The sequence below is a fragment of the Schistocerca americana genome, chromosome 5, assembly GCF_021461395.2.
Source record: "Schistocerca americana isolate TAMUIC-IGC-003095 chromosome 5, iqSchAmer2.1, whole genome shotgun sequence".
NCBI lineage: Eukaryota > Metazoa > Arthropoda > Insecta > Orthoptera > Acrididae > Schistocerca > Schistocerca americana.
Window position 1 is genome coordinate 547,241,530 of NC_060123.1, and position 68,149 is coordinate 547,309,678.

General features: G+C 43.4%; 1 protein-coding gene across 1 annotated transcript; it reads left to right on the plus strand.

Annotated features, from left to right (window-relative positions):
* Positions 1-35,536: 35,536 nt before the first annotated feature.
* Positions 35,537-53,008, plus strand: LOC124615576 (uricase). Its single transcript, XM_047143560.1, has 5 exons — positions 35,537-35,951; positions 38,124-38,319; positions 40,837-41,023; positions 45,885-46,008; positions 52,491-53,008. Exons 1-5 carry the CDS (start codon positions 35,550-35,552, stop codon positions 52,662-52,664), a joined length of 1,083 nt encoding a protein of 360 aa, XP_046999516.1. The 5' UTR covers positions 35,537-35,549; the 3' UTR covers positions 52,665-53,008.
* The last annotated feature ends 15,141 nt before the right edge of the window (positions 53,009-68,149 follow it).

A 68,149-nucleotide genomic window follows, 5' to 3' on the forward strand; every position in this document is an offset into this window, starting at 1 on the left:
GAATGACTATGAGCACAGAACCAATCCCTGTCGTAAATCACCAAAAGGGTCACTGAACATACGGAGCTCGTCAGACGGACAGATCACTATGTAAATCGTCACGTCTTACCCAGTGGAGTAGATCGTATGGAGAGGTATTGGTTTGAAGATTCCACATGAACGAACAGTCTGATGAAGAGAAAGTTTCCGCTAGCGCCTCGCCACGCCCAGACACGAGATACTTATTGTTTATGTAACATATTACTAACACAGCAGTCAGTATTAACAGTAGCCTCTGACATTTGGAAATGATCCAGTGAACTATAATCTAATACTAACTGAAAAAAGCTGCACAAGTACACAGGAAGATCTTCATGATATTCCAAATCGGAGCAAATATTGGCAAATTGTTGTAAATGCAAAATTGTACACTTCACTAAACGCAGAAAAATAGTATTCTACGACTACAACATCAATGAGCTGCAGCTGGAAGCAACCGACATGTACAAGTACCTGGGAGTGGCAGTACCTAGGGATATGAAATGGATCACCTAGGCTCAGTTGCAGGTAACGGAGATGGCAGACTTCATCTCATTCACAGGATATTCGGAAAATGTTTCCAGTCTAGACAGGAGGCTGTTTACAATAACTTTTGTATCCCATCTTAAGATTATTACTCAAGTATGTGGTGCCAATACCAAATAGGACTAACTGATGATACTGAACACACATAAGGAAGGATGGTAAGAATCGTTACAGGTTTGCATGATTTGCGGTAGATCGTCACGAAAATGTTCAAAAAGTTGAACTTGCAGATGCTTCAAGAGAGACACTAGTTATCTTAAATCCCGCATGCGTAGTACCAAGAACGAGTGTTAAGTGAAGAATCTAGATACTTTTTTCGTTCTTCGACCCCCCCCCCCCTCCCCCCAAGTGCCGCTCTCCTAGCGACCGTCAGATAAGATTAGACTAATCATAGCATATACAAATACATTCAAGCAATCATTCCATATGCAACTGGAATAGAAAGAAACCCTAAAATGGTTTATACACTATGTAGACCCAAAAATACAGGAGATTTATTCTTCTTCAGCGTAGGAAATGGCCAGTGGACATATGCGTTAGCCTGGCCCCTTGGTTATGGACGTGCGAGGTTTTGGGAGTAGCAGAGACACATACACGTTCTGAAACCTTGAATTAAGTCTCCTGTAGCACCTGTAAACCACTTTAGTTGAAGATCGCAACTCTTACCCCTCGAGTGTAGCGTGGCGGGCGGCCTATGCCGAGAGGCCCTGGGGCTAAATGGTCATCATCGCCACTGCAGTTCCGAACGCACACCAAGAGGCGTGAGCAGCGTCGCTCCAAGAGGCTGCAGTCGGTGTGGACTTACCCACCTCCGCCTTGCCGAGTACTCGAGAATAGATCTCTCCGTATCCTAGCGCCTCCGGAGTTCGGATACGCCTAGTCATTTCTCCACGAGCAAACGCCCTGAGCCTGACACTTCAGTCAGAAGCTAATCAGACGACAGTCCACCAGGTTGGCATCTTCGTCGCCGATACTACATGGAGTCTTCAGCAGTCGTCCTCGAGTTATGCAGAGACCTGGTTTACACACCGTGGTCCTCCAGGACTTTGGTATACTGACCGACGCAATGTTTGCGTAGTTATTCAGTTCCTCATGAACCAGTACTTTAGTAATTGTGATTCAGTTTCTGTGGGCAACAGCCACTGGGCTTACATATCTCACCCATTTCCAAGACAAAGACTTAGTTGTGAACTATTTCTTATATTTTGTAATTGTGCTCTAAAGAGGAAGAATTGAAATTTTGTTGATTTCAATAAACTTCATTTTCATCGTCTACCTGGGCTTCAGTTACTTTACATCGAATCCGGCGTTTGCTACTTCAGTTTGTTCAATCAGGCTATTGCTAGGTCCTCCACCATCTTTCTCCAACTGAGCCAGTATTTTTGTACCACGATTCACAAGTATGAGGCACAAAGCATGATAAACAAATGCACAATTTGATGCCACTAACGTGATGTCAGTCTACACTGAGATGACAAAAAGTCACAGGATACCTCCTAATATTCTTTGGTACATCCTTTTGCCCGGCGTATTGCAGAAACTCGACGTGGCATGGACTCAGCAAGTCGTTGTAAGACTCCTGCAGAAATATTGAGCTAAGCTGCTCCCTATAGCGGTCCATAATTGCAAAAGGAAGTCGTTTCTGAAAGTATTTGTGTGGAGTGTAGCCACGCATGGAAGAGAAACATGCAAGATAAATAGTTTGGACGAGAAGAGAATAGAAGCTTTCGAAATGTGGTGCTACAGAAGAATGCTGAAGATTAGATGGGTGGATCACATAACTAATGAGGAGGTATTGAATAGAACTGGGGAGAAGAGAAATTTGTGGCACAACTTGACTAGAAGAAGGGATTGGTTGGTAGGACATGTTCTGAGGCATCAAAGGATCACCAGTTTAGTATTGGAGGGCAGCGTGGAGGGAAAAAATCGTAGAGGGAGGCCAAGAGATGAATACACTCATTCACAAGGATGTAGGGTGCAGTAGGTACTGGGAGATGAAGAAGCTTGCATAGGATAGAGTAGCATGGAGAGCTGCATCAAACCAGTCTCTGGACTGAAGACTACAACAACAAAAATTGCCGGCGCAGGATTTTGTGCAAAAACTGACCTCTCGATAATGTCCCATGAACGTTCGATGGCATTCACGTCGAGTGGTCTGGGTGGACAAATGATTCGTTCGAATTTCCCAGAATGTTCTTCAAACTAGTAGCGAAAAATTGTGGCCCCGGTGGCTTGGGGCGTAGGCATGAAGTGCTTGAATGGAGCAAATAGTCTCTAAGTAGCCGAACAGGACAATTTACAGTCAATGATCGGTTCAGTTGGACCAGAGAACTCAGTGGATTCCATGCAAAAACAGCCCACACCATTAAGGAGCCACCACCTTCTCTCGCTGGAGGTTCGAGTCCTGCCTCGGGCATGGGTGTTTGTGTGTTGTTCTTAGCATAAGTTAGCTTAAATTAGTTTAAGTAGTGTGTAAGTCAAGGGACCGATGACCTCAGCAGTTTGGTCCCTTAGCAATTCACACACATTTGAACATTTAAGCCGCTACCAGCCTTGCACAGTGCCTTGTTGACGACTTCGGTCCATGGCTTCGTGGGGTCTGCGCCACAATCCAACCATACAATTAGCTCGTACCAACTGTAATCTGGAGTCATCTGAGCAAGCCACATTTCCCCAGTCGTCTAGGGTCCAAACGATATGGTCACCAGTCCAGGAGAAGCGCTGCTATTAGCAAAGGCACTCGCGTCGTTCGTCTGCTGTAATAGCGCATTAGTGCGAAATTTCGCCGCACTGTCCCAAATGATACGTTCGTCGTAGTCCCACATTGATTTCTGTGTTTATTTCAAGCAATGTTGCATGTCTTTTAAAGCACAGCAAAGCACTCCGTCGCCAGCTCACAACTGGCCCATCGGGTTCATCCGACTGCCGTGTCATCCTCAGTTGAGGATGCGTATAGGAGAGGCGTGTGGTTAGCAGTCTCCAGTCGTTAAGATGGTTTTCTTGGGCCGGAGCCGCTATTACACGGTCGAATAGCTCCTCAATTGGCATCACGAGGCTAAGTGCACCCCGAAGAATGGCGACATTGGATGGCAACCCGGACGGTCACCCATCCAAGTGCCGGCCATGCTCGACAGCGCTGGCATGTCTGTTAGCACTGACAATTCTGCGGAAACGCAGCTTTTCTCGGTCGTTAACTGGAGGCCGTTGGCCACTGCGTTGTAAGTGACGAGAGCTACTGCCTGAAATTTGGTATTTTCGGCACACTCGGACGCTGTGGGCCTCGGCATACTGAATTCCCCAACGATTTCCGAAATGAAACGTAGCTCCAACTGTCATTTCGCGTACAAAGTCTGCTCATTCCCGTCGTGGGGCCATAGTCACGTCGCAAACTTTTTCACATGAATCACCTGAGTACAAATGATAGCTCCATCAATGCGCTCGCCTTTGATACCAAGTGTAACGATACTATCGCCATCTACACTCCGGCAAATTGAAATAAGAACACCGTGAATTCATTGTCCCAGGAAGGGGAAACTTTATTGACACATTCCTGGGGTCAGATACATCACATGATCACACTGACAGAACCACAGGCACATAGACACAGGCAACAGAGCATGCACAATGTCGGCACTAGTACAGTGTATATCCACCTTTCGCAGCAATGCAGGCTGCTATTCTCCCATGGAGACGATCGTAGAGATGCTGGATGTAGTCCTGTGGAACGGCTTGCCATGCCATTTCCACCTGGCGCCTCAGTTGGACCAGCGTTCGTGCTGGACGTGCAGACCGCGTGAGACGACGCTTCATCCAGTCCCAAACATGCTCAATGGGGGACAGATCTGGAGATCTTGCTGGCCAGGGTAGTTGACTTACACCTTCTAGAGCACGTTGGGTGGCACGGGATACATGCGGACGTGCATTGTCCTGTTGGAACAGCAAGTTCCCTTGCCGGTCTAGGAATGGTAGAACGATGGGTTCGATGATGGTTTGGATGTACCGTGCACTATTCAGTGTCCCCTCGACGATCACCAGTGGTGTACGGCCAGTGTAGGAGATCGCTCCCCACACCATGATGCCGGGTGTTGGCCCTGTGTGCCTCGGTCGTATGCAGTCCTGATTGTGGCGCTCACCTGCACGGCGCCAAACACGCATACGACCATCATTGGCACCAAGGCAGAAGCGACTCTCATCGCTGAAGACGACACGTCTCCATTCGTCCCTCCATTCACGCCTGTCGCGACACCACTGGAGGTGTGGCTGCACGATGTTGGGGCGTGAGCGGAAGACGGCCTAACGGTGTGCGGGACCGTAGCCCAGCTTCATGGAGACGGTTGCGAATGGTCCTCGCCGATACCCCAGGAGCAACAGTGTCCCTAATTTGCTGGGAAGTGGCGGTGCGGTCCCCTACGGCACTGCGTAGGATCCTACGGTCTTGGCGTGCATCCGTGCGTCGCTGCGGTCCGGTCCCAGGTCGACGGGCACGTGCACCTTCCGCCGACCACTGGCGACAACATCGATGTACTGTGGAGACCTCACGCCCCACGTGTTGAGCAATTCGGCGGTACGTCCACCCGGCCTCTCGCATGCCCACTATACGCCCTCGCTCAAAGTCTGTCAACTGCACATACAGTTCAAGTCCACGCTGTCGCGGCATGCTACCAGTGTTAAAGACTGCGATGGAGCTCCGTATGCCACGGCAAACTGGCTGACACTGACGGCGGCGGTGCACAAATGCTGCGCAGCTAGCGCCATTCGACGGCCAACACCGCGGTTCCTGGTGTGTCCGCTGTGCCGTGCGTGTGATCATTGCTTGTACAGCCCTCTCGCAGTGTCCGGAGCAAGTATGGTGGGTCTGACACACCGGTGTCAATGTGTTCTTTTTTCCATTTCCAGGAGTGTATATGCGTGCATATCGCTGTCCCGTGACATCACCTCAGTGTATATAAACTGTACACGGCAAAACCTCAGCATCTACCGATAGTGTGCTACATAATCTCATTCTCTCAATAAATGACAGTGAAACAGGAATAATTCCAGAACACTGTACCCGTACAGCAGAATATCTCTTTTAGGGTAGGAAGAGTTAACTTGCCGAAGACTTGCTGCTCTCAAAGAATACGTGCAGAGGTTACATGAGAAAGCGCGGATAGATGAGAACGCTTCCAGCAGTCATTGTGAACGCTTTTACGGTGGCTTCTTTTTGTTCTCCAGTGTCAAAGGGTAAATGACAGGATGCAGGGAAGTGCTGAAAGGGGGCGATCGCTTAATTAAAAGGCGGTGTCTCTCTAATATTACAGCTCTTTGTCTGCTGAAACTAAATTACCGTCCGTCCATAGTGTGTGTTTGGCAAGAGGTGCCGCCTTCAGTAGCGCCTTTTATCCTCTCGACGTCCTCCGTCGTTTTTGTTGAAACGCCGTCACCTGTGTACCCTCTGATAAGCCGTTTTGGTTAAAGAATTTTCGCATGTGCAAAACGCCGTACATGTTGTTACAGGGTAGTTTCTCAGATAAGGCGTTGTAGATAAAGCGTAAAAATAAAATTACTGGAGAGACGTTATTTTCTATCCCACAGATTCAATAACGTACAATAATTATCTTTAAACATCTTTTTAATGGTTTTCAAATTCCATACCTGTTGTGTTAGAAATGACAGAACTGGCGTGTCCAAGACGAACGACTGTAAATGCTCGAGATTAAGAGATCCATTCAAAACGTCTGAAGACAAATTAAATATTTAATTACGTGATATGAAGTTACGTGGTTTTCCTGTAATTGAAAAGAAATTAAGTCTTCACCGACAACCTAATTTTAACTTTCAATGGATAGGTTCCACAGTCACTGGTTGCGAGTTCAATGGAAAAACCGGAGTAAAGGTTTCAAGTGATCCGTAGCCCATTCCACAGGAAAAAATAAATTTGTAAAAAATTGTTAAACGAAAACAGTACAACCATGTCAGGAAGATCTAGTTTCCTTTAAAAAATTAAATTTCTGAAATGCTGCTCAAATTCTTTAATAGAATGATAACTTTCTATTGAGATCACGCTAGCTATCTTAGAAAGTCGAAAAAGTTCTTAAGTTTTTTATTTGAATGAGGTCATGTAAAAGAAACCTAACCTCTGCTCGTACCGAACGTCGACTTCTCATGACGTTGACTGTAACTTTAATGATAAAATAATATTCATATATATATATATATATATATATATATATATATGATGTCGTACCCAGTGCAACATCAGCAAACTCGTGTTTAAGCAAGTTGTTGTTAACAATACGAGTAATTGTATGGACTTCCATTACGAAATAAATACCGAACTGAATATTATTTTATCATTAAAGTTACAGTCAACGTCATGAGAAGTCGCGTTCGGTATATTATATATATATATATATATATATATATATATATATATATATATATATATATGCCACATTCCATAGTTTGATTACTTCTTACAACATGTAACAATCCCTTCGATCATAAATTTCAGAGTTACTTAAATTATTACATTTTGCTCTGTAAACTTTCTCATCTCTGTATTAACACTGTCTTCAGGCAAGATGATAGTTAACGATCCACGCCTACGAGTACTTTTATCAATTTAATGTAGCTTTAATAATCTGAGTACCGTGCGACACAGCGGTATCAGTTGACAAACCAGGTTAGGTTGTATGCATTACGAATAAGCCAGGCGACCGCTACGATCGCAGGTTCGAATCCTGCCTCGGGCATGCATATGTGTGATGTCCTTAGGTTAGTTAGGTTTAATTAGTTCTAAGTTCTAGGGGACTGATGACCTCAGATGTTAAGTCCCAATGTGCCCAGAGCCATTTGAACCATTTGAATACGCCTGGATGGAATATGTACGATTTACTGTCCTTGATATGACATAAGTGACACTAAAACTCCGCCACTTTTTCATTCAGTCTTTGCATCATACGTGATGGTTCAGGTCTTTAACACCGTAGGTCATCCTTCTAATTAGTATATTGAGGTCCTGATGTCATCTTGAGAAAAGAGGTCCCATTCCATCTGGGGGACTCTAATAAGACATGAGAGTGTCTGTGATTGTAGACGATAAAAAAAGCTTTAAAACTGTTCCATACGTGCTCAATGCAATTCATCTATGTGGAATGAGTCTGCCATTTCCTATGGTTTATACTCATCTCAGACAGACACGAAGTTCCTCACTGATACGTTTGGATGAAGCTAGTTGCTGAAAATCATTTCAACATCCCATTTCTTCATCTACATCTACATCTACATCTACATTTATACTCCGCAAGCCACCCAACGGTGTGTGGTGGAGGGCACTTAACGTGCCACTGTCATTACCTCCCTTTCCTGTTCCAGTCGCGTATGGTTCGCGGGAAGAACGACTGTCTGAAAGCCTCCGTGCGCGCTCTAATCTCTCTAATTTTACATTTGTGATCTCCTCGGGAGGTATAAGTAGGGGGAAGCAATATATTCGATACCTCATCCAGAAACGCACCCTCTCGAAACCTGGCGAGCAAGCTACACCGCGATGCAGAGCGCCTCTCTTGCAGAGTCTGCCACTTGAGTTTATTAAACATCTCCGTAACGCTATCACGGTTACCAAATAACCCTGTGACGAAACGCGCCGCTCTTCTTTGGATCTTCTCTATCTCCTCCGTCAGACCGATCTGGTACGGATCCCACACTGATGAGCAATACTCAAGTATAGGTCGAACGAGTGTTTTGTAAGCCACCTCCTTTGTTGATGGACTAAATTTTTTAAAGACTCTCCCAATGAATCTCAACCTGGTACCCGCCTTACCAACAATTAATTTTATATGATCATTCCACTTCAAATCGTTCCGCACGCATACTCCTAGATATTTTACAGAAGTAACTGCTACCAGTGTTTGTTCCGCTATCATATAATCATACAATAAAGGATCCTTCTTTCTTGCGAAAGGGTTATCCAAATGATCGAAAAATGCCATTGCTGTACCATTTGGCAGTTAACATCCTTTCAGTGAATTCAGAGGCGTATGACCTTCTAAGCATTGTCCCAGTCCAAAACAAGATACCTCAAATTTATCGACCTCTTGACCATTACTGCATCCTTTAAACTGTTACAGTTTTAGTTGTCTTGTATCTAGCCTTAGTAAACCCGTTTTTTGTCTACAAAAAGGTATTGTGTCATACACCCAGTTCCAATTAAGATGTCACACTGTCGACACAATGACGATGACACGGAATCGATTGCAAGTATCGTAATTAGGCTCTCTGCATCCTAACGGGTATTTTGTGCAGATACACGTGTGTACCCACGGCGCCCTTATGAGATCATCTGGTGAGCTGTCTGAGTTGGCCTCCTTTGCTCCGTTACGTCAGTCTGCCGATGTGCGCGGTATCACTGTTGGACGACCCTGCCTCCGTCATTCAGTGACATAATTCGTCTTACTGTACGTTTTCCACATCTTTGGTAAACCAATTTGCGTAACATCTACGACGAGTGATACTGCTGCATATGTATGTTCGTTCTGAATCATTGACACAATTGTGGATCTGTTAAACTACGAAATAAGGCAAACGGCCTTGCCGCAGCGATAACACCGGTTGCCGTCAGATCACCGAAGTTAAGCGCTTGGATGGGTGACCATCCAGTCTGCCAGCGCTATTGGCACGCGGGGAGCACTCAGCCCTTGTGAGGCAAACTGAGGAACTACTTGATTGAGTAGCGGCTCCGTTCTCGGAAACTGACATTCGGCTGGGAGAGCGGAGTGCTGTCAAAATGCCCTTCCATATCAGCATCCAGTAACGCCTGTAGGCTGAGGATGACGCGGTGGCCGGTCGGTACCGTTGGGCCTTCATGGCCTGTTCGGGAGGAGCTAATTTTTTAGTTTCTTTTTAAACTACGAAATATACGTTGTATATGAAACGGAAACACCTGCTGACGGTCATATTGCACGGTATACACTATCATCAGACTCCACCTGAAATGAGTGTAGGTCACACCTGGGCTCAACGCATATCTTGGGAGGTGCGAAATGCTGTAATGTTAGCAAGCAATTGCAGTACGCGTGTCTACGTATCATCCTCTGTCAGCTTTATTTGGGCTACACGCGAACGGTGATACATGTGTCTAATCCTACAACATGTTATACATCTTGAGGCTTTTAACGTTCTCTTACTTACAATAATTTAAATCTCTTATAAGTCACTGGCACTAGATATTTACGAGGAAGGGCAAAAATTGAAAGTTTAGCTGGCAGCGAGGTCATTAGTGACGAAGCGGAAACGCAGTTGGTCAAAAGGAGGGAGACGTACTGGCCATATCTGGCATTACCTTCGAACGATAAAAGGAAATCTGCGGAAACCTGCGGCAGGATAACAGGATAGGCACTAAAGACTGATCCCTCGTGCATGAGTATGCTTCTTATCTATCGCGCCACCTAGCCACGGAATATTACGCCTTACATGTGGGTTTGGAACGATCCGAAGTTCTTCCAGAAAGTAAGAGAACAAATAGCGATAATGACATTTATTGTACATTCTAGTACGAATGGCCACTTCAGGTGAAATATGTGTCTGGGCATAAAATTGTGCATTCAGGTATAATTTTAAGTTTAATTTATCCTTGCATGTGAGGATTGTAGCAGGAAAGGCGAATGGTCGACTTTGGCTTCTTGGGAGAATTCTAGGAAAGTATCTTCCATTTGTGAAGGAGTTCGCATATACGACGCTTGTGCGACCTGTTCTTGAGTGCTGCTCCAGAGTTTGGGGTCTATACCAAGTCGGGTTAAAGGAAAACATCGAAGCAATTCAGAGACGTGCTGCGAGATTTGTCACTGGTAGGTGCGAACAACACGAAAGACTTACGGAGATGTTTCGGAAACTCAAATGGGAATCGCTGGAGGGAAGGTGACGTTCTTTTCAAGGAACACGACTAAGAAAATTTAGTGAACTAGCATTCGAAGCTGACTGTAGAAAGATACTATTGCCTCCATCATACGTCGCGTGGAGGACCATGAATATGATACGACAAGTTAGGGCTCATACACGGGCATAAAGACGTTTCTCCCTCGCTATATTTGCGAGCGGAACAGGAAAGGAAATGACTAGTAGTGGTACGTGGTGTTCTGGCGCAACCACAAGCGACGAAGCGGAGATGAAGAACATCTACATCTACATCTATACTCCGCGAGCCACCTTACGGTGTGTGGCGGAGGGTACTTATTGTACCACTATCTGATCCCCCCTTCCCTGTTCCATTCACGAATTGTGCGTGGGAAGAACGACTGCTTGTAAGTCTCCGTATTTGCTCTAATTTCTCGGATCTTTTCGTTGTGATCATTACGCGAGATATATGTGGGCGGTAGTAATATGTTGCCCATCTCTTCCCGGAATGTGCTCTCTCGTAATTTCGATAATAAACCTCTCCGTATTGCGTAACGCCTTTCTTGAAGTGTCCGCCACTGGAGCTTGTTCAGCATCTCCGTAACGCTCTCGCGCTGACTAAATGTCCCCATGACGAATCGCGCTGCTTTTCGCTGGATCATGTCTATCTCTTCTATTAATCCAACCTGGTAAGGGTCCCATACTGATGAGCAATACTCAAGAATCGGACGAACAAGCGTTTTGTAAGCTACTTCTTTCGTCGATGAGTCACATTTTCTTAGAATTCTTCCTATGAATCTCAACCTGGCGCCTGCTTTTCCCACTATTTGTTTTATGTGATCATTCCACTTCAGATCGCTCCGGATAGTAACTCCTAAGTATTTTACGGTCGTTACCGCTTCCAATGATTTACCACCTATGGCATAATCGTACTGGAATGGATTTCTGCCCCTATGTATGCGCATTATATTACATTTATCTACGTTTAGGGAAAGCTGCCAGCTGTCGCACCATGCATTAATCCTCTGCAGGTCTTCCTGGAGTACGTACGAGTCTTCTGATGTTGCTACTTTCTTGTAGACAACCGTGTCATCTGCAAATAGCCTCACGGAGCTACCGATGTTGTCAACTAAGTCATTTATGTATATTGTAAACAATAAAGGTCCTATCACGCTTCCTTGCGGTACTCCCGAAATTACCTCTACATCTGCAGATTTTGAACCGTTAAGAATGACATGTTGTGTTCTTTCTTCTAGGAAATCCTGAATCCAATCACAAACCTGGTCCGATATTCCGTAAGCTCGTATTTTTTTCACTAAACGTAAGTGCGGAACCGTATCAAATGCCTTCCTGAAGTCCAGGAATACGGCATCAATCTGCTCGCCAGTGTCTACGGCACTGTGAATTTCTTGGGCAAATAGGGCGAGCTGAGTTTCACATGATCTCTGTTTGTGGAATCCATGTTGGTTATGATGAAGGAGATTTGTATTATCTAAGAACGTCATAATACGAGAACACAAAACATGTTCCATTATTCTACAACAGATTGACGTAAGCGAAATAGGCCTATAATTATTCGCATCTGATTTATGACCCTTCTTGAAAATGGGAACGACCTGCGCTTTCTTCCAGTCGCTAGGTACTTTACGTTCTTCCAGCGATCTACGATAAATTGCTGATAGAAAGGGGGCAAGTTCTTTAGCATAATCACTGTAGAATCTTAAGGGTATCTCGTCTGGTCCGGATGCTTTTCCGCTACTAAGTGATAGCAGTTGTTTTTCAATTCCGATATCGTTTATTTCAACATTTTCCATTTTGGCGTCCGTGCGACGGCTGAAGTCAGGGACCGTGTTACGATTTTCCGCAGTGAAACAGTTTCGGAACACTGAATTCAGTATTTCTGCCTTTCTTCGGTCGTCCTCTGTTTCGGTGCCATCGTGGTCAACGAGTGACTGAATAGGGGATTTAGATCCGCTTACCGATTTTACATATGACCAAAACTTTTTAGGGTTCTTGTTTAGATTGTTTGCCAATGTTTTATGTTCGAATTCGTTGAATGCAAGAGAAGAGAAGGCGGTGAGACGACGTCGGTCAATGGTGCGCTGATTAGGACGGCACTATGACCGGAGCGGCCTCTACAAGAGGAGAATATAAGCGCCGCTCCTGACAGCCTCCGCCGCACAGTATTCGGACAGTGCTCAAAAATGGTTCAAATGGCTCTGAGCACTATGGGACTTAACTTCTGAGGTCAACAGTCCCCTAGAACTTGGAACTACTTAAACCTAACTAACCAAGGACATCACATACATCCATGCCAGAGGCAGGATTCGAACCTGCGACCGTAGCAGCCGCGTGGTTCCGGACTGAATCTCAGGCAGTATTAGCAAGACGTAGAAGAGAGTGCTATGATAGCAGTGACGTGTGATCTGTATCAATTACTCGCATGAACATCGTATATAGCAAAGGACACTTATTTGTATGTCGCCCATCGCTTGCGACCACTTATTGAAAATACAAGTTAAGTATTGTCATTTTTCTTATTTGTAATAAAAACTATTAATGTGTTTTTGCTTCAATTGTTGTATGGCATTCCGAGAACGCAGCGTCCTGTATACACCCTATACGAGACGAGTCGGCAAGACCCCACACGGCGTACCCTCCACCATACTCCGTAAGGTAGATTGCGGAGTATCGATGTAAATGTAAAATGTAAATGCATGTATTCGTCTGTATTTCTACATCGATGGGGAGAAAAATACGAGCTTTAATACAGTGGTGTGCAAAACATCGGGATGAAAACAAGTTTTGCATGACGTGTCACCGCCAAATAACATAGGTCAATGACTTTGAGCATATATAGTAATAAATGCTACACTACAGCAAAGAAAGTAACCGAAGTGAACATGCAGTGACACGAACAGAAATGAGGTATTCAAAGACAATAATTACACTGACGTCACTGACTGATATTGGTCTCCTGGCTGTGGCCGAGCTGTTCTAGGCGTTTCAGTTGCTGCTACGGTCACAGGTTCGAATTCTGCCTCGGGCATGTGTGTGTGTGTGTGCGTGTGTGTGTGTGTGTGTGTGTGTGTGTGTGTGTGTGTGTGTAAAGTCCTTTGTTACTTAGGTTTAAGTAGTTCTATGTCTAGGGGACTGATGACCTCAGACGTTAAGTTCCATAGTGCTTAGAGCCATTTGAACCATTTGTTGGTCCCCTGGATATTACAAAAAGTGGGACGTGGTTGTTAATAGGATGTGTGAAAATCACGATAGGCAACACTTGCTCTGCAACGCGTTCCCGTGCTTGCCACAAGGTTGGTAAGGTATTTTTCTGCTAGGACGTCCCATTCCTTCTCCAGCGTGCTGGATAGCGTGCTGGATAGTCGTTGGTGCATGTGTACGTGCTGTAATACGGCCGTCCAACGAAACCTGCAGATGCTTTATGGGATTTAAGTCAGGGGAACGAGCAGAGAGCATTACGTGTTCCCTCCTCCCGACCATCTATCACAAAGCGAAAAAAGTGTCCAACTAAAACATTCATATTTCTTTACGTACTACACGAATATGTGATAAAAATGGGGGTTCCTATTTAGAAAAACGCAGTTGATGTCCGTTTGACCTATGGCAGCGTCATCTAGCGGGCCAACCATAGCGCCATCTGGTTTCCCCCTTCAAGCTAGACAAGTTGCGTTCTTTGTAGTTTTTTTGTTTGACGCTTATTTCGTGAGATATTTGGACCGGTCACGATCAATGGACCACCCTGTATATAACTTATTTATGGAAGTTAGAAATTATATTTTCAAAAAATAATATTTGTGGGTCTTTATCAGGAGCTACTCAAGAGATTTCTACAAAATCTTGTCTTTTTAATCTCTTTGCATATAGTAAGATTCTCTCACGAGGTTTATTGAATACACCGAATAGCAGAATTTAATTATAATTCCGGAAATATAATATAAAATTCATGAAGAACTGCAAGCACTTTACCCCAAATCTCTGACAAGATTTCATAGTTCTGGCCTTCATAGTTTCAGAGAAAAAGTTATGAACATTAAAAAAAACGTAGCTTTCAGAAACTGCAATTTAAAGTTCAACCTAAAGCTGTTTTGTTGTGTCTCCTCTTCAGAAGGCCCCATATTTATACTCATGGTCCTCTTTCACTTCAAAGCTTCTTTTCTGGTTTCCTGTTTCCTGCCTTCTTTCCTTTGCTAGGTCTTCAACGACTTCCGCTGTATATCTATTTTTCTCAAATTTCCTATTTCGGATTCTATTTCCGATACGAAGAAACATTAAGAACGACTGTATTATCCAGGTGGCTTATTATTATTCAACGAAATAAAGTTCTGAACTTTGAAGACATTTTTATTCGCCGATACACTGAAGAGTCAAAGAAACTGGTATAGCCGGCCAATGTGGCCGAGTGGTTCAAGGCGTTTCAGTCTGGAACGGCGCGACCGGTACGGTCGCAGGTTCAAATACTGCCTCGGGCATGGATGTGTGTGATGTCCTTAGGTTGGTTAGGTTTAAGTAGTTCTAAGTTCTAGGGGACTGATGACCTCAGATGCTAAGTCCCATAGTTCTCAGAGCCATTTGAACCATTTTGAAACTGGTATGGGCAGGCATATTCAAATACAGAGATATGTAAACAGGCGGAGTACGGCGCTGCTGTCGGCAACGCCTATATAAGACAAGTCCCTGACGCAGTTGATAGATTGGTTACTGCTGCTACAATGGCAGCTTATCAAGATTTAAGTGAATTTGAACGTGGTATTATATTCGGCGCATGAGCCGTGGGACACAGCATCTCCGAAGTAATGATGAAGTGGGGATTTGCCTGTATGACCATTTCTCGAACGCACCGTGAATATCAGGAATCCGGTAAAGCATCAAATCTTCGACATCACTGCGGTCCAAAAACGACCCTGTAAGAACGGGACCAACGACGACTGAAGAGAATCATTCAACGTGGCAAAAGTGCAACCCTTCCACAAATTGCTCCAGATTTCAGTGCTGGGTCATCAAAAACCGTCAGCGTGCGAATTATTCAACGAAACATCTTCGATATAGGCTTTCGGAGCCGAAGGCCCACCCGTGTACCCTTGATGACGCAAGACACAAAGCTTTATGCCTCGCCTGGCCTGTCAACACTAAATTTGGACTGTTGATGACTGGAAACATGTTGCCTGATCGGACGAGACTCGTTTCAAATTGTATCGACCGCATGGACGTGTACGGGTATGGAGACAACCTCATGGTGTCAGTTCCCTCCAGCACTACTTCAGACATTAGTCGACTCCATACTAGGTCGTGTTGCGGCACTTCTGCATGCTCGTAGGGGCCCCACACGATATCAGCCAGGTGTAGCAATTTCTTTGTCTCTTCAGTGTATATATCCCGTGCAAGTTTTCTTGAGTAGTTGTTCACCGAGCTAGTATTGAAGTATTGCTTCAAAAAGTGGGCGTGGCCGGAAGGTCGCGTCACACATTTAATTATTTTTCAGGTACTCCGGATGTGATTTCTTCATGACACTTTGCGAAATTATTGTCGATGAGTTGCAGTAATAAAAAAAAAATTGAAAATGAAAATTTTAGGTCAGTTTCATGAATTTTAATGTTCAGGAGACAACCATAAATGTAGGTGACATCAGTGCAATTATTATCTTTGAATTAAAATGTCATTACTGTCTTACATGAAATGTATTCGCAGCTGCAAATATGCACAACCATCACCTGCATAATGGAACGACGACAATGAAAATTTGTGCCGGACCGTATCGTCATTTCCGTCTCATTGCGTTTTTCTGCCAGTTGCCTTCTGTACTATACTACAGCTGTTATTTCTAGCTAAGTTTCATCGAACTATGTCACTTGGCAGTGCCACATTATGTGAAAGTTACTTTTGTTCTTTAAGTTTTGCACACCAGTAAAATCGTATATTATTCTTAGTTTCGTTCAAACGGTTCAGATGGCTCTGAGCACTATGGGACTTAACATCTGTGGTCATCAGTCACCTAGAACTTAGAACTATTTAAACCTAACTAACCTAAGGACATCACACACATCCATGCCCGAGGCAGGATTCGACCCTGTGACCGTAGCAGTCGCTTAGTTTCGTATCTTCACTTTTCCCCAAAATGCACAATTCGTTTATTCGGCAGTGTAACACGACGACAGAGTGCCTTCCTCATGCTAGACAGATACCCCATTTGGTCAGATGACACATTACACCACGTTTCAAAGTAATCGTTCTTGAGACATTTAGCGTTGCGTGGGAACAGGTTTGCCTCAATCCCATCGTAGAAACTTTCCTCCTCAGATGATAACCAACTGATGTCAGTTTCTTTTCCTGGAAGATGTAACACAACGCCGTCATGGTGAAACGTCTGTACTGTGTGACCGGCGCATCGATGTTTTCCATGCACTCGTGTATCAATTTCGTAGTACGGCCCTTCTCGTCTTTCATCGTTCACATTCACACACCTGAACTGAATATTCGCACACACCAACAAAATGTTGCTTCACTCATTGCGTCGCCGTGTAAGTTTCACACAGTGGACGATGAATGTCTTGTAACGTGACATCTCTCATAGTTTACATATACTGTTAATCACCTGAGCTGTTAATCACACATATATTTCTGCAATAATTTAAGATTTCCTAATTCACTTTTCACCCAGATGATTTGCAAGTTATTATCAACGAAATGACTTATTTACTTTTGCCATAGCACGACTGTTTATAGAGATATATCTAAAAATTTTACTTTCTTAAATTGAGCAATAGTACTTCCAACTGCTAGTACCGTTAGAGACGAATTCAACTGGGTTTTACTCTTACAAATCTGTGTAAGTAATACCTGTGAACTTGAAGGACTTACAAGTTAGTACTTTCCTGATCTGAACATATTCTGTTCAAAATGTTTCAAATGGCTCTGAGCACTATGGGACTTAACTTCTGACGTCATCAGTCCCCTAGAACTTAGAACTACTCAAACCTAACTAACCTAAGGACATCACACACATCCACGCCCGAGACAGGACTCGAACCTGCGACCGTAACGGTCGCGCGGTTTCAGACTGAAGCGCGTAGAACCGCTCGGCCACCACGGCCGGCGAACATATTCTGTCTTATAAATAAATTCCTGATAGCAGAAGGAAATGTTACGCTCGCCTGATTGGTAATTCCAGTTCGAAGTGGCTAAGTGAGACTGATCAAACATTCGATTATGGATAGACAAAAAAAAAAGCATGATTCCCTCCCTACCCCATTTACACTGGCTTCCCCGCGGTGCTAACGTCTCCTTCTCTTTTCTCTTTCCATGTATTTTCGTATTTGGGTGCGCAGTCATTAACTTACGCGTAAGGCAATTTAAAACAGAATTATTCTGTTGTGATTCTTTCGACACTACTTACCGGATTTCGAGGAGTAAACCGCCTTTGGATTTTTCTCTCTCAGATGTACGACAGAAACAGTATTTCTTATATCAGCTGAAGATTTTGCTGCCATGAGAGGAATAAAATTCAGTTTGTTGCTAAATTCAGCCCGCTGGAATAAGAACGAGAAATACCATTTTTAAGTGTAATTTGGTTCAAATGGCTCTGAGCACTATGCGATTTAACTTCTGCGGTCATCAGTCGCCTAGAACTTAGAACCAATTAAACCTAACTAACCTAAGGACATCACACACATCCATACTCGAGGCAGGATTCGAACCTGTGACAGTAGCGGTCGCTCGGTTCCAGACTGTAGCGCCTAGAACCGCACGGCCACTCCGGCCGGCAAGTGTAATTTAACCAGTAGTTGTTAGATTTACGCAATAGCTCTATCATTTTCAATCGAGAATTCTATTCTCGAGGGACGGAAATTAGATATTTTCAATTGTGAAAACAAATTCGATGTTTTTATGCCAGCATATATTAAAAATTATTTTTAAGATCTTTTTTTCTGTCTAGATGAAAATGCGTTACCGAGGTAGTTCATACATAAAACTGACAGCTACACTGCAGTGTTGCATTCATCAACGGAAATTATCTTCGTGATACTCTCCATTGGACCGAACTTTGCAGTGTCCTTTTATTTTTTTGCTTTGTCCTGTTTATAAATACGTCTTTGAATACATCGTGTGTTTAACTGATAATAAAAACTTAATACGGAAGTACAGCTTCCTTTTATTTAATTGTGCTTCCCAGGTAACTAACGTACACGACATATATTGTTTATTTTACATATACCGTTTTCACTGTAACACTAGTAAGCAATCCCAACTAAAGCTGAATGGAAGTTACTCTATGTGTTTTGCATGGTACTGAACACACAGATCATGTTAGTGAAATTACTCATGTCGTTAGTTGAAAATATTTACTATTGTACACGAATGTTAACACTACAAGCCACTGCCCCTGTTGACAATTCCGCTGAGTCAGGTATTGCAGTCGAGGCTGATAACAGATGTTCAGATGTGTGTGTAATGTTATGGGACTTAACTGCTAAGGTCATCAGTCCCTAAGCTTACGCACTACTTAACCTAAATTATCCTAAGGACAAACACACACACCCATGCCTGAAGGAGGACTCGAACCTCCGCCGGTACCAGCCGCAAAGTCCATGACTGCAGCGCCACAGACCGCTCGGCTAATCCCGCGCGGCGAGTCTGATAACCGTTCATTCCTGGTCACTTTCCGTCGCTGTTTCCTTATCTCGGTCTCTGAGAAGCTAGTCATCCCAGTGAGTGTATTCAAATACTGATAAATATCACTGATTCAATATTGATTTCAATTTTGTATGCACAGTTATCGCAAGGAAATTAACAGAGAAGTTTCCCTAATCCTGTCCGAGGCTTTCACATGTACTACGTGTAGGGCTCTCAACAGTCGAACATTACAACGTGAAGGAGAGCTCGCAAGAGACCGTTGTGAAAGGACTGCTTCATATATTAGGTACTGCTTCACAGCAGCATTTGCTGTTGCGCTTGCGCAGTTTATCTTGACTACTTTATTTACGTCCTGCACAGCTGAAACATGTCACCAAAATGTAATTCACTGGTGCTAAAGTCAAAGTCGAATATCACTTTTTGTCTCCCGAGTACACTTTGTCCAAGATTCCTCATACGTACCTTAATATGTTCTGGCGCCTACAGAGGTAGTCATTGTTTTCAATCTAGCTTTCATCCACGTTTCCTGTACTTGCTACTTTAGATGATACGTTCCCTCTCTCTCTTCTTTCTCTTCCCTGCGTGTATGTGTGTATTTTCCGCTGCTACACTTCGTAATTAAGGCGTTTCCCTCCACCTTTAGAGTAGATTTTAGATTATACCTCTGTAAAAAAATATCAATTTGGTTTCCTCAAATTTCAATCATAAAATCAGATTTTCAAGTATTTTTAATGAACTCCATTGTGAGAGGACTTCAGGAAAACGGAAAAAGAAAACAGTAAAATTGCATGTAATTGGGTATAGAATTGAATGTTATGATAACAACCATTTTTCAGATAACGGGGCGTGAATGTGACGACATTCTGCCATCTCACTGACGTAATTATTATTAAACAATGAAGGAAGATATCGTCACTCAACACGGTATAGGCGTTAGCAACGTCTCGTCGAGATACAGACTATAAATTCAGTACGACCATTGCAGCAACTCGTGTTACTCATGTACAAACGTCGTAGAACACGTTGTTGTATTCTCGGACAGATTTTTATTTACGGACGATTTGAGAACACGTGATAGGACATTGCTACGGTTTAGACTCATCCTTAGACTGTTGTGGAACCATAATTATTTTGTATTGGACGCATACTCTCGTATATTGTGAATAGTTCCAAAAATTGCTGTGGAGTGGAGTCACAAACGAAAGGCAAAGTTTGCACGTATTACATACTACAACCGACGTCTCTTCTACTGATAGCCTGTGTTCTGTTCGACGATTATAAAAGCTCTTCGATATTTGCCGTTATACCACATTAGTTGACTTGATATAAATATAATAGTAAGCAGGGTAACAATAAATGCTGCGCTTTCGTGCAAGAGATATGGCAGTATGGGGCGCATTTCATTATTCGGTTCTGTCTCCAAAACGCAAACTCAGTACCCAACATAAAATGAAACACAAGAATAAAAGATATCCTCTGATGTTGGCAAACAGTTTTGAAGCGAATTTGACTGCTAAATCGTTAAACAACTGGAAGCGAGTGTGCTTATCCATAGCATTGTTTTCATCGACACAATAAACAGAGAATAGTCCCTTCCATTTCTCGATATGCGTTGTGCTGGTACGAAATTGAAAGCTGTTTCGTGAAATCCACATTTATATTGCTTTTACGGAATCTGAACCTTCACAACAGTAAGAAGTGCTCTCCATTCTTTGCCACCGACACTATACCCTATCAGTGCAAAACGTTTCGAGAATAGATTAATAAAAAAAATACGAAAAGTTAAAATGCTCATTTTAGTGCTTAGGTGTACAACATAGTTTCCCACTATTTGAGTACATCGCACAGAAAGTTCATATCACCGAGTGAAACTCTCAGAAAAGCCCTTGTTTGGGACGTTGTTCACTACACTTCTGTGGTAGGTGCCTAGTCGTAACAGAGAGTCACGTCAACCGTGATTTTTTTTCTGGTAAGAAATGTCTGCGTTTTGTAATTGAATCATTGTTTTTGCAAGACAAAAAATTTATCTTCCTCCAAACATTCTGGAGAACGTCTTGAACACTTAATTTAGAGATGTTCAGTTCGTTGCTCCATGGCAATTTGTGGCACAACAACGTTGATACACTATGGCCGCACCTCCACTACTTAAAACTGCCTGCTCGCAACTGATGCTCGAATGCACATCTGTTGTTTAGATATGTTAGTTCAAACTGCTACTGTAACTACTGGGTTTACGTCGCTTCTACGTCAGAAATAAAATCAGCTTCGGGACTTCCTGACGGTCGGTGTATGGATGTAAAAGCTGCGATGACGCGTAATCTGTTATTGGTTATGACTATAACATAAGCATGTAGGTTGTATTTTCTTATGGTATAGTCTCGCTTATTATGAATATGATGGATTCACATTTTGTGATATATATATATATCTGTGAAATCCAAAGCGGGAATAAAGAAAAAAAATTTTTTTTAATCAGCAACTTCTGTTGGCTAATATGGGATTATTTACACATTTAAAAACTGTGGGACACAGCGTATAGTCAATATGTTTCACATATTTTCTTGTTAGAAGGCGGGTTAGCAGCCATTATTAATTCTGGGACCATATGAACGGAAGAAAGTGAATTTGCGCGACGATGAAGCATATTTATTACAAGCATTAATTGCTACATGCCTTTTTTTCTTGGGCACTAGTCCCTAGTCTAAGGCATATTTCTATGCCTAACATTTCGCCTTCCAATGCTGGAGACATCATCAGAGGCTATAAAAACTCAATATGCTACCTGCTATTCGAGGAGTCATTCAGTTCCTTACCTGCTAGTGTAAGGGAGCAGGTGGTCTGAAATACAGGGGTCCTAAACCGATAACTCTGACATAAAAAACTAATGCCCGGACATAAATATTTAGTTTTTGGTTGTTACGGTTTATATCTGCGATGCTCTGGTTTTCCTCTAAAAGAAACTCGATTACACTCTCTGCTTGGAACGCAACTCCGTTACAGACGCCATTTTGAAGACTACCTACAGCGCCGCCACCTATCGGAACTTCATGAAACAATAGGAGCTGAAGCGGGAATATTTCACTAAGTCCGACAAGAAAATCCTCATTTTCATAACCTAAATCGGCATAGGAAAAAAAATGCGTTGCATTATTTATCGAACGTCGCTCGTAATGTGCGTTATGGAATCGGCACCACAAACACGGAAGATCCGTCACAAATGTGAAATTCATGAAATGTCCGGGTACTATTGAACAAATAGTGTACGTGCACGTAAGGAGCTATAACCTACACTTGAGAATGGCTGCACAGCCGAAACCACACAACAGAAGATGAAAGGATGGTTTAATCCCAACACTAACAGCCAGTGCGGCGAACTGTTACTATTCAAGAAATTTCTCACGGCTGAGGACCCCTTGGAACTAATATATTGAATTTCGTAACAATAAAAAACACTCAAAAAGGATTCAACTTCTCAAAAATTGTAACGACGGAAAAAGTCGAGAATGATGAAGTGTTTCCAAAAGCCCGATAGCTGTATGAAGGGGCTTTTTCCAAACTACAGCTTTCACGACAATATTGATGCATTTCAGGTTTATAATGGTTATATTTTCATAATGAAGATGAAGAATTACAGATTCCCAGCGTTCGAGAAGTTATCACCTTTAAGTGTCAAACCAAACTGGTAGTCTGTCGTAATGAATGCTACGAATACATAGAAAGAAAGATCCTTTACCATTTAGCTACAATATAACAGGTCAGCAAATGGAAGCAGTTAATTCCATAAATTATCTGGGACTAGGCATTAGGAGTGATTTAAAATGGAATGATCATACAAAGTTGATCGTCGCTAAAGCAGACGCCGGACTGAGATTCCTTGGAAGAATCCTAAGGAAATGCAATCGGAAAACAAAGGAAGTAGGTTACAGTACACTTGTTCGCCCACTGCTTGAATATCGCTCACCAGTGTGGGATCCGTACCAGGTAGGGTTGATAGAAGAGACAGAGAAGATCCAACGGAGAACAATGCGCTTCGTTACAGGATAATTTAGTAATCGCGAAAGCGTTACGGAGATGATTGATAAACTCCAGTGGAAGACTCTGCAGGAGAGACGCTCAGTAGCTCGGTATGGGTTTTTGTTGAAGTTTCGAGAACACACCTTCACCGGGAAGTCAAGCAGTATATTGCTCTTTCCTAAGTATATCTCGTGAAGAGACCATGAGGATAAAATCAGAGAGATAGAGACCACACAGAGGCATACCGACAATCTTTCTTTCCACGAACATTACGAGACTGTGTAATGGTTCTTTATTTACGTGACAATTACGGCACTCCAACCCCAGTTCTCGATACCAGTAATATCGTACTATTTTTCTGCGAAGTAACAGACATATTTTTGTGACAATATTCGCATTTGGTTTTATTAATGTATAGGTACTCTTATGTATCGATATATTACAGTGATATGTTTCACTTTGCAGAAGATAAGTTGCTATTTCGCTTTGTAAAAGAACAGTCAGTCTTGTGTTTGGTTAAAGTGGAAATTAAATTTATAAAGATTGATACAAAACTGTTTGCTTGATGATGTGACAATTAAGAAGAAGTATATGTGAATTTACAAGAAGTTTAATAAAAATGTGAATCGGGAACACCAAGTCAAAAATTATTTCTACAACACGATTGTTCTGATCTAGGATTGATTGATCATTAAGAATTTCCTAAAAAACGCATTTGTTAAGTCTTTAAATATTGCTAAAATACAGATCTGGACCTTCTAGCAGTCAAAGTGGAATCAACCTTAAATCAACAATATGAGCCATAACAACTTCGACGAAATCTACGTGGGAATCCATTCAAGATAAGTGCCAAAATTAATGACTTTTTTACAGCGACTTCATTATTTCCATTCTAACGATACCATCCAAAGTCAATAACTTTGTTGTTGCTAGATAAAGCGAACATATGCTGCGTGAGCAACATTATTAATCTGATTTATAACCTACTTTGGAAATGGTGGTATTGCTAGAACTGGAATAGAAGGGAGAACCGATAGAGGTACTCAAAGTACCCTCCGCCCCACACCGTCAGGTGGCTTGCGGAGTATGGATGTAGATGTAGATGTAGAAACTGAGTGAAACAAAATGTGAAAAGCATGACTGCTGAATGAGCGAGGCCAGATAACACCCCGTAGGGTATATTACAGGATCCGATAGACAGCAGCTGTATATATGGCGGAGGTACGCACATCACACATGACTTTAAGTTTTACTTATCTCCCATTGATTTACTATCACATCCTACGAATATGGTTTGACACTTAACCTGGATAACTTGCCGAATGCTAGGAATCCGCAGTTGACTGTCTACATGAGAATATAACCATTATAAACCTCAGGATGCGACTATACTGACCTGAAACAGGTAGATGCGAATATAGCACCTTCATACAGCCATGTGGCATTAGGAAACATTCCATAATGTCATATGGTATCATTCCATAATGTCATATGGTATAATTTTTTGGGGTAACTCTATGTCAAACAAAAGTTTTCGGACTCCAAAAGCGTGTAATACGTATTATTTGTGGAGTAAATTCACGGACGTCCTGTAGAAACCTCTTCAAAGAACTGGGTATACTAACTACCGCCTCTCAGTATATTTACTCCTTAATGAAATTTGTCCTAAATAATATATCTCTTTCTCCAACAAACAGCTCAGTTCATACATACAATACCAGGAACAGAAATGATCTGCACAAGGACTTAAAAGCACTTACTTTAGTTCAAAAAGGGGTCCACTACTCAGGAACACTCATTTTCAATAATTTTCCAGCAAACATAAAAAATTTAGTTACAAATAAAGATCAGTTTAAAAGGAGCCTAAAAGACTTACTAATGGCCAAATCCTTCTACTCCATTGACGAATTTTTTAATAGAAACAAATGATGTATTGTATACAGGGTGTTACAATAAGGTACGGCCAAACTTTCAGGAAACATTCCCCACACACAGAGAAAGAAAATACGTTATGTGGACATGTGTCCGGAAACGCTTACCTTCCATGTTAGAGCTCATTTTATTACTTCTCTTCAAATCACATTAATCATGGAATGGAAACACACAGCAACAGAACGTACCAGTGTGACTTCAAACACTTTGTTACAGGAAATGTTCAAAATGTCCTCCGTTAGCGAGGATACATGTATCCACCCTCCGTCGCATGGAATCCCTGATGCGCTGATGCAGCCCTGGAGAATGGCCTATTGTATCACAGCCGTCACCAATACGAGCACGAAGAGTCTCTTCATTTGGTACCGGGGTTGCGTAGACAAGAGCTTTCAAATGCCCCCATAAATGAAAGTCAAGAGGGTTGAGGTCAGGAGATCGTGGAGGCCATTGAATTGGTCTGCCTCTACCAATCCATCGGTCACCGAATCTGTTGTTGAGAAGCGTACGAACACTTCGACTGAAATGTGCAGGAGCTCCATCGTGCATGAACCACATGTTGTGTCGTACTTTTAAAGGCACATGTTCTAGCAGCACAGTTAGAGTATCCCGTATGAAATCATGATAACGTGCTCCATTGAGCGTAGGTGGAAGAACGAAACTAAAATGAGCTCTAACATGGAAATTAAGCGTTTCCGGACACATATCCACATAACATCTTTTCTTTATTTGTGTGTGAGGAATGTTTCCTGAAAGTTTGGCCGTACCTTTTTGTAACACCCTGTATATTCATACTATTAGTATTGTTATTTCAGCTTAAAAAAAATTGACATGTTCCACATCCTCGAGGATCTCCTCAGTACGGATCTATGGAACGAAAAACTAATCTAATCTAACAGCTATCTGGCATTTGGAAATACTTCATCATTCTTGACTTTTTAAAGTGGTATTATTTTTATGGTACTTTAGAAGGTTATTGAGCGTTGAGTGTTTTGTATTGTTATTCACAATGTCTCCGAGGTGTGGCTGCGCTACTCAGAAAGTTGTTTTTATTCAGTATCAAGTATCTTTTTGAAATTGTGAGTGAGAGGATTTGCAAAAAACCAGTCGACAACCGGCAAGTGTAGCCGTGCGGTTCTAGGCGCTTCAGTCTGGAACCGTGTGACCACTAAGGTCGCAGGTTCGAATCCTGCCTCGGGCATGGATGTGTGTGATGTCCTTAGGTTGGTTAGGTTTAAGTAGTTCTAAGTTCTAGGCGACTGATGACCTCAGAAGTTAAGTCGCATAGTGCTCAGAGCCATTTGAACCACTCGACAGTATTTTTATCAACACTGTTTACCATTTCTTCTGTTTCTGAATGTCTGTTCAGACTGACTACAGTACTAGTGGCATCGGCAAAAAGAGCTAGTTCTATTTGTTGTGTAGTAGACGGAAGGTAGTTTGTACAGCTGGTTCAGAGGGTGCACGAGGCGGGCGCATGACGTGTCCCAGAGAAGCAGTACACGACCAGTTAGCTGCGCAGCAGACGCTGCGAACCGTCGAGGTATATTTATTGCAGTCGATTAGATTAGGGTGGCGACCCTGATCGAGCAGCCGATCCGGCTGCGAACCGGTCGCCGGCGGCGCGGGGTCAGCCGGCAGCGGCGCGGCGCGTGGCGGGCGCACGCCCGTGTTTACACGAATCTCCCTCTATCTGCTCCCCGTCACAAGGCCGGCGGTGGCTCTCAACTTGCACTTTGTCCGCAGCGACGCCTTCAAAACGGGGCGGCCGGCGCGGCCGGGCGACATTGCGCCTCCGGCAGCCTCGAGCGCCCAGAAGGACACAGACGTCGACGATCAGCAGTCACCAGACACCATGCCCTGGTCCTACTCTGACAGGTCAGTAGCCCAGCATTCGTCAATGCACAGCACTGGCGACTCATCTGGGTGACAACTCTGCATTTATTCATTCACTGTACTGCTTTTGACAAATTGAAAAAAAAGTATACATACTGTGTAGATCACAATCTTTACAATATAAAGTCTTATAAACAATCATCTAGAGCATCTGTGTAGTCTATCGGTTTTGGTGTCGTCAGTAGGAGGCTTCCTGGTCTACCATCGCATGATTTGTGGGGCATCCTTCTGTCATACAGTGAAGGCTTTCACGACCGGATGTTTCAGCTGCTGAGAATTCTTCCGGGTTGTATGGCCGTGGTCTATGGAACTCTTCTATCCCTGGCGTTTCGTCCAAAGCTGCGTTGGACATCTTTTGAGGTGCTCGTGGTTGTGCTGACTCTTCTAACAGTCGGCAAGACTCAGCACAACCAGGACAAAACGCCAGGGACAGAAGAATTCCATGGACCAAGGCCATACAACCCAGAAGAATTCTCGGCAGCATCCTTCTGTGATGTGCCCGATGGTCTGCGGTTCTCCGTTACCACAAAGTGGCGACCGTTACGTATCGTATTTGTGTAAAAAATATACACGTTTGTCGTATTGTGTTCTAAATCTGTTTAGCGTTGACCATTTTTTGTGCAGCAAGTCAAATCCCGGCGATTTTTGGAAGATACACGGCATATTATTACTTTGTTTCTTTTCTTTTACTTATTGGCTTTCTGGACGTGCCCATACACCTATCCCATCATTGCAAAGATGATACGTCCTTGTTTTACGACAATTCAGTGTATTCATTAGGGTCAAGCCACATTCTCGTTTAAGTTGCATGGGCTTAGACTGGTCATATAAGCCATAAGGACGATGAGAAGACACAACACCCGGAGTGGAGAAAATCTCCGACTCGGCAGGGAATGGAATCGGGGCCCCTTCGATTAGCAGTTAACCGCGCTGATCCCGCAGCTATCGAGGCGGATAGTCCAGTGTCGAGCCCATTCATTAGTAATATTGAATTCGTCTTCCACAGCGACCCTTGCTATTATTGTTGATGGTAGTCTAGAGCGGTGACCGTTATGGTTTATGTGGTGTCACCGCCAGACACCACACTTGCTAGGTGGTAGTTTAAATCGGCCGCGGTCCATGTAGTACATGTCGGACCCGCGTGTCGCCACTGTGATCGCAGACCTAGCGCCACCACCAAGGCAGGTCTCGTGATACGAGAGTGGACTCGACCCCAGTTGTACGAGAACCAAGCTACCGACCAGTTGTACGCGAACCTAGCTATCGCCCAGTTGTACGAAGCCTTTCTCTCTCATTAGCCGAGAGACAGAATAGCCATCAGCAGTTAATGGCTACGAACTAACAAGGAGCCATTTGTATCAGTGCCTATAGCTTACGAGTATTCAAGAGAGATGTATTCCAAGGAATTATTAAAAGTTAAGTAAAAAGCATCTACATACTTTTCTTCTTATTCATTCATAAGTTTTTATGTTCCAGACTTCACGCCCGTATGCTTATTGCCGTTCGTGCACTATCGGCCACAGCGTTAGTTTAGCATTCCTTTTCAGCAATCCACATCACGGTGTCGGTCCAGCTACCGACATTACAATTTACATCATCGATATCTTATTGGATTGTTAGGTTTTTGTTACCATTACATTTTTTAGCACTTATGCATTGTAGTTGAGGGAATTAAATGTTGGATAGTTGCAGCAACCAGGTGCTGATTTGACAACGCCAGCAATTGTTCTCATGGCGCTATTTAGATGGATATCTGTCTTTCGTGCATATTCGCTGTTTAACCAACTGGGGTTTACCATTCAGTCGTTGAGAAGATAACACTCAAAGCAGAAGAATATAGGTTGGATGTCGATGCTCCCATGTTACATCACTTAGCTTCAAATGGTGATGTTTCTTGCTTATAATTTTTCGGCTGTTTTTGTTAGATGCTCTCTGAAAGAGTTGTGTCGAGGATTACTCGTATATACTTTGCTGTTTTGTTAAAAGTGAGTACGTGAGTGCAGTGTTTTTCAAACTGTAAATTGAGCTTACTTTCGGCGAGTTTACAGTTTAGGTGAAAGCAGGAAACCTCAGAATTGGTGGCTATTGCTTGGAGTCTCCATATGTGAAAATACATTCCGACTATACCAAGGTCCTCCGTTAGGGTTTCGTCACCTTGTCGAAAATACCCATTCGTCAGCGGAACCAAACCTCCTTGATTTTGTTTTTGGTATGTCTGCAACCTAGAAGCTGAAGAGAAGTGGAGCAAGGACTACTAGATTAATTTCCTTGCAGCGCTGATGTTAGATCTTATCCGACTGAACCAGATATCAGAGTTTCTTAAAGCTTCGTTCGTGTATGGAACTCGGTAAGAATGCTGCTTAAATTCATGTGTATGTCGTTTAATTAGTGTAGTCTTTACAGTCCGTAGTGGAGCGATACATACGGGACTGTATAATATTACGGAATTTCTCGGTAATATTGGTTCTTGAAACTTTGTAAGTCTGCTTTCTCGGATAGTCGGTGTCCACTTTCAAGTGTCTGCAAGTTCAAGATTTTCACTATTTCTCCGATGCCCTCCCGAGGGTCAGACAGAACTGCGACCATTCGTGCCCTTCGTTGTAAACGTTAAATATCCCCTGTTAGACCTATTTCTGGTGGGTCCTGTATACACTTGAGCAATGTTAGAGCAAGGTTCGCACGAGTGTTTTGTAGGCAGTCTTCTTCCCATCCAACCAACAGATTGAAGTCTTCACACTTCTTTAGCTGAACCTATGCGATAATTCTATTTCATATTATTTGAAGCACTTGCACTTGTAAAAGTTGGCTGACTCCAGTGGCGACTCACTGTTATTGTAGTCATGGGACACCATGTTTTCGCGTACTGTAAAATGTACAGTTTCTCATTTTTGAACATTTACAGAAAATTGCAAATATTTGCACTACTTTCAAATCACCCCAAGCTTTGACTGTTTGTATAATTTTTCTCCAGAGAGCACTTAGTTGCAGATAACTAAATCATTTTCGAAAGGTATGAGGTTGATATTAACTGTGACTTCATTAACATAGAAGATGAATGACAAGTGTACAAACATGCTTTCGTACGGCCCGCGTGAACTTGCTTTTCGGTCTGTCGATGACTCTTCATTCAAGATAACAACCCGCGTCTTCCATCCATAATGAAGCAAGTTAGTGTTTACGCGCGCGCGCGCGCACACACACACACAAACACACACACACACACACACACACACACACACACACAGTGTCAGTTAGGAGCGGTATGTACTTAGGTACAGAAGTGAAGTCACGCAGAAAATTTCATATTCATGTTATGTTTGGTGAAAATATCTGAGGGAGAAGGACCTAGGAACGCTGCTCTGAGACTATGAAATGAAGTTTATTGGTACAAAGTAAGAAAAAGCCTTACGGTACTCAGACTTTCCTCAGAGCGTATACACTCATAAGGAAACCATCTTTGGATGATATGTACAGTGTCAATCACTTCACATATTTCTTGAATCGTTGAAGCCATCAAAATCCAGTTTTCAGCCGTAAGAATTGTAAACAACTGCTCTCTGATCGTCGAATAGTCGCTTATTATTAGTTCTTGATTTCATACTCAAATAAGAACATATATCATCTCCGATTATGTGGAAATACAATGCTATACTGCAGTCCCACAGTCCGATATAAAAGAGAGAGATAAATGTAGCAGTCTGAAATATTATTGCCTCCTTAACTGAGGCAGTGTATTTCCTCTTTAGGTTGCAAAATCGTGAATTACTTCGTAAAACAGCAACTAGTTTGATCTACAAAATGAAGATGTCTTTAGTTCAACATACGGAAATTTCTCAAGAACTACTTACGGTATTTCGGAGAGTGAATCGCTGTTGAATTCGTTCTGATGGCAGAGTTTTCTGTAGTTATTTCTGAAAAATTCGAACACCGTTATCTTTACAAGCAATATTGATATGAGGGAAGACTACAGCCAACATTGTTTTTATTGTGGACCTTATGACAGTTCATCTGGCGACAGAGAACAGATAGCATATGCGTCCTGGGAAAAAGTTTACATGAAATCTTAAGTGACTCAATATTTATGATCATTGTGTACTGCACCTGTACTAGAAGATCATTTCTGCTTCTTTGAACTTCCGTATCTGAATGTCTGTGAGATAAAAAGTTAAAATGTTTGTAATGAACCAGTTCTAGGCCTATTTAACTACCATCTGATCTGTATGGTAAGATCTAGTTTGGGCCCTTCATTAGAATGCTCGAGTCATATGCAAACAGTTTGTAAATTGTCCTTTAAATACACTCCTGGAAATTGAAATAAGAACACCGTGAATTCATTGTCCCAGGAAGGGGAAACTTTATTGACACATTCCTGGGGTCAGATACATCACATGATCACACTGACAGAACCACAGGCACATAGACACAGGCAACAGAGCATGCACAATGTCGGCACTAGTACAGTGTATATCCACCTTTCGCAGCAATGCAGGCTGCTATTCTCCCATGGAGACGATCGTAGAGATGCTGGATGTAGTCCTGTGGAACGGCTTGCCATGCCATTTCCACCTGGCGCCTCAGTTGGACCAGCGTTCGTGCTGGACGTGCAGACTGCGTGAGACGACGCTTCATCCAGTCCCAAACATGCTCAATGGGGGACAGATCCGGAGATCTTGCTGGCCAGGGTAGTTGACTTACACCTTCTAGAGCACGTTGGGTGGCACGGGATACATGCGGACGTGCATTGTCCTGTTGGAACAGCAAGTTCCCTTGCCGGTCTAGGAGTGGTAGAACGATGGGTTCGATGACGGTTTGGATGTACCGTGCACTATTCAGTGTCCCCTCGACGATCACCAGTGGTGTACGGCCAGTGTAGGAGATCGCTCCCCACACCATGATGCCGGGTGTTGGCCCTGTATGCCCCGGTCGTATGCAGTCCTGATTGTGGCGCTCACCTGCACGGCGCCAAACACGCATACGACCATCATTGGCACCAAGGCAGAAGCGACTCTCATCGCTGAAGAGGACACGTCTCCATTCGTCCCTCCATTCACGCTTGTCGCGACACCACTGGAGGCGGGCTGCACGATGTTGGGGCGTGAGCGGAAGACGGCCTAACGGTGTGCGGGACCGTAGCCCAGCTTCATGGAGGCGGTTGCGAATGGTCCTCGCCGATACGCCAGGAGCAACAGTGTCCCTAATTTGCTGGGAAGTGGCGGTGCGGTCGCCTACGGCACTGCGTAGGATCCTACGGTCTTGGCGTGCATCCGTGCGTCGCTGCGGTCCGGTCCCAGGTCGACGGGCACGTGCACCTTCCGCCGACCACTGGCGACAACATCGATGTACTGTGGAGACCTCACGCCCCACGTGTTGAGCAATTCGGCGGTACGTCCACCCGGCCTCCCGCATGCCCACTATACGCCCTCGCTCAAAGTCCGTCAACTGCACATGCGGTTCACGTCCACGCTGTCGCGGCATGCTACCAGTGTTAAAGACTGCGATGGAGCTCCGTATGCCACGGCAAACTGGCTGACACTGACGGCGGCGGTGCACAAATGCTGCGCAGCTAGCGCCATTCGACGGCCAACACCGCGGTTTCTGGTGTGTCCGCTGTGCCGTGCGTGTGATCATTGCTTGTACAGCCCTCTCGCAGTGTCGGGATCAAGTATGGTGGGTCTGACACACCGGTGTCAATGTGTTCTTTTTTCCATTTCCAGGAGTGTAACTTGTGTATTTGATTTTAATCTCTTTATGGTTGTTGATGATTGGATCTCAGAGCCATACACAGACTTTGTATCTGATTATGTGAAATGCTAGAGACTCCTTCAGGCTGCACTTTATTCCTAAGTATCTTGCATGAATGGGGGAACATAACATGTGAAGTCTCACAATTATCGTTACTAGGTTCACTCTTGTTTTACATAAATTATATTCAAATTCTTGCATGAATAACACAACGCCAATAAAGTATAGCCTGAGGAAATGTGCAGTTTTTCACAAGATAAAATTTGAACGTAATTTAATTAGAACTAGAGCTAGGTTGACTCTGGTTCTACTTAAATTATGTTCAAATTTTATTAGAACTAGAGCTAGGTTGACTCTAGTTCTACTTAAGTTATGTTCAAATTTTTCTATGTGAGAACTGCACATTTCCTCGGGCTGTCCCACGATCCTCGTGGGACATCACGTATTATGTCCACTCAGTGTTAATATTTGGTGACCGAGAAATGTTGCGAGAAACTTCGAGAGGTTGAAGAGGATGGCTTGAAGAAATCGGGGATAGGAACCCGTGTCGAGAAACGTCATCCCAAAACACTACAGAGTGTCGAAGTTATAGGTGAGAGCACCTGCCATTAGGCCACTTCTTGAGCAGCAAACGTGACTTCGTACGCTGACGGACCATAGGTGGAGCGTCTCGAGATGTTATTTGTTACTCGTATTCAATGATCCCGGTTGACTGTCACAATCATCAGTGAAGAAGATGGAACTGACTGTTGCTTAGATAGGCCTCAGTTCTTATGAATGCGATGTTCTGTTGCTTCGGTGGTTGATAGTTTCGGACAGTGTGGTGCATCGGAAGTTTATTTTTCTCCTAGAATCTCCAATGTTTTCGGTGTAGAGGAGAAAAATAAACTGTAGATGGAAACCTGTGTCCGAAATTGTGATTCACCAAGGCAACACAGCATCGCGTTCATAGGAGGCAAGGCCTGTCTACGCAGCTGCTAACGCCATCTTCTCCACTGGCGATCGCGGAAATCAGCCACGATTACTGAATAACAAACAACACTGCGAAACGTTCCGTCTATGGTCCATCAGCGTGCAGTGTCAGGTTAGCTGCTGAAGGGGTTGCCTAGGAGCAGGCGCCAGCACCTATAACTTCGACGCTCTGTAGCGTCTTGGATGAAGTTTCCAGGTACAGTTCCCTATCCTTGATCTGTTTTTTAAGACGCCCTCTACAATAACTTGAAGTTTGTCGCAACGCTTCCGGTATGATATAATGGGTACTGAAGCCCTTATCTCTTCCCTATCGACTCCTGTTTCTTCTTCTACGACGTCATCAGATTAGTCCCCCCGCTAATAAAAGCCCTCAACGCACTCTTTCCACCTATCTCTCTCTCTTTTCTGCGTTTAACAGTTAATTCACATTGCACTCTCAATGTTATCGACCCTGCCTTTAATTTCACCGAAGGTTGTTTCGATTTTTCTATACGCTGAGTCAGTCCTTCCGACAATCATTTCTTTTCCGGTTTCGTCGCATTTTTCATGCAGCCATTTCGCCTTAGCTTTCCTACATTCCCTATTTGTTTCATTCCTAAGTGATTTGTACTTCTGTATTCCTTAATTCCCCAGAACATTTTTGTACTTGACTCTTCCGTCGATCAAATGGAGTATTTCTTCTGTTAACCACGGTTTTTTCACAGATGCCTTTCTTGTAACTGCTCTTTTTAGAGATGTTCATTCCTCTTCAACTGTACTGCCTACTGAGTTATTCATTATTGCTATAACTGTAACCTTGGAGAACTTCAAGTGTGTGTCGTTATTCCTTAGTACCTCTGTATCCTTCTTCTGTGCAGATTAATTCTTCCTGACTAAGCTCTTAAACCTCAGCCTACTCTTCATCATTACCAAATTGTGATCTGAGTCTATTTATGCCCCTGGGTATGCCTTACAATGCAAAACCTGAGTTCGGAATCTCTGCCTGACCATAAAGTAATCTATCTGAAATCTTCCGTATCTTCCGGCCTTTTCCAAGTATACCTCTTCCTCTTGTGCTTCTTGAACAGAGTATTCGCTGTTACTAACTGAAATTTATTGCGGAACTAAATTAGTGTTTCTCTTCTCTACTACCAAGTCCATATTCTCCCGCAACCTATCCTTCTATTCCAACCGTATTCCAATACCCAATGACTGTTAGTTTTTCATCTTCCTTAATCACTGAATTACCCGTTCAGGATCGTCATATACTTTCTGCCTTTTCATTTTCTGCTCGCTACGTTGGTGTGTGTACGTAACCTATTGTTATCAGTGTTGGTTTTCCGTCGATTCTGATGAGAACCATCGTATTGCTGAACTGTCCTGCCTTCGTAGTCTTAACGAGTCCTACTCCCGTTATACCATTTACACCTGTAATGCAGCGTATCAACATACACTCTGTTTTACTCTGAGAGTCTGCCTTCATAGTTGAGTACCATATGAGAAGTCTGCGCTCGATTCACGACTGGATCTAAGATTTTCTCTGCTTGGAGACTTGGTGTTTTGTTGTCTACACCGTCATTTCATCTTCATCGACACGCAAGTCATTGAATTGGCGTCTATTAAAAAGACCTGCATGCAGGCAGCCACTCTACCCAGCGGGAGGTCCTGACCACACACACACACACACCATTCTTTCATTTGAGAACCTAAGACTCCCTCCACTCTGTTTAATGCCATAACATTTTAGTCTCCCAAATACAATTTTGCGTCTCACACAGGTCACAGAATAACCCAAAAAATTAATTTTTAACTGTTGACTCTATCAGCACTGCATTTACGCGGTCATGTTTTGTGTCTTCTGTGGAGAGTCTTCCTGACGAGTCGCTGCTCTGTACAGGATGAACGGAGTGGGCGTCAACAAGACGCACCAGCATATGCGCGCCGGCGGCGGCCTGCCCGTGTCTGCGCTGGGCACGGCTCTCGAGGTGCCGGCGGCGGAGCGCCGCCCCCGCGTGGGCCGCCTGCCGGCGCAGCTGCCGCCCCCGGCGCCGGGGACGGATCCGACGCTGCCGGACCCGCGGCCGGCCGGCGACGCCGACGCCGAGCCGGCGGCAGGGGAGGCTCGCTACGAGCTGCACGAGTACGGCTACGGCAAGAACTACGTCAAGCTGCTACACGTCAAGCGCGACGGCGCCACCCACTCCATCCGCGAGTACGAGGTCAACACCCACCTGCGCCTCAACTCCAAGCGCGACTACCTGGCCGGCGACAACCGCCACATCATCGCCACCGACACCCAGAAGAACACCGTCTACGTGCTCGCCAAGAAGCACGGCGTAAGTACCGCGCCCATGCCGTGCCATTCCGAGCCTCCCAACACTCTTACTACAACTTCCTATAGTGTTATTCGTCAGTAACTCTGGGAACTTCAGAAGACGGCTGGTTGAAGCTACAGACAAATGTAATGTATTGCGAATACAAAGAATGAAGGATTCTTTACGGTACGATTATGTGATAGCAGAACAAACACTGGTAGCAGTTACTTCTGTAAAATATCTAGGAGTATGCGTATGGAACGATCTGAAGGGGAATGATCACATAAAATTAATTGTTGGTAAGGCGGGTGCCAGGTTGAGATTCATTGGAAGAGTCCTTAGAAAATGTAGTCCATCAACAAAGGAGGTGGCTTACAAAACACTCGTTCGACCTATACTTGAGTATTGCTAATCAGTGTGGGATCCGTACCAGGTCGGATTGACGGAGGAGGTACAGAAGATCCAAAGAAGAGCGGCGCCTTTCGTCACAGGGTTATATGGTAATCGTGATAGCGTTACGGAGATGTTTAGCAAACTCAAGTGTCAGGCTCTGCAAGAGAGGCGCTCTACATCGCGGTGTAGCTTGCTGTTCAGGTTTCGAGAGGGTGTGTTTCTACTTACACCTCCCGAGGAGATCACGAATGTAAAATTAGAGAGATTCGAGGGCGCACGGAGGCTTTCCGGCAGTCGTTCTTCCCGCGAACCATACGCGACTGGAAAAGGAAAGGGAGGAAATGACAGTGGCACGTAAAGTGCCCTCCGCCACACACCGTTGCGTGGCTTGCGGAGTATAAATGTAGATGTAGATGTAGATGTATAGGAAACAGACACACGTCGTGGATAGAGTACCTCTCCAACATTGTTACTCTGGCTACAAATGCTCGATACGGGCACCGTTTGTGACGCGACACACGTCAATATGGGCGGAGGAGCACGTGCGTGAAATTCATTGCTGATCGGGGAAGGGCAGCGACAGTGGACCACCTTGTAAATCTGTTCATTGAATTGCCTACTTGCAGGCGCGTACTAATTCGATGCAACAATATGGAGCAGCTGATTTGTCTACGTGTTTTGATATGCTTGCCCTCTAGTGGTGTGCTTTGCAACTAAACTGCGGGGCATACTACAGATCGAAGCTTGGGGAGATGCTATATTCTCTAATGTGTGTCATTTTTCTCTGTGTCTTCTAATTTTCTGAATCCCTGGAGGAACCTATGAACAAATTTACATTTTCAACTTTTCTTGAGAATATGTATTTTGGAACCACATATTTCCTCTCCCTAACAGTTGTTAATACCATTTGTTTCATTACAATATGCTACAAAGAGAGGAAGTCCACTCATAAAAAGCCATTGCTCAAAGCGGTCCGCTTCAACAAGCCACGGACACAGGCAGCAGTGTATGCCCTCAAAACTTCCAATGTAGGCAGGCACAACGGCTATAGGAGATCACGCAGCGCGCACCACCCACCATAAAATATTCAGTCGTCGGTTCAGATGTCGCATGAAAAAGTTAAAATAAGTAACTCTTTATTTATCACTGCACACTTCAGTTTTCCACTTTTCGGTCGGCGGCGGAGAAAAAAACGTATAGACTTTTTGGTTCAGCCATGAGACGTTTTACATTGCGCAACACAGTTAAAGGGCTACTTTTTTTTAAAACCCAGTAATAATCTCCCATTGCAACGCAGAAATTTGAAATTTGGCTCAAAAGTATCTGTAGCCTTCCTCTTTAATGGTGCAAAATCGTGGCGATCTTCAACATCACCCTCGGGCCCGGCAACACTACCGACAGCAAGGTGTCGAAACATGCCGAAACTAGACCACAGCTCAGAAGTTCGTGTGAATTATAATGTGGTTTAGTGGTATCATTCTGGCACCAAATATCACCACAGTTCTATATAGCACCACTGTGAAGGTGTCACACGATGGGAAGGTCGTCACAGCTGCGGTTACCTACATTTCACCGCTTCTTTTGACGCCTTTGCGATGGAGATAACACAAAGACTGCTTTAAATATGAACGAAGTTTGTGCGAAAGAATAGTACTTCAAAAATATTTTCTGCACTTAATGTCTCTGTACTATCCGGACTACGATGCTTCTTTCCTGTCTGTTGCGGCTCACACAAACCACGGTGATTACGGTTTGGGAAACGTGTGACGCGGCCTTTGATAAAGTGTTTCTGTATCGCAGGTGGAATCACCGGAAGACTTCGGGTTGCTGGTGTGCAGCCACTTTCTGTACACGTACCGACACGTGGAGGAGGTCTCCGTACACGTGGAGGAGTACCCCTGGGAGAGGCTGCAATCCGACGAGCGGCCTCACAACCACGCCTTCATCTTCTCTCCCACGGCCTACAGGTTCTGCACCGTCACGCAGGCCAGAAACGGTGAGCACAGCTTCAGAAAGTACAACACGCTGTGGCTGCATGTATGTTTCGTTAAACAGTTTAATATTCTATCAGATTACAACCATTACTGTTTCGTGCTGATAGATTAATTTTCTCTAAGGAAAGCCATTTTCTTGAATACTTCTTTTCCTTTGAGATCTATTTTACCGTATTTACTTGTTTTATCTCCGTTGGACTTCTCCTTTTCTTTCTCCAGCGAAGATCCATTCAGGAAAATAAGAACTATGAACCTACTTTTAACATTTCGGTCATTAGTATCACAAGTAACTACTAGCACGATTGGTTCAGATAAAGACGAGAACGATTTTTTTTTTAATTTATTGCTTTAGAGGAATAATACCAGATTTTCTGTTAGTGTGATTTAGGCAAACTGTAAGAAGCCTGTTTTAAGAAGTGTCGATAGGGATTTAATTATGCTAGTAACACCTGCAGCACCATTTCTCTCGATATAGATTCGCTTTGAATTAATAGTAACAATCAATCAATCGCAATAGGGTGGCGAAGTTATTCATCAAACTATTGTAAATTTGACACACATAGGAAACTTCCAACAACTTGCCAGCAAAAAATGTTCTCGTAAATTTACGCTATTCGTTCAGTCGAAGTATTCGCCATTCTTTAATTAGTCAGTATCCTTATAAGACAACTTTACTTGTCGATTTCCCCGCCAAACACAAATTCACGTTTCATTAAAATAACTTTATACTCAGTGCTTCAGTTTCATTCTTTTTATGCGAGCCTTGTCTCGCCAGGTTTCTCTCACTGAGCAAGCAATTATATTATATAGCTTTATTCTACTTTTGCATCCTCTTCTACGGTCCTGAGGTTTTTCGTATCTTCACAACTTGTAACTCTCATCTGATACCTTCCATTGGAACTAAATCGTAGTGTCTTTCTGCAAAATGCAGTAAACTAGATTAGCTCTGCTGGTACTAGCAATTTGTTTCCGAATCTTCTTATATTTTAGTTTTCACCTAATCAGTAATCAGAGGATTTTTATTTTTGAAGATACATTCCACGTGCGTAGAGTTTTACCTATTTGTTGCTTGTATATATACAATGTAACCACTTAACAATTATATCAGACTGAAATTTTTATTGTTTTTAATAGCTACCATTTTGTAATTTTATTTCCTAATTATTCTGAAAGTTTCGTGCTAATTCATTTCTTCCTAAGATAACAATATTTACTAACTAAATTTATAAACTTATTAATTAGTAATTAAGATTTTAGTCCTATCTTAGTTATAATTTGCCTCAAAAAAGATAGCTTGAGATTTATGGCTTCCGGCACTAGGATAGCTTTCCTGAAATCTGGAAGACCACGACAAGGCTAAGAAGTTGAAATCCCGAAGTACCTGCAGTGCTTATTAAAGTTCCCACTGATCAACAATATGTTGTCACAGTACCACTTTGTGCTGCCATCACCGCCGTGCGTTCTCCGGCTCCGGGGTTGTATCCATGTCTCCAGTTAGGAGTACGCTGCAACGGCGGGGAATGTCTGGCCTTCCTGTGTTGTCTGGCAGCTGTTTCGCAACATTTCACAGACGACAGCTTAGGGGCCCACGCTGGACACCCCGCCAGATGAAGTTCAGCATACTTCTACGCCCAAACTTTGCATTCAGTCCTTTTAGATAAATACTTTTTGGTAGTGGGCGCCGTCATTGTAACTACTAAAACAGCTAAGCTGCCCACGTTTCGACCGACTTTCTGCAGTCCTCTTCAGGGCGCTGAACCCCCTTGAAGATTACCGCAGGAAGTCGGTCAAAACGTCGATAATTTAGCGGCCTTAGTAGTTACAATTACGCGACCCAAAACCCAAAATTATGTTCAACTCCCTGAAGAGAACCGCAGAAAGCCGGTCAGCATGTCGGCAATTTAGCTGTTTTAGTAAATACAATGATGCGGCGCAGTAACCTAAATTATTTTACCCAAAATAACACCGGCCATGGGGGAGTCCGTACTTAATTACATTCATTTATGTCATAAATTCTTCATGGACCTCCGGTGTTTCTCCTATCTTTAAAGATAAATTTCCAGTTCTCTCCTGGATATATTTTCAGCTATTATGTTTATCAGGTACCCTTAAGACCTGTTGTGTGCTGTCCCATACCTGTACTTCTGTTCTTCAGTTCCTCCGTATTCAGTGGCGTCCTTAAAATGGATACAGCACCGAACGATATGGTTCGGCGTTCCAATTTCTTCGCAGTTACTGCTGGGTCGACATCCTTTTCTGTTCAGGTATGAAGCGTAAGGCTACTGCTCTGTACGGAAACGGTTCTTACCCCTCGAAGGTACAATGTACTTCATTTTAAGTCTTTAGTTCACACTGTGGAAGATCACGCAGACACGTCGTGCCCTTGAAAATGCATCCTCGTCTTCCTTCCATTTTCGCATTAATGAGTACCAGTACTACCGTTCCTTGGTTTCAGGGGGTAGCTTTTACAAATTTCGTGACAGCTGTTACTTATTTGAAACCCTGTTGTCCTTTTGCAGAGCGGCCCAAGATAAAGGGCGGGCTGCGCGACCTGCGTGTCCTCAAGACGACGCAGTCAGCCTTCAAGGACTTCATCCAGGACGAGTACCGCACGCTGCCCGACGCCAACGACAGGATCTTCAGCACCATCGTCAGCGCCACGTGGGACTACTCCACCGCCAACGGGGTCAACTTCGACAAAGTCTGGTGAGTGTGCCTGCTGCTACTTCACCGGTGACTGCCCTCTCCTGTTTACAAGTAGAGAGGGACTAGTTGGCATGGATTTTGACTTTTGATTTTTCGATTTTTTGGGTAATACTTGGAGAGATTCTGGTGAATCCCGCGATTAGCTTAGCTTATTGATTACAAAATCATGTAGGACCTGTTAATCGAATACGTAACCGAAAAACATTTAAGAAGAACTCAGTTGACAGCTGGTAAAATTGTTGTTTATTAAAACGCGGCTGTTTTTCCTAAAAGTTTGGAACCAGGCCAATTATCTTGGGGTGCTGGGTTAGTTGGCATACCCCTATGGGTGAATTGGCATAACCTGATGTGGATACTTAGGCAGAACACAGCACTTTTCAAGGACCAACATATTATTTTATCAAAACTTACGATAACTTTCTTTTCAAAGAATAAATTCTTCAAAAACCAAATACCTTGTGAAGAAATAACACTTGAAAAAAAAAACAAATTCTACTTAAGTTCATAAACAACTTTATGAGCCTAACTATCTAGCCGAACAATGAATACTTCAAGAAAAATAGGTTCTGCTAATTATAGATACTTGTAATTATTCAAATAGAATCAGTTCAATGTTTTAAATCTCCTGCGAATGCAGAGGTTGGGCGCTCGTTTAATTGAACACGTGAATTCAATTTTCCCGCAGTTTTATATTGGTTGTACCAAAGCGAATCATCGTCGTCTGGCCATCTCCAAATTTCCTCTTTTTGACCATAATGGACACGCGAACCTCATTGTTGTCGGTTCGACAATCTTCACTGGATCATGACTCGCATAGTAATTCGCCAAAACAATCATTGAAATGTATTTATGGTGATCGGGAGGCCCTTGAGACAGTGAGACATTCCTTGTCGGTTTTGTTCGATGTGAACTGCTGGTAAAACTTTGTCAACTGAACCCAAACCTAGCTGTGCCAAATTGATATCATAAACGAAGTGGATACCACACGATCCCGTACATCAGAAATAAAAGATTGTAATACATGCATGCAACTCCAGTTAACCTCACTTTCGACAATTATTATCATTAGTTTCTAAATTTGATCTACAGGTTCACAAGAACAAAAAAATTTACGATCAAAAAATTTACTCAACGGTCAGAAAACGATGAAACTTTGGCCCTTCCTTCGTGACATTTCCAAGCAAAATTATAGTGGATGGTTCGCCTTTATAAATACTCATTTCTAGCACGATGGGAGTGCACTGGCTCCACGGTGGCAGGAAATAGAAGATGTGTGCCAGCTAGCCCCTTATGCCAACTAACCTCGATCACTCCTACGTCAGAAGGAATGAAAAAGGTTGGAGTATAACATCTTGATGATGACAATGTTATCAGAGGTTTACCATCTAGAAGTCTGGAAGAGAAAAATAAATTAGCCCATCACTGTACAAAGGTGATTGAGAAACTCGAGGAAAATTTAAATCAGAATGTCTGGGGCAATACCAGTCCCGTATCCTCCAGATAGTGTATCAGGTTTTGCTGTTCGAAAACGTGCGCGAGGCTAATTGGATGTAGGCTGTTTTGTTATTGACATATCACCACATGAAGGCCCGACGCACAAAAACGGTATTTTAATTTTCTGAGCTCTTGCTAATCTTGGCAGAATTGAACTGACGGCTAAATTATCGTTCGTGAGAAGCCTCGTATAAAGAGTGGTGCTACGAATCCGTGTTTAAAATTAATTACAGATATTAACTGAAACAAATAAAAACGCTCAAAATTTTTTTGGCACAGACAAAAAAGCAGCTGTCATCCACACTTAGACCAAGTGGTCATGATCCCACTGAAGTCTCCGGATATTTTGCGCTTAATTAACGCTCGAATTTTCTGTAGAGAGATACTGACGTAATTTATAACTTACTTTTAAAGCAAGAGGTGTGCATTTGTTGAAGATCTTTGAGAGCTCGATAATAAAAGAGAAAGAAAATATGAAGTTCTTAATGTACGCCGCTAAACATTTCCGTGAAAGAGATTGGACATGTGCTCTATATGAAGACTTGCCGCTCCAGTGCAATCTTCTTCGGTTTTTTGTGTGTTTATTCGGCAATGGAAAGCGAAACTGAACTTGCTCCATTAAATTTCTGGTGTGTAGCCTCATAAATTCAGATTCTTCTTCTTCTAATATTTCGGCTGTGCATCGCTCAGCCATGAAGAAACTGAGCGAGGTGGCGCAGTGGTTAGACACTGGACTCGTATTCGGGAGGACGACGGTTCAATCCCGCGTCCGGCCATCCTGATTTAGGTTTTCCGTGATTTCCCTAAATCGCTCCAGGCAAATGCCGGGATGGTTCCTTTCAAAGGGCACGGCCGACTTCCTTCCCCGTCCTTCCCTAATCCGATGAGACCGATGACCTCGCTGTCTGGTCTCCTTCCCCAAAAACCACCACCACCGCCATGAAGAAACTGAGATTTTCCGACGGCTTGCATTTTGCGTACTGTGTGAATAACTTGTAAAGCGTTGCTGTGCTACCGCTGTCAAGTGCTTCAAGAACACCACAATTTAAAAATATCTCCAGTTAGGGAAATTACGGGTATTATGTATCCTTAGCGTGCTGTCACTTGCGAAATCCTTTGTAAGACAGCGTTATTCATAAATATCTACAGGATTTCAGAAGACAACCGCGGAAAAACAATAGACAGACGTCAGCATCTCTCCATGTTCCTCACATTATAAGCTCTCAATTTAAGCTCTATTATGGGCTGAAGTGCAAGAGAAATTCATGGGATTCTCCTGGGAAGGTGCAACAACTAAAACCTAAATTGTAAATCTTTTCTTTGGGTTACCTTTTATGAAACATTCCCTTAGGAAAATTTATATTTTACTGTGCTGGAAAACCCCTTACGTTATTTGATTTTCAAACAGCTGAGCAGAACTGGACTACTCAGACATTTGTCTCTTTACTTATTCTAATCAATACTAAACTGACACACAATATTTTTTTAGCGCAACGCAATCTGACTTTCAATAATCCCTACAAAAGAATGGCCCTGACTAACAATAACCTATACCTTTCATGAATGACTTACCTCACAAAAATCTTCGTTACTCGAGCTACTGCAATACAGCGAGCGCCAATACTGCCAGCTAAATAAAAAATTCTAACTATTGAAGGAACCTACTACTGATAGGCATAGTTAGCAAATGAAAGATTTTGATAGAGAACAAACAGTGTATTTACCTTAATAATGTTCAAAAGTCGTCATATATATCCAGTATTAAAATTTTCTTTCTGATGGACACACGTCCAAATCGTCCGCTCTCAAAATTCTGCCATCTCTCTCCCCACATCCACCACTGCTGGCGGCTCACCTCCAATTGCGCAACGCTATGCGCTGTTCACATCCAACTGCCCAACACTGCAATAGCAAATATTCCAACAATGGAAACCAACCACAGACTGCACACAGCACAGTCAGTGATTTTCATACAGAGCGCTACGTGGCGTTACCAACATAAAAACCTAAACAGCCTACTTACACATTCTACACGCGTGAATTAATTCGAAGGGTCAATATGGAGCAGATGACTTATCTGCATGCTGCATGTTCCGACACGCCTGCCCCATACAATTACACTGATTGTATTGTACCTACGCTACGGCGCGTATTACGAATCGAAACTTGGAGAGATGTTCTATCCACTGATATGGGTCATTTTCGGTATATCATGCAGTTTTCGTGGAGTCATTTCTGAAATCTTTGAGGTATATACGAATAATGCTGTATATTAGAGGCGTCCGTATTACGTTACGCACCCTATATGTCTGTCACAGGTCACGTTACGAACAAACTTTTTATACAGTTGAATACCATATAACCTCAATAATGAAGTTCCTTAGGTGATGTACACGTTTGTTTAGGACACTGCTGATGCAGCATTTTTTACAGTAAAATGTTATAAGAAACTGTCGTTATTTTCGGTAATTTAGAAGTGCATCGAAGGCTGACTTTCTTTTTGACGAACGACGTTATATTAAAGGGTGAAGGAGTACGAGGGTAATCGCAAAAGTAAAGTCTCCTATTTTTTTATAAGTACATAAACCTCTTTATTTCTACAATGGTTTACATCAGTTTATAGCTTGAACATTTAGCTATTTTTCGACATAATCATCATTTATGTCGATGCATTTTTGTAGACGCTGTGGCAGTTTTTGCATGCCCATGTCGTACCAGCTCGCAGCCATGTTGTTCAGAAAGTTATGAACCTCTTCTTTCACCTCGTCGTCGTAGCTGAATCGCTGGGACCACAATTAACGCTGACAGGTACTGTGAGACTCTGAGAAACTCAAACGGGCCATTCAGAACCGGAGAAGAGGAATGTTGAGCAAGGGCGTACACATTCTCCATGACAACGCTCGCTCACACATCGCTCGGCAAACTGTTGCTCTCCTGCAACAGTTTCAGTGGGACATAATCACCAACCCACCCTATAGTCCTGACTTGGCGCCCAGTGACTATCTCCTGTTCCCTAGGTTAAAAGAACATTTGCCCAGAAAGCAATTCAGCTGCGACGACGAGGTGAAAGAAGAGGTTCATAACTTTCTGAACAGCATGGCGGCGAGCTGATATGACATAGGCATACAAAAACTGCCACAGTGCCTACAAAAATGCATCGACATAAATGGTGATTAGCTATTTTTCTACATAAATGTTCAAGTTGTAGACTGATATAAGCCATTGTAGAAATAAACAGATCTATGTACTTATAAAAAAATAAGAGACCTTACTTTTGGGATTACCCATGTATTTTAGTCCTGAAATTTATGGCCACATTGAGACCTCTTCAGGCGGAGTTAGATGTGATTATTGTTTGTATTTGTAGGGACGCGGTGAAGGAGTGCATCCTGGACAAGTTCGCTGGACCGCCGGACACCGGCATCTTCTCGCCGTCTGTGCAGAACACTCTGTACCTCACAGAGAAGATGGTGCTCGACAAAGTCCAGCAGGTCAGTATCTACCCCTGTTCATTATTCGAGAAGAATGGCCTTAACGACGGATGTGGAGGGCGTGTACATAGTAATTTTCGCAGCTACCTCTGCCTCCGATACGTCAGTTGACACTGCAATTTCGCATATACTGTAATTTTGGGAATAAGATATTCAGACTCGTTGTTGGGCTCTCACATGCTTCATGTTGTTCCCAGAGGTGTCTTGTTGAGCTTCTTAGATTGTACCACTCTGACAGTCGATCATTCCCGAAAAATTATAGTTACTCTGCCTTTCTGTTCACAGTGGTTTGTAGAGTATTCAGTTTGTAACACGCAAAATAATATGCAAAATTGATACTTCATGTGCTGTCTCAAGTGGGTTGTACAAATGACTCCGTATTGAGACATGTTAAAAGGAGCTCAACAGCTTATCTGTAGAAACAAATCTCGTGAGTAATTACTGTACTCTTCGAAGTTTTTTTAAATTATTCGAAATTCTATTCAAGCACACCAACATATGGCTGTTAACAATACACCTCTTCTAATCTATTTCACAGAGCTTTCTTATTTGGTACTTTTTGAGAAACTTCGTGAAAGCTCTTGACGCAACATAAAGTTTCTAAGAGATTTTTCCATATAGTGATGACTAAATTATTCAGAGCATCTTTTACACAGTCTTGCCAAAGAGTTCTAGTCAATATTTTGTCGTTCATTGACAATTACGATTTCACCACTGTAATGAGTTTTCAAACTTTTATTGAACTATTGCAGATCCCAAGCTTTCCGTACTCAGTTTCCGATGACCACGCACTCCTACTTGAATTTTTTAAAATCAAAGAGGAGTTATCAATGTGTTCCCTTGTTTATGGTTTGGCCTTTGTCACAGGGAACTGTCTGGAATTTATTTCATCCTCCTTAAACATGTTTTTTTTTATCTTAGTATGTAAGCCACTAAAAATATTTGTGCAAACGGATTACTGTACATTTATCTAGTTTGTCAAGGGAAATTATTTTGCAAAAGATGCAACTTCTTCTGAATTCAAATGTGTTCATTTCATTTGTGTTGTATTACTGCTTGCCTGATGGTTTTAGGTTACTCATATACCTGTCTGAAAGTACTTGCGTATATTCATTGAGACACATTTTAAGAACACGTTTGCGTTTTTCGTCCTACAGCAGCAGCCATAGTTAACTATAAATGGTAATAAAGTTACTAGTTTCACACTGGATTGAAATATGAGAACATTTTTGGTATGAAAATATCGTTCTGCAAGTGTTCCTGACGATTCGCATTACATACCAGTTAATTCAATTATCACACCACATACATAAAACTTAGAGATCGGTAGATGAAACTTCCTGACTGTATCTTCTGGTTAAATTTCAATGCTAGAGGATGAGCGTTGTAGATTATGTTATGAACATGGACTCTATTTAATTTTCTGTTCTGTATGTTTATTACTGTGAGGATGAAAATTTAATTACAGCGAAACAGAAACAAATGGAAGCAGAGCTTCAGCTGACTATAGTTTGTTACTTCGATATCGAGGTCATTACAAACGAAGCACAAGCTCGGATTGTAGTAAGTTTGGGGGAGGAAATCGGCCTTGTCCTTCCTCGAGCGATTTAGGGAAATCACGGAATGCCTGAATCTGTATAGATAGATGCGGATCTGAACAGTCACCCTCTAGAATGCGAGTCCAGTGTGCTAACCAATGTGCCACCTTGCCTGGTTACAATTAAGCCTCTACAGGGTTGTATATTGGAATGACGACAGTGAAAATTTGTGCCGGACTATAACTCGAACCCAGATTTCCCGCTTTACACAAGTGGTCGTCTTAACCGCTTCGTCTATCCGTACACGCATCACGGTCAGACCCAAACTTCTATAAGTCGTCGTCCGTATTTCACAACCCGAAGGACATATTTATTGAGAGTCGAGGACCTGGTATTGGCGAAAAAATACGAAATAGTTGTGTCTGTGTTATTAAGAAGTAGCTGCAATGTAGTTACGGTTTTTACCTTTAGAACATGAAGCTTAAATAGTTGCAGAATGTGCAACTGCTGGCCAGTTATACAATAAGAATCATATATTACCAATATGGAAAGAAAATTCCAATATGGATATTCTCGTATTGTGGTACGTATTCTGCAAGTATTGTAAGTAGGAGAGTCTTCATTCATTTGCTGTCTATCCCACAGTTTTTCTGTTTCTTTAGATATTCCACAAGGAATATAGCTTCTCGTAAACGAAATACAAGTTATTTAGTTTGGAAATGGATTTTCATTTTGAGTAGCAACATGACAAGGCAAATTGCTCATAAACAGTGACCATCATTTCCCCTCATACACACAATATTAGTAAGCTTACTGATGAAGAAGACAGGGAATCGAAAAAAGGACGAACGGCGAATTATTGCTGTCACAGATTAATTTTCCGCGTGTACGGTAATTATCTAGTCTGTACGGATGGAAGCTTTATGGAATTCGTCAGCAGCTGTTATATCGCACACGTCACAGTGCGTCCCACCCGAGTTGGCTTTTTTAATTACTCTCGTTTTGGGACGAAACCGCGCGCAAACACGAATGATGAGAGTTTGTGACAGGACGTGGCATGAGAAGCGAGTGTGAGCGCGGTATTTCGCTCTCCTCGGCAGGAGAATTTCGCGATTCAGCTGTACGTTGTTACTGTATCTGCTTAATCTCACACAAATAAATCAATATTTCCACAATACTGTTAGGAAAACAGATGAACTCTTCATTAGATAGATTAATTTGTGTTTTACGTCTTGAATTGCAATGCCTTCTGGTACCCAGCAGTGTGAGGAGAAAGTTGTGAGAGGTCTTGCGTGCTTGATAGAAATATTGTACTTACTGCATGATGCCACAGCGCAATACATTTTGAGTGGCAAAATAATGCAAGTAAAGTTGATAGGATGAGCACAGGGAGATGCAGTGAGCTGAAAGCAGTAGCATAGGTAAAATTTTACTCCAGAGTATTAGAGAAAGAATATAAGCTCAGATTAACGATAAGTTAAGGAAATCGACCTTCTGCTCGAGTAAGGATACATATTACAATTCTTCTGCAGTAGTTTTATGTTCTCAAGAAAACACAAATCAGGATGTTTAGGCGGGAATTTAAACCTAAGTCCTTCAGACTAAGTGTCTAATTACACAACTGTTGAATCGTCACATGTACTACATCTGCAGTAAGGTGTTGGCTACACTGTAAGTTCACTTAACGTTAGTAAAAAAAAAAAGAACTTTGTCACGGCCCATCCCGTTCGATGCGAAACGAATTTAAAAAAAGTAATGTGATTAACGCAAAATGTTGTTTATTTTGTGCGTTATTAATGAGTCTTAAATTTCACAGAGAAGATATTAAATAACAGAAGAGAAGATAATAAATAATAAATAATCATCTTGTGCCCACAAAGAAGTAAATATTCAGAGCTACTCTTTTTATGAAATGTCTCAAGAAAAGAGCACAGTTGGCGGTAAGAGATGATTCGTTGCTAAGAATCATAGTGGCTTAGAGTAAATTTTCTCTCTTTTGAGTCGTCACAAGACTGCTTCGACGTTATCCATTTATTTATATCCAGTGTTGCATTATGTATGCGTGGCTACTAAGCCAATGTCTTCATTATGTAGAGATGAGGAAGCTTACACAGATTACACCAGCTTGGAGATTTCCATTAAACCAGTCTTGGGTGTGAAGACCACGGCAACAGCAATACGTATAATCTGTGAACTACATCTCCCTCTTTACTGCTTTCTGTATTACCTAATGAATTAGTCTTAGATTGCTCCACTCGTATATTAATTTCTTGTAAGAGCACCTGGTAGACTGCTTCCCTCAAATGTTCTTTTTATTTGCTACCCTGAATATCGACAGTGCTTCTCCACAACACTCAATATTGCTGGCTTTCCATTGCCATATTTTCTCCTTTTTCCGCTGTCTACGTATTCTTACTACAGAGTGCTATGCTTTCGACACACATTCTCGTAAAATTATCCATGTGTTCTAGTTTAAAATTTGATGACAGCAGTTCTGCTGAAAAATCTTCCTTCGCTTACATTATCCTGTTTACGTTTACCGAAATTCGCCTGTTTTGTATAATTTTGCTCTCCAGGCACCACAGTTCCTTCGCTTTTTCTGCGCAATCTTCTTCACTTGTGAGATTCAACCAACCGTTATTTTAGCGACTAACAACCTTATATCTGAAATGTAAGCCACGCAGCCGGCCGCGGTGGCCGTGCGGTTCTAGGCGCTCCAGTCCGGAGCCGCGCTGCTGCTACGGTCGCAGGTTAGAATCCTGCCTCGGGCATGGATGTGTGTGATGTCCTTAGGTTAGTTAGGTTTAAGTAGTTCTAAGTTCTAGGGGACTGATGACCACAGCAGTTGAGTCCCATAGTGCTCAGAGCCTTTTTTTTTTTTTTAAGCCAAGCAACCTGTTTGCACTACTTAATATTGCTTCTAATTGTTCCCTACCCAGCTAGAGGGGAAACGGCGTTTATGAGCCTCACCATTTTTCTATTCGCCTGTCACTTTTATTTTTGTTATGGTGTTGGGAGTTACAGTCGACGCTAGTTCGATGAATTGTTCCTATGACGTTTGATTAGCTTTTATGGCAAACTAGCTTAGCGCCTTCTGCTTCGCTTGCCTTTAAGGCCGTAAAAGAATAGTCCTTTCCAAATGTACTTCTGACCAAAAAGTGATTCTAGTAGCTGAAGTAGGAAGTTTTTTTAAGTTTTGCATTTTGAGTTTTTGTGGTGATTTTTCCACAGAAACTTTCGTCCCATAACACATATTTCTTTATTTCGAACAGAGACAACGAAATATTTACATAAAATTTTTCATCCCCTGTTACACCCTTTGGGTGTTGAATTTCCAAGAACACTGAAACGCGTATCTTTTTATTTCTGACGGAGAAGCTAAATACCAAATATCATAGCTCTAGCTTAAAAATTGCCCTAATAGCGACAGCTTTCAAAAAACTGTTATCGCCTATTTCCTTCCCCTTAGGGGTCTATTTCGAAAAATACCGAGCGAGATGGCGCAGCGGTTAGCACACTGGAGTACGACGGTTCAAACATGGTCCGGCCATCCAGGTTTAGACTTCCCGTGATTTCCCTAAACTGCTGCAGGCAAACGCCGGGATGTTTCCTATGAAAGGTCACGCCCCATCCCTGACACAATCAGAATTTGTGCTCCGTCTCTAATGAATCGGTGTAGACGGGACGTTAAACCCGAGCTTCCGTCCTTCTTCGTAAAAGCCATTCTTAAACGATGCCTACAGTGTAAGGTCAACCTCTCCAAATTTCGAGTTTCTATCCGTAGCTGTTTGGGCTGGGCAATGAGGAGTCAGTCAGTCGGAAAGTTTCCTTTTATATACAGAGATATAATTAGTAGAACAAGGTGTATCAGATAAACTGGTGTCCGATGTAACTGAAAGAATAAACTGAACTGTCTTAAAACCCAAATAATGATGATTCGCAGAGTAGTTTGTTTGGTTTTAATTTCTACCTCGCATGGTTGCTTCCGGTGTGTAATGGTACCGCATTGGCACAACTTTTAACGTAAGGTCTCTGTCTCTCTCTCTCTCTCTGTGTGTGTGTGTGTGTGTGTGTGTGTGTGTGTGTATGTATGTGTGTGTGTGTGTGTGTGCGTGTGCGTGTGCGTGTGTGTGTGCACCCACGAACGATAAACACGTAAAAAAAATTAATTTTTGTCTAGAGTAAGGGATAACATTATCTCAGAATTAAATTAAAGATGGTGCCAATGGCCAATATTTTCCTTGGTTCTAAGGCAATTGGTAGGCGTCTCCCATTCATTCGCAATTGGGAACCCCTCTGCGCTACTACCAACAGCCCACCTGACGACTGGCTGGAAATCCCTGCAACTCTATAATGGGTTAGAGCTCAAACACTGGATTAGAGAATGAAAACTACAAAAAGAACTAAAAGATCGCTCCAGTAAGGTACACTGCAACACACGTGGAACAAGTCGTCAGTTTCATTCTGTTACACAAGATGACAGAAACATGCTCATAACACTACAGTCTCATATTTTTTTGATTGATATATTATTCCCGAATCAAAGTAAGAGGAGTTTCAATCCGCGGCGATGCTTCGCTGTAGACAACAGCATCAACAGTGAACCATCTTACAGTGTTGCTGAGCTAATTTGATAAATTATTTATGCGTACTGAAAATATTATGGGCTTCCTTTGGGGCGCATGTGGTTTCATTACTATTGAATATTTACCGTCCAATATAACAAACTGGGATTTATAATGGTAACTTTATTGACAAATTCGCACATATCCTAAGATATGATCGCAGCTTGGTTATTGGCCGCCAGGGTAATTGTGCGTGAAACGCCTTTCGGAAATCTGGAAAGATGGAGTCTACCTTTTCTGCTGTGAGGAACTAGAAAAGTGCGGATGTAGTTCATTCCAGCGGCGCATTAGCGTACCTAACGAGGCTCTCCCGTTGCAGATTTCGCAGATCGAGATGTGGATGCCCAACAAGCACTACTTCACGATCGACCTGAGTAAGTTCCCGCGCAGCATCGTGGGCAGCGACAACAAGGAAGTGTACGAGCCGGTGGACAAGCCGTCCGGCATCATCCACGCCAAGCTCGCCCGCAAGGATCTCAAGGCCAAGCTGTGACGTCATCGCCGATAGCGACGCGAGATCCGCAGCGAGCGCTTGTTGGCACTATGCGCGAATTTCTAAGTGCGCCCAGCTGCCGCTTGCCAGGAATGGTAGTTTCTTCTGCACCGAAAGTCTCGCGGGCGCTATACGTTGCTCAATAAAATGTATTGTACTTACACGGAACGGGGTTGCCTGCTGGACAGATTATGCAAATTTTCGAGCGGCAGAGCAACCATCAGTTATTGGCTAGTCTATAAAAAATAAGACTTTAACTAAGTATTGTAAATTTACGCACCTTACTATGAAGGATTGTACATTTGTATAAAGATAGTTACAATAAAACTATTTATTAAAAGTTAGGTAATGTCATTTCTATATCTTATCAGTTGTATATTTCCAGCCTTTAATTTTGAAACACCCCCTTAGAAAAATTAAGAATGACTGTGCTGGAAAACCTCTACGCTATTTGTTTTTCAAACAGCTGAGCAAAACTGAACGTACTCAGACATTTCTCTCTTTACTTATTCTGATCAACACAAACTCACACACATTATTTTTAGCGCAACGCAATCTGACTTTCAATAATCCCTACAAAAGAATGGCCCTGAATAACGATATCCCATACCTTTCATGAATCACTTAGCTCACAAAAATCTTCGTCACTCGAACTACTGCAATACAGCGAGCACCAATACTGAAGAAAAGATTCTAAAGAAAAAAAGAAAAAAAGGAAAGATTCTAACTACTGAAGGCACTAACTACTGATAGGCATGGTTAGCAAATCAAAGATTTTGATGGAGAACAAACAATGTATTAACCTCAATAGTGTTCGAAAGTTATAATATATATAACAGTTCATGACACCCGGTCTTACAAATTTCGTTTTTCTGACGGACACACGTCCAGATCGTCCGCTCTCTAAACACTGCCATCAAACTCCCCACATCCACCACTGCTGGCGGCTCACCTTCAACTGGGCAACGCTACGCGCTGTTCACATCCAACTGCCCAACACGACAATAGCAAATATTCCAACAATGCAAACCAGCCACAGACTGCACACAGCACAGTCAGTGATTTTCATACAGAGCGCTATGTGGCGTTACCAACATAAAAACCTAAACAGCAGTTGCGCTGCGGTATATGTCTGATACTCGTATGTGATAAGTGCAATAATTTGTTTATTAAAATTTATATAATATTTCTCAATTGTATCAGCTATTACTGATGTTTCTACAGCAATGTTTTTAATAACTACACTACTAGCCATTAAAATTGCTACACCACGAAGATGACGTGCTACAGACGCGAAATTTGACCGACAGGAAGAAGATGCTGTGATATGCAAATGATTAGCTTTTCAGAGCATTCACACAAGGTTGGCGCCGGTGGCGACACCTACAGCGTGCTGACATGAGGAAAGTTTCTAACCGATTTCTCATACACAAAAAGCAGTTGACCGGCGTTGCCTGGTGATACGTTGTTGTGATGCCTCGTGTAAGGAGGAGAAATGCGCACCATCACGTTTCCGACTTTGATAAAGGACGGATTGTAGCCTATCGTGATTGCGGTTTATCGTATCGCGACATTGCTGCTCGCGTTGGTCCCGATCCGATGACTGTTAGCAGAATATGGCATCGGTGGGTTCAGGAGGGTAATATGGAACGCCGTGCTGCATTCCAACGGCCTCGTATCACTAGCAGTCGAGATGACAGGCATCTTATCCGCATGGCTGTAACGGTTCGTGCAGCCGCATCTCGATTCAAGAGTCAACAGATGGAGATGTTTGGAAGACTACAACCATCTGCAAGAAACAGTTCGACGACGTTTGCAGCAGCATGGACTATCAGCCCGGAGACCATGGCTAAGGTTACCTTTGACGCTGCATCACAAACAGGAGCGCCTGCGATGTTGTACTCAATGACGAACTTGGGTGCACGAACGGCAAAACGTCATTTTTTCGGATGAATCCAGGTTCTGTTTACAGCATCATGATGGTCGCATCCGTATTTGGCGACATCGCAGTCTACGCACATTGGAAGCGTGTATTCGTCATCGCCATACTGGCGTATCACCCGGCGTGATGGTATGGGGTGCCATTGGTTACATGTCTCGGTCACTTCTTGTTCTTATTGACGGCACTTTTAACAGTGGACGTTACATTTCAGCTGTGTTACGACGCGTGGTTCTACCCTTCACTCGATCCCTGCGAAACCCTACATTTTAGCAGGATAATGCACTATCGCATGTTGCAGGTCCTGTACGGGCCTTTCTGGATACAGAAAATGTTCGACTGCTGCCCTGATCAGCACATTCTGCAGATCTCTCACCAACTGAAAAGTCTGGTCAATGGTGGCCGAGCAACTGGCTCGTCACAATAGGCCAGTCACTACTCTTGATGAACTGTGTTATCGTGTTGAAGCTGCATGGGCAGCTGTACGTGTACACGCCATCCAAGCTCTGTTTGACTCAATGCCCAGGCGTATCAAGGCCGTTATTACGGCTAGAGGTGGTTGATCTGGGTACTGATTTCTCAGGTTCTATGCACCCAAATTGCGTGAAAATGTAATCATATGTTAGTTCTTGTATAATATATTTGTTCAATGAATACCCGTTTATCATCTGCATTTCTTCTTGGTGTAGCAATTTTAATGACCAGTACTGTATTTTTAACGGCTATCATTTACACAGAGGCTTACATGGCTGACACACATAACGTCTCTGACAGTGTTAGTGTTAATAAGAAAATGTTTTAATGATTATTACGTTTGTTTATTATTTAGCTTTTAAGTTTGTCGTAGTTGAAGATCATTTGCTGATATTGCGCCCAATGTATTTTGGTTGGGTTCTAGCCTATATACGCAACGCGCCTTTTAATATCTGGCCAGGATCATTTCACTGAGTCTTTGAATGTATTATTACTATTAATAACACTTTCTGCCTTAGCTAGCGTAATATCACGACTTTAAAAACACAGATCTGTGGCTAGTCCTAATACACTTTGTAGGAGACAGACATTACAACACAAAATTCCATGTGAAACCTCTTCCGAAATCAAATAGTAAACAGTCTGGAGTAACTTATCATTTAGTTGCTCTCAAACTATTTAACTGAGAAAATAATTGTAATATCTCTTCGTTACGCTTAGCCAGGCCAGCAATACAAAATAATTATTTAAAGTCCACCTACTTGGTAAGAACATAAAATATTGGCTGCGCCAGGCCTGCCTAGTCCTGATATGGCTACTTAAGCTGTTATGACGTGAACAAGAGAGACGACAAACGAGACAAAAAGAGGGGGCATTTTCTCCTCGATATATAGAAAAGAATAGATAATGACTATCGTTAATACAATTATAATAATTCAGTATATTAATAAGTTTTACAAAATTAATTATTTTCGATAATAGGTTTGACCTTACGTCCACACGACGTGTTCTGCTACTTTCATACAGTCTCACATATATTTCGTCAAATTGCATTTTCTGACAACATTTGGGGACGCCATACACACAGGAGACTTCAGATAGGTCAGTTTAAAATGAGAACAGAGATCAAAGGACGATAAGGAACGTTTAATCTACACTCCTGGAAATTGAAATAAGAACACCGTGAATTCATTGTCCCAGGAAGGGGAAACTTTATTGACACATTCCTGGGGTCAGATACATCACATGATCACACTGACAGAACCACAGGCACATAGACACAGGCAACAGAGCATGCACAATGTCGGCACTAGTACAGTGTATATCCACCTTTCGCAGCAATGCAGGCTGCTATTCTCCCATGGAGACGATCGTAGAGATGCTGGATGTAGTCCTGTGGAACGGCTTGCCATGCCATTTCCGCCTGGCGCCTCAGTTGGACCAGCGTTCGTGCTGGACGTGCAGACCGCGTGAGACGACGCTTCATCCAGTCCCAAACATGCTCAATGGGGGACAGATCCGGAGATCTTGCTGGCCAGGGTAGTTGACTTACACCTTCTAGAGCACGTTGGGTGGCACGGGATACATGCGGACGTGCATTGTCCTGTTGGAACAGCAAGTTCCCTTGCCGGTCTAGGAATGGTAGAACGATGGGTTCGATGACGGTTTGTATGTACCGTGCACTATTCAGTGTCCCCTCGACGATCACCAGTGATGTACGGCCAGTGTAGGAGATCGCTCCCCACACCATGATGCCGGGTGTTGGCCCTGTGTGCCTCGGTCGTATGCAGTCCTGATTGTGGCGCTCACCTGCACGGCGCCAAACACGCATACGACCATCATTGGCACCAAGGCACAAGCGACTCTCATCGCTGAAGACGACACGTCTCCATTCGTCCCTCCATTCACGCCTGTCGCGACACCACTGGAGGTGGGCTGCACGATGTTGGGGCGTGAGCGGAAGACGGCCTAACGGTGTGCGGGACCGTAGCCCAGCTTCATGGAGACGGTTGCGAATGGTCCTCGCCGATACCCCAGGAGCAACAGTGTCCCTAATTTGCTGGGAAGTGGCGGTGCGGTCCCCTACGGCACTGCGTAGGATCCTACGGTCTTGGCGTGCATCCGTGCGTCGCTGCGGTCCGGTCCCAGGTCGACGGGCACGTGCACCTTCCGCCGACCACTGGCGACAACATCGATGTACTGTGGAGACCTCACGCCCCACGTGTTGAGCAATTCGGCGGTACGTCCACCCGGCCTCCCGCATGCCCACTATACGCCCTCGCTCAAAGTCCGTCAACTGCACATACGGTTCACGTCCACGCTGTCGCGGCATGCTACCAGTGTTAAAGACTGCGATGGAGCTCCGTATGCCACGGCAAACTGGCTGACACTGACGGCGGCGGTGCACAAATGCTGCGCAGCTAGCGCCATTCGACGGCCAACACCGCGGTTCCTGGTGTGTCCGCTGTGCCATGCGTGTGATCATTGCAAACTGGCTGACACTGACGGCGGCGGTGCACAAATGCTGCGCAGCTAGCGCCATTCGACGGCCAACACCGCGGTTCCTGGTGTGTCCGCTGTGCCGTGCGTGTGATCATTGCTTGTACAGCCCTCTCGCAGTGTCCGGAGCAAGTATGGTGGGTCTGACACACCGGTGTCAATGTGTTCTTTTTTCCATTTCCAGGAGTGTATATCTCTGAATATCAGAGAGCGTTGGTCAAATTCGGAGGGAACAAATGCCTAGATATGGAACAAATACCGGCACAAGCCTTGATGGTTTCAGGGAAATATTCAGAGCAAGTACTACACAAGCTATTCAGTGAAGTTTATGTAAATGAGAAAGTGCCATCATATTTTTGAAATGAACGTAATTATTGCACTTCTGAAGAAAACAAGACTGATAGATATGAAAAATACCTTATAAGCATATATTAAATGCATTACAATATTCACAAAAGAAAGATTTTGTTAAACACAATATGTACAAGGACTTAATTAGTTAATTAAAGTTATTATAATTTGATTAATGAGATAATGTTAATGTTCTTCCTTTACACTCGCTGATGCGATATGTATTGCTAGGTTCTCCGCATATGGTGCACCGACAAAAAATTGGTGGGGTTGTGATATCGCTTAGTTGAGCATATTCGTTGATACAGTCGATGAGCTTCCACCCACGTGTATACGTGGCACGACTGGAAGTTGGCTTCCTTTCATTCGTTATTTGTGATCGTTGGGGTGTTAAGGGGTCTGTGGACTTTGTCTCTTGTTTTATGCTTCCTCTCTTGCAGAAGTTTGGTTCTCTGTGGGATTAATATCAAGCTGAGAACTGCCATGAGGTACACAGTGCAGAAGGTAGTATCTGCCTAGATACACCCCTTGATTTGAGTGTGTGCGGTGTTTACTTGTAAGTTGTGTGCTGTTTGATGCAAGAGGCGCAAGTTTTACTTTTGGTTTTACAGAAAGTAGGCTCAGTTTCTTTATTCCAAAGTTACTTCCATCGTTCTTCCTGCCCCGTCTTCAGTCAGCTTGTAAAGTGTATGGCCTGTCATCTGCAGTGTAATTAGTAGTTATTTGTAGGTTTTGACTATTTCCAGTTCTTCTCCGAAGGTGAATGTCATTGTTCGCAGGGTTCCTCTTTTACTGAATTTCGTTGTTTTTGTCTTATTCCTATTTATGACACGTTCATTTTCCTGGAACCATTCTTCCAGTTTGTTAATGGCATCTTACAGAGACTCTCGTCTGATAGTAGGACCGTAACATCAGCACACAGCCACATTCTCACCCCTTCTGAATGTATCCTTTGGATCGCGTCATGGGTAAGTACGTTGAACATTGTAGCACCTCTCGAATAATGAATGGTCAATCCGGTTTTATAAATGGAGGTACTTAAGAAGCAATTTAGTACTACGACCGAGTATAGAAGACAGGTTTTGGAACAACAAGGGAACTTACATTGCATTTGATAATGTTTATCGAAATAAAATGGTTTTCATTTTTTAGGCAGTTTCGTATCAACCCAAGTAAACCCTTTAAAGTTATTTCCCTTTGAAAAATTTTACTTCTTTTACATAAACATTGACCGAGTTTACTCTCAAAATTAATGCGAGCTGATGTTACTGACTTAATTTCCGTTCTTACTGCAAATGATGCTCCTGTTGGATATGAGTGTTCACTGTTCTTCAAATGATTCAAATGGCTCTAAGCACTATGGGACTTAACATCTGAGGTCATCAGTCCCCTAGAACTTAGAACTACTTAAACCTAACTAACCTAAGGACTTCACACACATCCATGCCCGAAGCAGGATTGGAACCTGCGACTGCAGCAACAGCGCGGTTCCGGACTGTAGCGCCTAGAACAGCTCGGCCACAGCGGCCGGCCACTGTTCTTCAAAATCTACTTAAATCACTACTGTACAGTGGTAGAGATGCAGTCTCGTATATCTACGATCGCACCTGCAATGGTGAAACACTTGCATGTTGTCTGTTTAGCAATGAATCACTAAACAACCATGTTTGTATAAAAGAAGTACTCTTCGAAGAAATACGTAATTCCATCAGGCTATATTTGAAAATTGTGTGCCATGTGTATTTGAGCTCAGAATGTAAGCATGCATAGCAGGACACGTGATTTCTGTTTGACAAGGACGATGAATCGACGTCAGTCGTGGATGCACTTAGGAATAAGCCACGCTTAAAACTAGTAGTGCTCAACAAAGTACGCTTTTAATATATAGCATGGCGGAATGATGTGTTCCTTCAAATTTATCGAGGCTGTGTTTGTCCGCCCAGAAGAAGTGGAAGGAAATATGCATTGCTTCCTGATATACCATGGCAACATCACCTTTAACTATTTACATGTACGACACGAAGTGTGTGAACGCGAATTTCTTGAACTGTTATTGATTCAAGCATGAAATGTCACCTCGGAGCAATACTGTTTTCTAATTGCAGGAGTGCAGAGGCATATTGCGTCTTTAATAGGGATCTACTTGGCGCCAGTGGCGATGTCTAAGGCCGCGCGCACGCTGGTTTCATCATGTAATGGTGTGTGAACTCGTAAGGCAACGTAGACCTCAATATCGAAATGTGTAGCTACTGTCTTGATCACAGCAGTTCGTCCCCATCAGTGGTGTCGTTAGGCAAGATAGTGCAGCTGCCAAATGGTACTATTGACACATCGCGCTTCGCACCTCTCTTTCTTACGAAGCAATTTGTGGGAAAGATGGCCTTTTATAAACTGATTTAATGAAAGGGAAAATCCAAGGCCTTATCTGGGAATGGCAACGTCAGTATTCATCAGCTGCGAAAAGCTAGTATTCCCAGTACTAAGTTTAATAATTAATTAATTTACAGGAACAAGTTTCTCACTACTTTACATCGCTTTGTAAAACACAAAAATGTATACAAATTAAATTATTACTCCGCACATACTATCGTGTTCCGTCTATTTATGCAAAACATTAATTGTTGTACTGTTACTTTTCTCGCGTAAACTTATTTCAGAACATTTGTGTCATCATCAGTGGGTTCTTATTTTTCTGTAATCTGACGATACAACGTGTCAGATGATAAAGTCTGCGAATACAAATTCGGTCTGAACAGTATTTTATCTACCAAGATCTAATTACTATTTGCTTAAGCTCTGTAAGACCTTTCCCACAGGTCACATAGCTTCTCATCTGCAACCACATGGTGTTTTATCTTAAATAGGTACAGAGCTATCGAAAAACGCTTTTTCCATTGTGATTTTACTGCGTGAACCTGCTTTCTTGTATCTCCATATGCACGGGAGGAATATGTGCGTAATAAAAAACAGTGTCGAAACATAATACACGAGAAAAGTAACATAAGGAAATCTGTATCTTGCGCGAACAGGAAGGAGAGAATCCTATAGATTTTCTACAAGCACGGTTCTTGTTAATGGTTCAAGAAACCAAAATATTATTATTCTAGCACCGGTACGTAACGTGCTGACTACCATTACATTCTTCGCACAGATTGTGAATGCATTTACCTTTTGCAAATGGTTCAAATGGCACTGAGCACTGTGGGACTTAACTTCTGAGGTCATCAGTCCCCTAGAACTTAGAACTACTTAAACCTAACTAACCTAAGGACATCACACACATCCATGCCCGAGGCAGGATTCGAACTTGCGATCGTAGCGGTCGCGCGGTTCCAGACTGTAGCGCCTAGAACTGCTCGGCCATCCCGGCCGGCTTACCTTTTGCACATCGAAGTCACTTGGTGCTTATATTATATAGATTATTAGATGAAAACCATTTCTGAAGGAAACCTTGTGATAATCTTCAGAGACATTATGTGTAATTGGAAACGTTCCTGCGATATTCTGTACACGATTTCCAAACAAATGAACAGGTTTGTTGTGTCAAAGACAGCCGCGTACGTCGCAGTGGGCAGGAGAATTAACTGTGGAAACATGCCCTAAAGTCAGACTGTCAGTACTTCGAAGTTGATAAAGCCACTTACCCTGGACGAATAATCATTTTTCCTGCCGAGACTAGTAAATGTTTTGAAAATGTTTAAGCTCGTATGAACAGCTTATCCGCGTAAGTTCCAGACTGATTTACCTGTGTAACAAATGTATTACACAGACATTCCAAAATTTTTGTGCGAGTTGATTCCTGCCAATATTCACCAAAATATGTAGAAGATTAACTAGACTAATTTAGCAACATGGGTTATTACGTGGCGGAAAACTTAGGGGCAGGAGGCCCAGAAGGAGGTTACAGTGAGTCTAAGGCTAATTTGGAAGATTCCTACGCGATGAACAATCTCTCGCACGAATCTCTGACGGACAACGGATGCACAATTTCTTGTTAGTAGTTGCATAGGGGAGGCTACCGTATGGTGTTACCACTGTACTTTTCAAATACCATCAGCCACATTCACAACGTGAGGAAAACTGCAGAACAAGTATAACATAGAACAGAAATACTTATGAACAAAATACGAGACTGCATTATGAAATAAAAGCTAGTGCAAGCCGCCTCCCATCTTGATAACATACTAGCCATCATACAAAGCGATGAACACACTTCATGCCCTGAAATTTACCCTCAGAAAGTGAATATAACCCAAGGATAATGCAGTCTGACCTTTTCACTAACGATATCAGAAGCATGTTGAAGATTAGACAGGGAGATCGTGTAACTAATGAGGAGATACTGAGTAGGCCTGAGCAGACAAGAAATTTGTGGCTCAACTTGGCCAAAAGAAGGGATCGATTGACAGGACATACCCTGTGACATCAAAGGATCACCAATTTAGTACTGAATGGAAGAGTGGGGAGTCAAAATCGTAGAGGAAGACCAAGAGATGAACACAGAAGGATGTAGGTTGCAGTAGTTATTTTCAGATGAAGAGGCTCTCACAGGATAGAGTAGCATGGAGATCTGCGTCAAACCAGTCTACCGACTGAAGACCACGACAGCAACAAAGCAGAAGCAAGCATACGCAAAGCTCAACAAGAAGGGGGAAAGTTACTGGGAATGTATGTTGAGTATGTGCACGAAATTGTTAAAGACGTATTAGATAACCTCCAAATCCGATTTGTGCAAGGACAAATGTTTCCCTTGTTAGGCCGATATCACGTTCATTTCATTTTACAGAATTCTGGCACCTAGCCTTTTCATTGGACGAAATCGTTCGAAGCCCTTAGCTCGTGGTAAGATAGTCCTGTAACGTTACATCAATCTGACAGAAGGAGCCGACCTGTGACTTTGTGTCTGATCAAAAAATTGAACCTGAAGCAATTCTGGAATACATGAAATTTGCCAATTTCAAACTGCCGCCTTTCAAGGAGAAATACTCGTATTTGAATCAATCAGGCAGGCGCCCTCCGATTTTAAAGACTTTAGAAAATCAGAACGCAGAGCATTGTTTACGAAGAAGGCGGTAATACGGAACGACAGCAAAACAATGTCCTTTGAGGGGTCTAAATCATCACAGCTCTCTAACTGAAAAAGCAAGAAATAAGACTACAATGTTACAAAAGAACTGGTTTGTAGACTTAACATGGACTAAAAACTCATACAGGGAAAGGAATTGACGGAATAGCTGTCGAAGGAGGCATTTAGATTACAAAGTTAGCTACAGAAAACATAACTTTCATGATACAAATGCAACGAAAAGAACCTCTGGAAGAAAGGAAGAGAGAATGGCAACAGACTACAAAGCTAATGGTACGTTTGTTTGCAAGGCCATCCTCCGCGGCAGCTGTTAAAATCAGTTACTACTGGGTTTTCCACCTTGAGCCTCGTGCCATTTAATTGAAGAGAATTTTGCACCAGACGCCCTTCGCTTTTATTTATGAACTATCTTCTGCCGTTTTTCTGCAAATTGGATATGTATGTTTGTACGTTTTGATTGTTTTAGATTAAAAAGAGTGTTTTGTTTATAAAGCTGGAGTACAAGGTACTTACGGTGTTTCTCCACATGTTCTCCACACCATTGCTTCTTCCTCCCCCCTTCCTCCTCCCTTCTTCCCACCAACCCCTGCTAGTGGTGGTTGATGTCGAAATACACTCCTGGAAATGGAAAAAAGAACACATTGACACCGGTGTGTCAGACCCACCATACTTGCTCCGGACACTGCGAGAGGGCTGTACAAGCAATGATCACACGCACGGCACAGCGGACACACCAGGAACCGCGGTGTTGGCCGTCGAATGGCGCTAGCTGCGCAGCATTTGTGCACCGCCGCCGTCAGTGTCAGCCAGTTTGCCGTGGCATACGGAGCTCCATCGCAGTCTTTAACACTGGTAGCATGCCGCGACAGCGTGGACGTGAACCGTATGTGCAGTTGACGGACTTTGAGCGAGGGCGTATAGTGGGCATGCGGGAGGCCGGGTGGACGTACCGCCGAATTGCTCAACACGTGGGGCGTGAGGTCTTCACAGTACATCGATGTTGTCGCCAGTGGTCGGCGGAAGGTGCACGTGCCCATCGACCTGGGACCGGACCGCAGCGACGCACGGATGCACGCCATGACCGTAGGACCCTACGCAGTGCCGTAGGGGACCGCACCGCCACTTCCCAGCAAATTAGGGACACTGTTGCTCCTGGGGTATCGGCGAGGACCATTCGCAACCGTCTCCATGAAGCTGGGCTACGGTCCCGCACACCGTTAGGCCGTCTTCCGCTCACGCCCCAACATCGTGCAGCCCACCTCCAGTGATGTCGCGACAGGCGTGAATGGAGGGACGAATGGAGACGTGTCGTCTTCAGCGATGAGAGTCGCTTCTGCCTTGGTGCCAATGATGGTGGTATGCGTGTTTGGCGCCGTGCAGGTGAGCGCCACAATCAGGACTGCATACGACCGAGGCATACAGGGCCAACACCCGGCATCATGGTGTGATCGTCGAGGGGACACTGAATAGTGCACGGTACATCCAAACCGTCATCGAACCCATCGTTCTACCATTCCTAGACCGGCAAGGGAACTTGCTGTTCCAACAGGACAATGCACGTCCGCATGTATCCCGTGCCACCCAACGTGCTCTAGAAGGTGTAAGTCAACTACCCTGGCCAGCAAGATCTCCGGACCTGTCCCCCATTGAGCATGTTTAGGACTGGATGAAGTGTCGTCTCACGCGGTCTGCACGTCCAGCACGAACGCTGGTCCAACTGAGGCGCCAGGTGGAAATGGCATGGCAAGCCGTTCCACAGGACTACATCCAGCATCTCTACGATCGTCTCCATGGGAGAACAGCAGCCTGCATTGCTGCGAAAGGTGGATATACACTGTACTAGTGCCGACATTGTGCATGCTCTGTTGCCTGTGTCTATGTGCCTGTGGTTCTGTCAGTGTGATCATGTGATGTATCTGACCCCAGGAATGTGTCAATAAAGTTTCCCCTTCCTGGGACAATGAATTCACGGTGTTCTTATTTCAATTTCCAGGAGTGTATTTCGTTTAACATATACATTTGGAAGCTTTGCCATTCTGCAGCATTTCTTGCGCTGCATATTCGTATTTTACACTTCACCTTTCTAAATCGAACTGTAGTTATGTGTGTTTCTCACTCTGCACTCCTGTTCGTTTGTCTTCGTGCAGGTCGCGAGCGTTGCCAACCTATGAAACTACAACGTTTTATTCCCGCGCGCGCCCGCGCACTCGCTTGTGTGTGTGTGTGTGTGTGTGTGTGTGTGTGTGTGTGTTCAAATGGTTCAAATGGCTCTGAGCACTATGGTACTTAACTTCTGAGGTCATCAGTCCCCTAGAACTTAGAACTACTGAAACCTAGCTAACCTAAGGACATCACACACATCCATGCCCGAGGCAGGATTCGAACCTGCGACTGTAGCGGTCACGTGGTTCCAGACTGAAGCGCCTAGAACCGCACGGCCACACAGGCCGGCTGTGTGTGTGTTTACGGTATTCTTCGTGTGACACACGTCTACAACGCACACGACGGTGCACTCATTCTTAGCGCCCTTGCTCGGATGTTGGTTTGAATCCGTCGTGGCATACCACCGATCTGATCATCCAGCCAGTCCTGGTCCATGTTGTCCCACTCTTCAATAGCAATTCTGCATAAGTCGCGCAGAGTTCGGAATCGTTACCGACGTCCAGGAACAGCTCTTTTCAATCGAAACCACATACGTTCGACTGGGTTCGTGTCCGGGGAACAGGCAGGCCACTCCACTCTCGTGACCCTAGCATGCTGAAGAAACGTGTTGACAAGAATACGCCAATGATCACGCGAGTTATCATCCATCAGGATGAAATTTTCACCGAAACGTTGGTGATACGGTCCCGCTATTGGTTGCAGAATCCCGCACCGTAAAATGGTGAGATTTCCGTCAACAACCACGAAACGGTGTCCGGTGGCCCCGTGTAATGCCACCCCAGAATATCACATCATCACCACTTTGCTGCACATGTGGGACACAGTGTAGGAGGCATTCGATATTACCGAGTGTCTCCAAACACAATGCCAGCGATTATCAAGGTACAATCAATTTCGAGTTTCGTCTGTAAAGAAACCAATAAACACCTTTCTATGGCGCCCATTCTGCATGATTTCCTGCTCATTTTTAACGGGGTCCATGGCGCTGTGATGTACGACTTACATCTCATCATGGTAAGGAGACTGGTATTACGCAGTTGTCTCCTAACACTTTGATGTAATATATGAGGTGCTGTAGCCTCTTCTAATGCCGAATTCGGTTCCGGAGCGCTTAGACCATGATTCCTTGGATTCAAAAGTCGTAGATATCGACCATCCTGTGCACCTGTTGAACGTGGACGGCTAGTCCGGTGTAAGTGCTCAATACTACCAGTCAGTTGCAACTGATTCCAGTCCGCACCCCATCACTTTCACTCCGGTGCACATGTCGAGCAGCTTCACTAGCTTCTAACATTCTGCGTGGTGTCTGTTTGTTTTAAGTCGTGTCTCCCTACCACTTTCACGCAACGACGCTCTGAGCGTGTTTTTTAGGGAATTGACTAGTTTGAACCTGGGACCTGTTGCTGGTAAGGAGACGCCAGACCACACATGACATGTAGAGTTCAGGAGAGTTCAGTGAGACTAGCGATGAGATAATCAAATACTTAATGATTTCAGCGTCAGCTCCACTGCACTCCCTGTAAAAGAATCTTACTACTAACTAAATTTAGTGGAAGGGGTTCAAGGCTTTCCTATTTTTAATTAGCTGGTAAAATAACGTCGAAAAAGCAGTTAAGTTTACCATTGGAAATTTTACGCTACCCACAAAACATTGTTTATAAATTGCACTGTTGATTAAAGGAAATATTTTAATTCAGGATGATAAAAACCAACTGCGTTCAACAAAAATGTTAACGAATATTCCCTGAGTGGGTTTCCAAGTTCTACAATGGATCGAAGGATGACCTATGCCGTATCACATCTATAATCTAGATTTAAGTTAAGTTTCATAAAAGAGAAAACTATCAAAATGGTCTACAGTGACCCTCAATTATCTTTAATTACTTATCTAACTTGTCGTTAATTACAGTGGCTGATGTGGCTTCTCAATAATTATATAACAGAAAAATCATCGCGTTTCAGATTTTAACTTCACGTAGTAAATGTGAATACCATGAGCTTTAATTGACGATCGACACTACTATTACGCAAAACGGGGGTGTAACAGATGAGACTTCTGCAGGTCTGAGTGAAGCCTTATGCGCTCAAATATGCGGCATCACGTGCGTTCATTACCTTGTCGGTGTTTAGGCAGCGCCAGGGGGCGGCGGGCGGCGCAACTCCACACCTCGTCGTCTCGCAAGCAACTCTCTCTAACCTCTCCTTACTACAATTTACCGAAGTTGGTTTTACAAAAGCCATCTGGCTGTGTTTTCAACTGACCAATCAGGATCTCAATGTTAACCTTAAGCACCGCCTACAAAACTTCTGTCAATCCAATGAGAAACGTTATACTTTTCGTGGTGGTGCAATGTTTTTAACGTTTGCAACGTAACAGAGACGCGAAAAAGTCTCACGCTAAAACTTGCAGCTGGTGTGGCCCTTTTAGTGTTATCATAAGATCTATACTATTCTTCTGGGGGGCTCTATCTTTTAACTAGGCTGGGGGGTGGTTTTGGCGGTTGGCTGGCGACGTGGGTGTCCGTCCCATATCGTAGGGCCTCCTAGTCTACATGATTCTGCTCTCGGCTTCTGTTCTCGTTTCTCCCCTCAGAACTGTTTCATGATGGGAAGGTATGACATGCATTTAGGCGTTCTTGTGTTAGTCTGTGGTATTCCATTTGGTCACTCGTTGATCGTATTACTTTGGTTAATTTAATGTCAATTTATTTGGAGCTATGTGACATACTGCCGGATTTGCTATCATGTCAGGGTTTTCATGGAAGGTGTTGGATTTGCCTGACTCCTTACAAGGTGACAAGCCTTCTGTAAGTAACGTGATGGTGTTAACCGATCATGTCCTTCGTGGCATGACGGACGTTCACTTTACTGTCCCACAGACATCTCTAAAGCATCCCTACTGGTACTTTGCTTTCAGTGAAAAGCTCCGATCCATTTAAGCGCTCATAGCAACTGTGTGTACATTCACAAACA

Bases quoted from the DNA above. Each gene is read 5' to 3' on its own strand.
- LOC124615576 (XM_047143560.1), top strand. From the start codon at position 35,550: ATGCGCGCCGGCGGCGGCCTGCCCGTGTCTGCGCTGGGCACGGCTCTC. The intron at 35,952-38,123 runs GTAAGTACCGCG...TCTGTATCGCAG, and splicing joins TGCTCGCCAAGAAGCACGGC to GTGGAATCACCGGAAGACTT. The intron at 41,024-45,884 runs GTGAGTGTGCCT...TTGTATTTGTAG, and splicing joins GTCAACTTCGACAAAGTCTG to GGACGCGGTGAAGGAGTGCA.